The sequence below is a fragment of the Mercurialis annua genome, linkage group LG2 (assembly GCF_937616625.2).
Source record: "Mercurialis annua linkage group LG2, ddMerAnnu1.2, whole genome shotgun sequence".
Taxonomy (NCBI): domain Eukaryota; kingdom Viridiplantae; phylum Streptophyta; class Magnoliopsida; order Malpighiales; family Euphorbiaceae; genus Mercurialis; species Mercurialis annua.
The window spans coordinates 39,710,330-39,782,418 of NC_065571.1; the positions used below are offsets into that span (position 1 = coordinate 39,710,330).

A 72,089-nucleotide genomic window follows, 5' to 3' on the forward strand; every position below is an offset into this window, starting at 1 on the left:
ATAGTTCAACCGAGAAAACTAGCGAGATACAGGTCCCGAGATAGTTCACTGAGTTAACCTTGTATCTCGATTAATCCAGTCCTGAGATAGTTCACCGAGTTAACTAACATTAATTATTAATGCAGTCCCGAGATAGTTCACCGAGTTAACTAGCATTAATTATTAATGCAGTCCCGAGATAGTTCACTGAGTTAACTAGTATTAATCATCTCTGGATGAAGTCCCGAGATAATTCAGCGAGTTAAACTCACATTAGTCGATCTAAATGAGTTTCATTATGGCTTCATTTCTTATTCGATATTGTGTGTACATTATGAATAGTCGATGTATTATCGTTTGTATCTTACGTTCATAATATTTGTTAGTAGTTTCTGTATTTTATATTTTGTTTTCTTGATCCTTTAAGGATCACGACATGCATAATACAATCTAAGATATACATTTAAACAAACACACACACATATAGGGTATTCATTATGATTAATAGTACATATCGGGATGTACTATGTTTCCTTATTCATATACAATCGATACTCGTATATTTTTCGATGTTCGATTTCATACTATATAGCTTTACCCATCCCCGATATTTAGCATATATACATCCTTTTCATTCACTATGTTATTATTAAAATAACATCAATAATCATTTTCGAAGCACATACTATAGTACACTTTTAAAACATACAATACATATACTTCACAATCTCATAACATATGATATATTCATATAGTCATCCGTATATCAAAATACGCGACTTTATGAATACCAACGAGTAATTAAAGTGTACTTACCACTTGCTATCCAAGGACTTCAATTAAGCATTTCGATATCTCGATCCATAAATGTTATAGCCTCGTCGATGGTCGCCTTATCGAGTCTACGCAAATATAATAATGCAGGAATTAATAAAATTCAAGCTATAACTATTTAACTAAAAAGTTGGTTTTCTAGCCAACTTCAGCTATTAAAAACGTTCACTTAAAATAGTCCAAACTTTAAATGAAATCGACATTTTTAAAGTTCAGAATATCACCTACAATTTCTGTTTAGGTCTCGGACTGAAACTAGCACCCGAAGGTGTCGGAAAATAACTCGGAAATCGGTTCCCTAAATTGGCTATTTTAAAACTGCCAAAACAGCCTACTAAGGGCTGCTATTTGAGCCTAAAAACGAGGCACGTAAAACGATTAAAATCCGAAACAAATTTGACATACGTATACTTCACATTCCTATCTACAACTTCCGTGAATACTTCGACTAGTTTTGATGTCTCGTCAGCTCACAATAAATTCTTAGAGTCAGGTCCTAAATCAAGTTGAAAATAGTTTCCTTAACTTTCTTATTTTTGACTCAACTTTGAACTTTAAAACTTTTGATCTAGCTTAATGATGTTATGATTAATTTATCCAAATTTAATCCACGCAACATCGTCTATGTATATCATTCATTTCGGAGTTAAAAACACTAAGGTTTGATGTTCGTTTTGTTTTATCATGAACTAACCTTCGTAGACAGCCCTTTATCCTTTTCAGTTATTAACACTTTCAACTTACCTCCTTTATCAATCGACCTAGCCATTTTCAATTATACTAATCCCAATCTAACAATCACATTTCCATCATCGTATATTCATTCCTTTGTACCAATTAACCTTTGTCGAAATAATTGCTCGAAGACATCCAAAAATGGGGCGGAAGTCGGCCCCTTAGCTGACTGGGACTGCAATTTTGTTTAGTCCCTTATATCATCTTTGCCAACTCTACTCAGGGAGCAGAGTTGGTCGGTTTTAATGGCAGTCCTGTCTGCTCTTCGAGTAGACGATGGTCTACTCGTGAAGCACACACAATTGTTTGTCGAGCAAGCTGACCTTGCTTTCAGAGCAAGGTACTGCTATTTGAGCAGATCAGGATCAGACCATTTTATGGTCTGATTCTGATCGGTCTTGGCCACTAAAATCCGTCCAATACTAACCTCAAACACAACTCAGCTCATCACAACTCTCTAAAACCTCACTCAAAATCCAACTTGAAACTGAAATTCCCAGCAATTCACCATGGCAGAAAATTCAATGAATAAAACTCAGCAATTACTGCTTAATTTCTCAATCAATTTGAAAACTAAAAGCTTTACCTTGATCGTAGATAAGTTAGTTTCGTAACCAAGTTTGTAATGGATTCGGTGGCCGGATCATCGAGCTATGGATTCCGTCGTGGAGAGAGTGCAAGATAAAAATGATGGTGGTGATGCTTCAGTGTTCTTCAAGAGTAAGGGTTTGGTTTTATTGATTTTTCATTATCTGATTTTAAATGCTATAGAAAATAAGGAGGTGGAGGATTATGTGTCCTTATTTTATTGGTTTAGTGGAGAAAAATATTTATAGCAATGCTTGAACATAACACCTCTTATAACTTAATCCTCATACCTTTAATTTAATTCGAAATCTTTTTCCTAATGAAATGGAACCTTGACGATTTCTGTTTATCGATAAATAATGGATTTTATCACATTATTTATATATTCGGGTCCATTAATTTATTTATATCATTTTCCCTTTTTTTGATAATTAAAATTCCGCTAAATTATAATATTTTTTTTCCAATACTTGTAATATTTAGTTTTAACTCTTTAATTTTATTTTACGAACTTTATTGTAAAATTTAGTAGCTCGGGACTTACCATTTATTTTATTTTTATTTATAGATTTTTCTTAGTCCCTCTAAATTCCAATTTATCAAATAATAATTTTTGCTTAAATTATTGTTTCACGATAATTTTAATAGACCCGCTTCGCTCCAATTTCTTATTATCCAATTCTAATTCGACCTTCTTGATCTTAATCTTCACGGTTATGCTTCGAGGTACTTCACCTTATATTTTTAAAAACTAAAGTTATTACACCGATTCACAGTGGGTCTGACCCATTACAGTACATAAAATTAAACTACATTAAATTCTCTACGTGCGGGTTCAAGCCGAGCCCGGGAACGTGTGTGGAAGTCTATATCGAAGTCTAGAGAATCTGGGAAGTGATTATGGGAAGACACGGCACCAATTTAAACTGATGGTGCCGACAATTTATAGTGACGGCGGCGCCACTTTATTCTGGCGGTGTCGTCGGTTTCAGTGGCAGAGACGGCGGTTCCTCGGCAGGTTTAGTAGTTCATTTTGTTTTGCTTCGTTCTCACTCATTTCAACTCGGTTTTTCATGAAAAAATAGTCAAAAGCACATAAAAGCGAACAAGAAATTCAAATATGGCATTTATAGAGTTTTTCAAGCTGTTTTAAGCAAAAAGTTCTGAATTTCCAGCAACTATTTTTAAGTCTTTTTTCATGGAAATAAGGCTAAAAACACCTGGAAACATGCATTGTAAGGGATTTAATTAGTTGGGTTTCTAAATTTGAGCATAAACATGATTAATTACAGCAAATTAACATGCCTATCAAAGATTTTATGGCAATTTGGCAATCAAATTATTTAAGTCTAGCATGGCAATTTTCATGTCAAAAATCAACGACAAAACTACATACACCCTGAATCATGTAATTACAGAAAATACAATGATATGGCATACATAATGATGGAAAATCAAATGAATAATTTAAAGGGCTCTCAGAATTACCGGTCTGCGTCCTTGGCTCGTTTGCTGGCGAAGTGGATGCGGAATCCAGCTTGGAGTCTGTGCAGGGCTGTGTTCTTGGAGAATCAAAGCGTTCTTAGGTGTTTTAAGGACTGGAATTGAGTGATTTGTGTGTGTGTTGTGCTAGGGGTACGACCAACTTAGGGTTTTTTCTAAGGGTGGATATCAAATTTTGCTATATGATTTTTACCTTTCCGCTCCGACCTTTGACTCAATGAGTTAAAAGTACTATTTATAGAGGTTCATTAGGTTTAGGGTTAGCTAGTGTTAAGGTTTTGTCAAATTATTTTTATGCCTTTTTCTAAGTTTAATTAATGTGTTTAAGATAAGTAATTAAGGTGTTTGGACAAGTGAAAACTACTCTAAAGGGAGCAAATCCCGTATTAAGACTTGATGGCTAAGAAAAACGCGCCTAAAAGTCAGTTTTGGTGCCTGAAAGTATAAAAAACGACTCTTGAGACCCTATGGGTTTGGGTATGATCAATTTTAGTCCGTAAAACTTGCAAATTGGCTCATAAACTTCTAAGATATTGCAATTAGTCCAATTTCTTAGACTTAGACTACAATATTTTTGGATATTTATAGGCTATTTACGGCTAATTATGTTTTGATCCTCCAAGTTTACAGCTATGCACAGACTACGCCTGCTTAGATTCCAGCAAGCAAATCGATAGCTCGTCATCCAGACAGATTTCTCTGGAAATCATCATTAGACGCTTCAGTCCCTTATCACTTTTTACCTGTTCAGAAAATAGGTGTCTACAATAGCCTTTTTTAACACTATCAAGCTCACAAACCCTAGAAATTAGACAACAAATTCGAAAAACCCTAGTTAGAAACAAATCCATGGCCGAATTCTCCACCACACACACTCACCAGACCGCACCAGTTTCTAGTCCTAAAACACCCTAGTACGTGTAATTCTCCAAGAACGCAGCACAAGCACAAGATTCAAAGTTGGATTTCGCATCCACTTCGCCAGCAAACAAGCCAAGGACTCAGACTGGTAATTCTGAGGACTCTTGATCAAGTTCCTTTGATTTGCCATTAATATTTTCCATGAATACATCTATAATTTTTGTGATTATTTGACTTAAGGTGTATGTTAGATTTTTCCAATCTTAGCTATAAAAATGTCATGCTAGACTTAGTACCAAATTGCCATGAAAATCATTGATATGCATGTTAATTAGCTGTAGTTAATTGTTTTTATGCTCAAACCCAGAAACCCGATTGATTAAAATCTCAATAATGCATGTTTCTAGGTGTTCTTAGCTATTTTCGCCATGAAAAACACCTAAAATTTAGTTGTAATTTTATGTTTTTTATTCAAATCACCTTAAAACACTTCAAGACCATCGTTTTTGCATTCTGTATTCGATTTTATGCTTTTTTGAATACTGTTGTATGAAAAACGGCGCTGAAACGAGTGAGAATTAAGCTAAAAACGAACCAGAAAACTGCTGAAAAACGGACTGCCTAGAACTGACGCCGGCGCTACCAGTGGTGCTGCCGCCAACCACAACCGGTGGCTCCGCCGGTTACCAACTGTCGGCGCCGCCACCTCCTCTTGGTGCCATGTTCTTGATGATTCATGCTTCCAGATTGCTTCCCAGATCTTCCAGACGATTCTCAAACTTTTGAATTAGGTTTTCAAGCTCGTTTGAGCTCAGAATTAGATTTCGTTTAGACCCAAATTTACTGTTTTCCTTGTACTTTACGTTTTTTCTTTGTAACGGGACAAGCCCGATGTAAAACGGAGCCATAAGTCCTATAATGTAACATAGTGTATAAACCAGACTCACGAGCCCGAGGCCCTGCAAACCAGCAACTTCCAGAGCCGATTTCGGGTTAATCCAAACTCGAAATCGACTTCGGATCAAACCATTAGAACCAGATTGACGAGACGCACAACTCACGTGACCTGAACGAGAACCCGTTCAGATCAGACCGATGGTCAAAACCCGTGCGAGTGCCAGACACTCAAAGTCAATGAGGTTGAAAAGTATCCCTAACCTTGTATGTATACCAAACTGCCCTTGAGCATATGCCTACGATGTTTACCGCTTTCCAAAAACATCTCATAAATTAGCCAAATAATGCAATTCTAGCCCATCACCTAAACATCATAGGACTTCCATGAAATGAGTAGTAACGGTTGTATAAGATTTTCAAGACTCACTAATAAAATCAATCAATCAAAAAGTTTACATCCGGTTTAGGCTTTGTGCATGTAAAACATCCAGACCAGCAAGACTTGTTACTTGTTAGAAACATCTAACGTTAGATGTATGTTTAAGAGTACTTGCTACTTGCCTCAAATGCCAGTTCGTATCGAGTCATATGCGGGTCAAACCTATTTACACGCTTTTATACATGTTTATTTACCAGTTTTATATCCTATGAACTGCATATACTGTTGAGATGAGATCAATGCAAATATGTCCGGAAAATAAAACTGGTAACCGATAAGCCAAGCACACGAGTCTCGGAGAGGTCCATGAACTTGGTCTTTTGGTCTGATGTACGGTAATCTTACCCATAAGCTAGTAAGGTTACCTAGTAGGTTAAAAGGCATTTCGTAGTTGAACTAGGTGGCGACTCCATTTTCAAAACCCATTTCTAGATCGAGAAGTCAGCCATAAGCCTTGGGCGAGCGGCCCCCGAACCCTGCTCCGCTCGCAATAGTGATGAGTAAAAACTTGATATAGTCTTAAAAGGAAAGTGATTCCGTTTAGGAAGTTGAATCTGAATAGGAAAAGGATTCATATTCAGTACATTTTCCGTTTTAAGAATTAATCATATGTAGGAAGTCTTTCTATATTGTTATTTAGTCTCTAATAGGAGACTATCTTCGATTATTCTAGAAGATTTAGGTCTTCTAGAATTTTCCTTTTTTTATAGCTGTTATAGTTTAATTTAGGATTCAACCTCTTGATGAGAATCGTATCTACATTCTGATATTTTTTGATGGCCAAATCCTAAATGGTTCGACCATCATCTCTTTAAGCGATTCTATCTAGACTTCGTTCTTTGGCCAGCGAATCATGTAGGATCCGACTTTGGCCTTTGAGATTTCTCTTTATCTTTGTTATTATGTGCCGAGTCCTGAGAGTAGGCTTATATGGGCGGATCCTCATAGGACTTGGCTTATCATTTAATGTATGTGGAAAATGGGTTTCCATCATCAGCTTTACCGTAAGTAAGCTAATGTCTGAGTATTTATGCTCGTTTTGATGTTTAGCTTATCGTTGTTCTTTTCAAGATTCTTTTAGGCGAGTCTTTTTAGATTTAGGCGAATCTTTTTGGATTCTGGTGAGATGCTTCAGATTTTTCATTTTTTTTATTATCTTGAAAGGTGTTGGCAAGGGCTTTTAGATCCTTAACACTTGTAAATATATTCGCCACGTGTCTTCATATTTAGCTTGTGTTCTAGGGTTTCGTCGCTTTAGTTGCTTATCATAATCATTGTGTTTTTGGGATTTGTGCGTGGATATTTTCTTTTTCTTCAATATTCTTCTTCCTCCCGTTTCTTTCCATTTCTTCTATATTGAGTTCTCGAGTTTAAGTATTGAGATTTTTCTTGTTTTGCTAGTTGTGCTCAAGATTCCTCATTTTCGAGTAGTTTCTTATCTCTCCTTCGACCCATTCGTATCTAATTTTCAGGTATTATCTGTTATTTTGCAATTGTCTTCTTTTCTAGTTTTCAATTGTTCTGTGTTCACGAGAGTTTAGTTCTTTATTCTTTCAGTTCTTGTGATTTTTTCTAGTTTTGATCAGTTTATTTAGAGTAATTTTTTTAATTTTGATGTTTGATGTTTGTTCTTCTCTTCTCCCCCTCAAATTTTTGAAATGTCTAGTGAGGCGGAAAAAGTTAGAAATCTTAGGGAAGATATAGACCATACCTTTAGTTCTCTTTCTTCTGTTTCCATTTTAAAAAATTCTTCTAAGTATGACTTTCCATCTTAGGAGACTTGGAGAATCTTTTAAGGCTCATCGTCGTCCGGGTTCACCAGAGAAAATAGTTCTACTTGAAGCACATTTTCTTGCTAGTCTTCAGCTATCTTTAGAGCCTTTTATTCTGGTCAGTTTGGTCAAAACATGTGCAAAAGCGACCGAAAATCAGTAAAAAACACACCAAAACATTCCGGAAAGTTCTAAAATTGAAATATGTTGATTAAAACTGGTAAAAACATCCTAAAGCATGTTTCCAGATCGATTCATGACAGTCATGTCAAAATCAGTGAATATGTCAATTCATGGCAAAAGTACTGAAAAACAAACTACACATGCATCCTAACTCATAGAATTTAACAGTTCCAAAATATATGCAATAAAAAAAAGTAATAAATAACGATTTGGATCCTCAGAAGTACTGTTTTAAGTCCTTGTCTCGTTTTCTAGCGATCCGGATGAAGAATCCAATTTAGGATTGATAAGAAGTAGTGTGTTCTTGAGTAAATTGATGCGTATAAACTTGTTTGATTGACCGGTGTGTGTGAGTGGAGGAGGTGGTAGATTCGGCCAAAGCTAGCATTTTTAGGGTTTATGTTCTTTGTTCCTACTGTGCCAATTCTTTGGTCTGGTCCCTTCGTTCTTCCCTTAATTAATGAGTTAAGGTTGTTTTTGTAGGATTATGTTAGCTCTAGGGTTTACTAAGTGTTTGTATTGAGTTAGGAGTAGGGGTGAGGAAAAACCGAATCAAGCCAAGAAATTAAACCAATCCACACCAAAAATGAGAATAGAGCGGTTAGAACGATTTACATGGAGTGTTTTGGTGTAGAGTATATAAATTTTTTTGTTTTTGGAGTTGGTTTGGTTTTTAGGTTCGGTTACCGAACCGAACCGAAAAAACCGAAATATGCTAATACTGCATCGTTTTGACCATTTACATATGTGTTATAAATACTCTCCTTAAATCCCTAACCCTAATATCCACTTTGCCGCCACTCCTCACCCTTCTTTTTCCTAATCTTTCCCTTGCTCTTTTATTTCCTCTCCTTATTCTTTTCTTTGTTCTCTACTTTCCTCTTCTTTTTCCATCATTTCTTCTTTTCAACCACAAAACCCTAATTTAAATCCTTTATTATGAATTGTTTTTTGCCTTATCATCTTGTGTCATCTCTCTGTATATATAATCGATTCTAAATATTGGTTTGCAAAAATGCAACTAATGAATTCTAATTCGATTTATTAAAAATCATGAAATTTATAAGGTAAAGAAACCTAATTTTCTGTCAATTTTAATTTTCAGATCTAACCTGTTTCAATTTTCTTATTGATTGTTAATTTGGAATTTGTGATAATTTTATGGTTAATATTTTTGGCTTTTAAGGATTTTCGAAGATCTAATATATTGAGTAATCATTGGTAATTTCTTGGTGATTTTACTAAAGTTGTTATTCTTTATTTTGGTTATTGATTTTAATTAAACCATGGCTTTGTTCATGATTCGCAGGACCATCAGTTTGATTATCTGAAGCATAAAATATGAACAAAATAATATTTTTCAGTTCATTTTAGATTAAAAAATGTAAAAAAATATGTAAAAACAATTAATGTAATATTAATAATTAATTATTTAATGTCTCCTGATTTTTTTCGAGTTTATTTTGGTTCAATGACTCCGTTTGTTCAGTTAAAACTGAAATTTCGGTGTACCGAACCGATAAAACCGCTAACCGAAGGTAGGGGTTTTGGTTTTCATTAATTAGGGATGGTTTGGTTCGGTTTTAGCAGGTTCAACTCCACACCGAACCGAACAGTACATACCCCTAGTTAGGAGTGTACAAGTGAATATTTAATTTAGCTTAAACTACTGAGATAGTTAATGAATTAATTTCATATTAAATTAGGTATTGCCATAAAAAAAATCGATAAAGCGCTATTTTGGTCCCTGGAAATATCAAAAAGGGCTTCTAGGGTATAAGGATTTAGATAATGACCAATTTAGTCCATCAAACTTGCAAATTGGCCCATAAACTTCTAAGGCATTCCACTTAGTCCAATTTCTCAAGCTTTTATTATGACCCCTTTGGATTTTTATGGGCTGTTTGCGGCTAATTACGCTTCAATCCCTCAAGTTCATCACTGTGCACTGATCTAGTCCGCTTAAATTGACTGTTAGCTCGCCACTCAGATGAGTTTCTCTAGAAATCATCATTGGACGCTTTAGTTCCTTATCACTTTTTACCTGTCCAAAAAATAGGTGTTTACAAATAATAAAAACAACAAAAATAGTCTAAAACTGACCATTTTTTTCTTCAAAATATGTTTTTCTAAAAACGTTTTCATTCAGCACCTAAAAGTTCAATCAACACCCACAAGTTCAATCATCTCCTAAAAGTTCAATCAACACCTAAAAGTTCAATCAACACCCACAAGTTCAATCAGCACCTAAATGTTTTGCTTTGTGTGAGCGGAGCGGGGTTCAGAGGCCGGTCGCCTAGGCTTATGGTTGACTTCTTGATATGGAAATGGGTTTAAAAAATGGAGTCGCCCTCTAATTCAACTAGGAAATGTATTTTATACTGACTAATTAACCTTACTCGCCTATGGGTAGATTATCGTGCATCAGACCAAAAGATCGGATTCGTGGACCTCCCCGATACTCATGTGCTTGGCTTATCGGTTACTGGCTTTATTTACCAGACATATTTGTTTATCACATCTCAACATTCAATTAGCAGTCCACAGGATATAGTAATCGAAATGTAAACAAGTTTGAAAGCGTGTAAACAGATAGACTCATATGTGACTCGATCTGGACTGGTCATGCAAAGCAAGTAACAGGTACTCCTAAGCATACATCTAAACCTGGCGATTTCTAACAAATAGCAGAAGTCTGGATGGTCTGAATTGATTACATTCACAAAGCCTAAACCGGAAGTCTAAATTTGATGATTTTATGAGGTGACCATGAATGCCCTATACAGCCATTTACTACATTTTCATGGTAGTACTAAGATGTCTAAGTGATTGGCTAGAATTGATTTGATTTAGCTAAATTAACGTGGTTATTCCTTTAACCTGTTAATGTTTGGATTTATCATGCATTTGGAAAGCAGTAAACATTACAAACGTGCTCACGGGCTGTTGGTATGCATAGAAGGTGAGGAATACTTTTAGATCTCGTTGACTTTTGATTTCCTGGCACTTGTGCAGGTTTGACCATCCATGTGGTCAAAAATACTTCTCGATCTGATTATAGAAGTTGCCTGTCTCGTCGATACGGTTCTATCGGTTGAACCGGGATTGATTCCGAGTTTGGGTGGTCCCTAAACTTGGCCTGGATGTGGTTGGATTTGCCAATTGTGGGCTCATGGGCCCAGTTTTTACTTTATGTTACATCAGCAGACTTTAAGGTTTGGATTACATCGGTTTTCACCCGTTACAGCGCATAAAATTAAAGTACATTGAATTCCCCACGTCTGGGTTAAAATTGAGCCTAATTCCGAGACCAAACGAGCCCGAAAACCTAATTGGAAGTTTTGGACTAAAATTTGGAAATATGGGAATCGAATTCTGGGAGCAGCTAAGAACATATAGTGATGCCACTTTCAGTGCCAGCGGCGGCACTATATACTGCCGTCGGCATTAGTTTTGCTTGGCGGCGGCGGCTTTTGGGAAGCATGGACATCAGTCCGTTTTCAGCTCCATTCTCACTCGTTTCAACGCCGTTTTTCGTGCAAAACAGACAAAAACGCATAAAGCAGAACAAGAAAAACACGTATAATATTCTAGGAGTGTTTAAAAGAATCAAACACCAAAAACATCACTTTATAGCAGTTTTAAGGGATAAAAGTTCATGGCAAACAAGCTTAAAACACATTAAACATGCTCTTTAAGCGTTTTAATTAACTAGATTTCTGGATTCAAGCATACAAAACACATTAATTCAGCCATTAACATGCTTTCTCATCTACTTCATGGTAATTAATTAAAATACATAATTTGGCAATTATGTCAATTTTATGTCAAAATTAACAAATAGACTAAACATGCATCCTAATTCATACAAATTTAGCAAATATGATAATCATGGCATACAAATTGATATGAGATATACAAAGAGTCCTCATAATTACCGGTCTGAGTCTTCGACTCGTTTACTGGCGAAGTGGATGCATAATCCAGTTTCGAATCTGTGCAGGGGTGTGTTGTTTGGATATTAAGGCGTGTTTAATGTTTTTTAGGATTAGAATTGAGTGCGATTTGGTGTGTGCGTGTGTGAGATTCGGCCAAATCTAAAGTTTTTAGGCGGGGATCGAATTTTAGCTATAGTTTTTTGTGTTTCTGGTCCGACCTTTAGTTAGGCTGTCTCACAATACTATTTATAGGGGATTGTGTAACCTAAGGTTTACTAGAGTCCTCTAGGGTTGAAAGTGTGTGAAGTGATAAGCCTTTAGGTATTAGGATTAGCTAAGAACACCTATTTTTTAAATTAAATTCGTAATATTCCTTTGGAGTTAAGTAAAAAAGGGCTAAAAGTCATTTTTGGCGCCCGAAAGTATTGAAAACGGCTTCAAAGACCCTACAGGTTTGGATATGGTCAATTTCAGTCTATTAAACTTGCAAATTGGCGCATAAACTTCTAAACTATTGCAATCAGTCCAATTTTTAGACTTAGAGTACAATTTTTTTTGGATTTTTAGAGGCTATTTGTGCCTAATTACGTTTTAATCCTCTAAATTAGCAGATATGCACTGATTACGCCTGCTTAGATTCCAGCAAAGAAAATAGATAGCTCGTCACCCGTAAAGATTTTTATAGGAATCATCATTTGACGCTTTAGTCTGTTATCACTATTTACCTGTCCGTAAAATACGTGTCTACACTTTATCTGTTTCGTATCAAAGATATATCAATAATGTATCTTTAAAGTATCAAATATATTGTCAACGATGTATTTTCATAGAAAAAAAATGAAAGCATAAAAAATGAAAAGATTTTTATCTTTCAAATAAAGATAAAAATTTTAGACTTAGGATATATTTTTTAAAGTGATTTTTATATGGTTTTGTGTTTAATCCTATTAAAGTAAAAAGTGAATAGTAATTTACTTTAATTAGGCTTAATCACTCAAAAAACCTACCTTTAGACTTTTTTCAATTCTACCCGACGTTAAAAAGTTGTCAATTTTCCCACTTTTAAATTTTCCGTTTTCAATTGCATCCCAATTTGTCAATTTTTGAATTTTTTTACTTTAAGGATGAAATCATCCCAATAACTAAATTTAAAAATAAAATTATATTATTTTCATTCGAAAAAGTACAAATAAATCCTTTAACTTTAAATATTACTCCCTCCATTTTGAAATAGTTGTCGCTGTTGAGAAGTTTTTTTATTTCATAATACTTGTGACTTTACAGTATCAAGAAAGTATTTATTGCTAGTTTTTCACATATATCCCTCATTAAATCATTGTAAAAATATAAAAATATAAATAAATAGTCATAATAGTTAATGTTAACAAGTTTCAAATAGGATTAATTTAGTAAAAATACTTGTAAATTTAGACATACTTATTGCTTTCTTAATTTGTGTGAAAATGGCTAAAGCGACAACTATTTCAAAACGGAGGGAGTAACAAAAAAACCGAAATCAAATTAAAACTAATTTGAACTTTTAATTAATTTTTTAAATAAACTAAAAAACGACATGAATTAACTTCGACTTTGAATCTGTCTCCGTTTTACGCAAACCCGCTACCAACCACCTAGAACCCGCCCTCAAGCCACCGCCGCAAGACGGCTCATCCTCCTTCCATGGAGGGCGAGTCTGAACTCGTCCTCCATGGAAGGAGGACGAGAAAATTCCTCCTTCCATGGAGGGGGAGTCTGAACTCATCCTCCTTCCATGGAGGATGAGTCCAGATTTGGTTCGTCCAGATTTGGACGAACCAGATCTGGTTCGTCTTCCTCATGGGGAAGACGTACCGATTCCGAATCGTTTTTATTTTTAACGATTTTTTATTTTAAAAATTAATTTTTTATATTTATTTATATTTAATTAATCTAATTAAGAATTTTGTGAGGAAGAGGGTTTTGTTGTAATATTTATGATTGTAGTGTCAATTTAGAATATAATTTAAAAATGAATGATTTATTTTGAATATTATCCAAGTAAAAAGAGGCTAATTTGATGCTTAAGGGTACAATTGAAAACGGAAAATTCAAAAGTGGGTAAAATTGAACTTTTCAACGTCGGGGTCGAAATGAAAAAAAGTCTAAAAGTGGGGATTTTTTGAGTGATTAAGGCATTTAATTATAATATTTTTAATATATACATCATTCACTTTGTAAGAAAGAGTGCAGATATATTGGATATTATCTGTTAAGTTCAACTTAATCAAACTTAAGAGAATTAAAATCTTTCAAATTTTACGTTTGTCTGATCATTAAACTAGCATACACTCCCCTTTAAGAACTTGTGTTTTTTTATATAATCAGGAAGGAGCAGCGTTTGTGGGAGGAATCGAACCCACAACCTAGCAGTTTACTGTCTATCACCTATATCATTTAAGTTATAGCTCATTGATAGAATTTATGTTTGTTTGATCATAAAATTAAGGCTTAATTACTTAAAAACTACTCATCTTTAACTTTTTTTTCGTTTATACCCTGAACTAGGAAAAAAATCATTTATACCCTGACGTATGTATTTATGTTTCACCTCTACCTCGAGACACTAAATCAACCTCTTTTCATTAAGAAAAAAGTTTAAAATAATTCTTCATTTTTAACCTAAGCTAATTAGAGTTTAATTAGAAATGGATTTTTCACTAGTTTAAAATAATTCTGCATTTCTAATTATACAAAGAACGTTAGCAAATAATAATACAGTAAGATTAGTCTAATTGCTAAGGGTCTGTTTAATTCCAATAAATTTTAATTTTTTTATGGAATTCAATTGAATTTCTATAAAATATGTGTTTGCTTCAAATAAATTTTCACAATTTAAAGTTGCAATTACATTCGAAATATAATATTAATTTGTTTTATTTAATTTAAAATTAATATTAATATTTAAAATTCAAAAGATAAAAAGAAACAAGACTATTACATTCTACATTATTATCTCAAGGCCATACTTTGCCAATTTGATAAAAAAAAACAATGATTTTTATGAATATTACTCACAAAAAGACAAATAATACACTTGAATAGCTTATATTAATATTCTTTTCCTTGATGAACAAGTAATCACATACATTTACAGAAATCTATTTAGAATCTTATAATGATATAAGAAGCTCCCTGTTGCGAACACTCTGTGAAAAACATTATCATAGAAGGGCATGATTGTAGTCATGAAAATGGAAACTTTTATATATGAAGTGCCCTAACCATTTTGAAGCTGCAAAGCATATCACTGCCATTAAGACAAGCCCTGTTCTTGCAACTGCAGATGTTAAACTCTGTTTGCTGGCGGCAACAATGCCGATTATAACTATGGATAGAACCTGCAAACCGACCTCCAGCGCATTGAGACGTTTGTATGCGACGCTGCAACTGCTGCAGTTTACGACATGTGACCTGTACCTGTGATACCAGATGTAGAAACACCAAATGTCTCAACCTAATTGTTTATGATCATAAACTCGACATGAACATTATTACGTAAAGAACGAGACTCGATTTTCGTGTAATATAGTCTTAATTTTCTATCTAATGTCAAATCCCTGAATGAAAATAGAAACCAATCTATGTTTCATTTCAATTACAGACCAAAAATCGAACTAAACCAATCGAGTAAATGCTTCACTTACCTGTCCATTAGTTGTTCTTTGGGCGGAGATGGTGGAACTGCTTCACTGAACTTCACTCCCCAGTTAATTTGACCATCTGAATACCTTCTTAACCACTTCCTGAAAGCAATTACTTGAGCATCTGATTTTGTTGGCACAAAACAAGCCTTTTGCCAATTCAATGCACCAACATCCATGATCTTTCGCTCCTGCACAAACAGAGAGATTGACCACGAGTTAGAATTCGATCTTCCAACATTCATTTTTATTATTTAATCACACTCTATCTATCTAGCACGGAAACAGAAACGAAAATGGGAGATGCCATTTTAAAGTTGATGTAGCGTTTGGAAGTTTCAGAAGTGCTTTCGAAAAAAGAAATCAAATACCGAAACATAGCAACCAAGAATTTATTGTAGCATTCTACAATGAACAACTTATAAACACAGTATTTTATGATTAGAATGTATCACTAACATAACTTATGCTTTCTCTTCTTTTTTAAGATGAAATTTTTTATATAACGGAACTAAAGCTATTGTGTCGCAACAGAAACCAACATAAAAAAGTAGTGAAATGAAGTGGGAAATATTACCTCAATTAAAATGACTATATGGTTCTAAATAATTTACTTGCCAATAAAATCAGAACAGTGATGCGGAGCAATAAACTCTATTAGACTAGGATCCATAGTATATCGAATCGAAACTGACTCGGAGATCTACACGACTTTTATGGTTCTATACATGCCTGAAGAAAATGTACAACTTCCCAGTGCTTCAGTTCTGTTATTTGTTTCAGAGAAATAATGCTTTGTAAAGAATCAGTTGTTACCTCTAAGTGAAGAAGATATAAATCTGAATCAAGAACCAGATTTTCCATCAAATGAGACACCCATCTCGGAATAATTCTGCCAATCGAGACTCCAAAATTTCTTGGGAATGCATATATCAATCTGCTTTTACCCGGGCCAACCGGAACACAGAAAAATAGTAGAACGCCTCGACGTCTTGGTACATTTGACAATGGCTCCTGAACCAATCAACCAAGTAGGACGTGAAAATAAATAAATAGATAAACAAATCCGAGGCTTCACCAATGTATACCTTATTGTTGCCACCGGAGGACACTGCTGCATTACCTGCCTTTGCAGGAGGAGGTAGACTAAATGCTGAATAATATGTACAAGGTGCTATAAATTTACTTTCACCGCCAAATCGAGTAGAAAAAAAGCCGTTTTTGTCAAACTTTTCTATGTTCAAGTCGAGTGGCGATCCTCCTTCTCTATCAAGCCTAACAGTGAAAGATCATGTGCTTGTTAGTCATATAAATCAAAAAGTTGGAATTGTTGCCAAGGAAAGAAGAAAACTTAGTTCAGGAATTCTTATCTGTTCTTGGAAGGTGGATTTGGCAGAAGTTTATAATGTGCATATGGGACATGAGCCGGGTCAACTAGATTTTCAATCAAGATTTCATACCTGATAACAACCATTATGTTACAGTCAGAAAACTATACAAAATATTGGTTAAACTATTGGGAAATTTGAGTGAAATATGCTTAATGATGTAGACATTAGTCCAACAAGAGTCGAAAAATATTTAAAATGAAAATTTAGAATTCAGGTAAAGCCAATCAAACTCACATACCCATAAGGAAACTCTCTACATGACATTGACTTTGTATACGACGGATCGTCCAGTTCCGAAATATATGGAGGCTTCTCCCTTGAAAGGATATCTTTGTACTCAGCACTCGAATTCGGCCAAAACCACACTATCTCATTCTGCACAACACATGGATAGGAAGCAACACATGCTTTCTTGAATGTGTGCACCTGCGATAACATAATTTATTGACTCAATAATAATGAAAGTAACACATAATATAATTAAAAGTTATAAACTTAAACTTAGTTTATGAATTAAGTTCCTCTTTGCATCAATTCAAGTTTAAGGAGAGTGAATATAAGATTCTATATTTTCATAATGCTTAAACTTCAACTACCAAAATTACTTTGAGTTAACTATATTGGTTCAATAGTTAGGAGGTGAAAGTTAACTGGAATAATTTGATTCGATTTGTTACAGATAAAGCAGAGACAAGGTTGGGCAAATAACAGATGGTACAAATGGCAGGGTACTAATAAGGGAAAGTAAAAGTATAGCTTTAAATCTCAAAGAAAAGCTTAGGAAGCACTGCAATTGACAATCCAACTTTCCATGAGTTCCTACTTTTTATTTGGGTGACGAGGACTCACTCCCCTAAGCCGAAGCCTAAGATCACTGTCAAACCACGGGATGTGGATCGCCCCATAAGCCCATATAATGGTTTCCATTTATCAGAAAAGGCATAGCCGGAGTTTGAACCCGCAATCATGGCGCCTAGATGGCTGAACTTTAGACCACTAGATCAAACCCGTGTGGGCATGAGTTCGTAATAAACTATTTATTCTCTTTTTCATTTTTCATTTTTGAAAAACTGAACATTGTTGGAGGTTGTAGTGTAGGAAAAGTTACCGGAGGTCCATCAGGTGGTGCCTGAGGTATGAATTTGCAGTCTCCGGAGCCATTAAAACACCAACCATGATACACACACTGCAGCCTTCCCCACTGATCAATCCTGCCTTCAGACAAGGGTGCCAATCTATGAGGACAAGCATCATCAAACACATTCCATGAACTCTCATTCTTATCCCACCACACAACCACATCAACACCCATCACCGTCTTTGCATGCGGCACTCTTTTGTCCAAGTCACATACTGGCATTATCGGATACCACTGACCAAACCAGTCATATTTCTCCTCCTCATTTTCAGTTTCAAGATTCGGGTTCGTGGGGTTTTCTGAAACTGCCGATGGTGAGGATGATAAAGTGCTGAAAAGCTTGGATGTTAGTGTGTTTTTGTGAATCCAATGGGTGGGTTTGGAAGATGACTGAAGATGAAAGATTTGGGTAGTGTGGAGTGTGGTTGGTGTTGTGATTCGGAAACAAAAAGCTTTGAGAGCTTCCATTTGTTGTGTATGTGAAAGCCATTTCAGTTTTTGTATTTATACTTTGAGAGGATAAGTTTTCTTGTGGCCACAAAATAAAGCCCCTCAAATGTATTTTAGAAGAATTCTCACCATTTTACGGACGAAAAACTAAGCTTTATAGTAAATTTTGTTTTCAAAATAGACCTCCATCTTTAAAAAGTTTCAGAATAAATATTTGTGTATTAAATAAATCAAATTAAAAATGAGAATTTTGCATCTTAAATTTATAATAGTTGACTAATCGGTCAATCGAAATGAGTATTTTGCATCTTAAATTTATAATTTATAAGTTTCATAACAAACCATTCGTGTATGAAATAAAGTAAATTAAAAATGAGAGTTTTCACCTTAAGTTTATAATAGTGTACTAAACAGTCAATTTTTTTTATATATAAATTAGTCTAATATTGTTATTTTAAAATATAATAAATTTAAAATTAAAATTAAAATTAAAAAAGTTTGGTAATACAATTTTTTTAAAAGGAAAAATTGTATTAGTTTTAACTAATAATTTTTTAAAAATAAATTTTTTTTAGAAAACCAAAAAAGAACTTTATTAAAAAAAACAAATACAGACAAGTGCAGACACCTATTTTTCAAAAGGTAAAAAATGATAAGAGATTGAAGTATTCAATAATGATTTTCAAAAAAATCCGTCCGCGTGACAAGCTATATATTTGCTTGTTGGAATTCAAGTAGAAGTAATCTGTGCATATATACAAACTTGGAGGATTAAAATGCAATTAGCCGTAAATGGCCCATAAAAGTCCAAAGAGATTGTAGTCTAGTTAAAATTGGACTAATTGTAATGTCTTAGAAGTTTATGGGCCAATTTGCAAGTCTTATGGACTGAGCCATAACCAAACCCATAAGGTCTTAATAGCCTTTTTAGACACTTTTAAACACCGAAACAGACTTTTAGCACTTTTTTAATTAGCTAACAAGTCAAAATCCAAATTTAATTAAAATAATTTAAACCTAATCATAACACCTCTAGGCATATCATTAACACTTTTTTAAACCTAATCAAAACTCTAGAAAGGCAAGCCCGTAATTACACTTAAGAAAACTCTAATCCTAATCAGGCCCCTATAAATACATCCTTAAGTCAACCTAACTAAAGGTGACACACAAATACTAAAAATCAGATAAAAAAATCTGACCACCCCCCTAGAAATAGCATAACTGAATATTCTACCACACACACACACCAAATCGCACTGATTTCCGGTCCTAAAACACAAATACTTGTTAATTCTCAAAAACGCAGCACATACATTAGATTTGAAGCTAGATTCCGCATCCACTTTGCCAGCAAACGAGCTAATCACTCAGATCGGTAATTCTGAGGACTCTTTAATTATTTCTTTGATTTTCCAAGAATATATGCCATAATAATCATCATATTTGTTAAAATTACATGATTTAGGGTGTATGTAGTTTACTTGCCAATTTTAGCCATAAAATTGTCATACTAGACTTAATAATTTAATTGCTAAATCGCCATGAAATCGTTAATAGGTGTGTTAATTAGCTGTATTTAGCTGTTTTTATGCTCAAATCTAGAAACTCAATTGATTAAAACATCTAGGATGCATGTTTCTAGGTATTTTTAGCTATCTTTGCCATGAAAAGTACCTAAAAATAGTTGCTGGATTTTATATTTTTTATTCAAATCAACTTAAAACTCTTCAAGACTGTCGTTTTTGCATTCTTTTGTTTGATTCAATGCGTTTTTAACTACTTTTGCATGAAAAATGGACCTGAAACAAGTGAGAATCGAACTAAAAACGAACCGGAAAACTGCTGAAACACGGACTACCCAAAACCGCCGCCGCCACAACTAGTGGCGCCGCCGCCAGCCACAATCGGCAATGCCGCCGGTTGCTAACTGCCGGCGCCGGCAGTCACATCGGTTCCGTGTTCTTGATGCCCAGCTTTCAGAACCTTGTTTCCCATATCTTCTAGACCATTCCCAGACTTTCGAATTAGGTTTCCACGCTCGTTTGAGCTCTGAATTAGATTCCGTTTAGATCCAAATTTACTGTTTTTCATGTACTTTATGTTTTTTCTTTGTAATGGGCCATACCCTATGTAAAATGGAACCAGAAGTCCGATAATGTAACATAGTGTATAAATCGGGATCACGAGCACGAGGCCCAGCAAACCAGCAACTTACAGAGAAGATTTCGGGTTAACCCAAACTCGGAATCGACTCCGGATCAAACAAGTAGATCCGGGTCGACGAGACGCACAACTCTCATGATCTGACCGAGAACCCGTTCCGACTAGAGCAATTGCCAGACACTCAAAGTCAATAAGGTTGAAAAGTATCCTTAACCTTGTATGTATACCAAACTGCCCTTGAGCATGCCTACACTGTTTACCGCTTTCCAAAAGCATCTAAAGTAACCGATTAAAGGACTAATCACATAAATTAGCCAATTAATACAATTACAGCCCATCACCTAGACATCGTAGGACTCTGCCATGAAAATGTAGTAGTGATTGTATAGACTTTTCAAGACTCACTAATAAAATCAACGTTTACATCCAGTTTAGGCTTTGTGCATGTAAAATATCCAGACCAGGCAGACTTTTGTTACTTGTTAGAAACCTATAAGGTTAGATGTATGTTTAGAAGTACCTGCTATTTGCCTCAAATGCCAGTGCAGATCGAGTCATATGCGCGTCAAACGTGTTTACTGCTTTCATACTTGTTTATTTATTGCTTTCATATCCCGTGAACTGCATATACAGTTGAAATGAGATTAATGCAAATATGTCTGGCAAATAAAACTGGTAACCGATCAATACCAATGGATGTACTCAAGCCAATCCTGTCAAATCATAATTTCGATCAAATTACAAGCCAAGCACACGAGTCTCGGAGTGGTGCACACACGAGTCTCGGGGAGGTCCACGAACCTTAATCTTCGGTTCGATGCACGATAATCGTACCCATAAGCGAGTAAGGTTACCTAGTCAGTTAAAAGGCATTTCTTAGTTGAACTAGGTGGCGACTCTATATTCTCAAAACTCATTTACAGATCGAAAAGTCAGCCATAAGCCTTGGGCGAGCGACCCCCGAACCTCACTCCGCTCACAACAAGCCTCAAAATTAAACTAGACTTAATTACTCAAAACTCCCCCATCTTTAGATTTGTTTTCAATTGCACTCTGACATAGGAAAAATCCCAATTTTACCTTAATTTACCTTTTTGTGTTTCAATTGCAAACCGAATAGAAAATTTATGACGATTTAAATCTTCGTAGACGATGTTGGACGTTACGGCCATGCCCTCCGCCCATTAGGGTTCCATGTCCACGACCATCTGTAACCCTTCTTTAATTGTAGCAACTGATATTTCATGGATGTCGTAACGTCGAGCGCCGATTTAAGTATCGGGTGGCTTCAGACAATTGAGTACTTCGCATGCTTTCCTCAAATTGACCATTCTATTTTACTTGGTATGTATCGCTTCTCATTGCTTCCCCTGGTTTTAATTTAATTTAAGGTTTCCTATGTAAAAAAATAAAATTTGTGTATGAAATGTTTCAAACGGGACACGTCGATTGATTGAAGTATTCGTGCTGCCTTGGTTATGGTTGAATTGCTGTGTGCTTGTGGATTTTGTTTTGTTTTGCTTGATATTTTATTTCAGATTTTATCGATGAGGCACCAGAATTTCATGAGGATTTAGGGAAGAATGCAAGAGAAAGGGTTGCTTTAAAATGTTAGGAACATTTTATACTGGTGATACCCGTTTTCACTCAAGTCAAATTCACTAGTTCCTTGTTCAAATCAAATTTCAAATTACATTCCATCATTACTAATTAAACAAATATTTTAATTTATAATTTATTAATAGCCCTAAAACATTAAATTAAGTAGTTAATCTATACTATACTATAAAGCTGAGTTTAATAAAAACTATCAACACAATTTAGCCAAGTGGCTTTCTCTTCTCATGCCATGTGTATTTTTAATTTCAATTTTAATGTCTAGGAGTCTTCTTAACTTCTAAACTCTTTAGCTTTCTCACCATTTAACTCATCAAACGTTACTCAATAACTATCACTTCATAACATGCTCTTCCTCTTTCTATCGTTACTTTTCAATGATTATAATGAAACAATAAACTCTTGATCTTTCTTCTATTCTTACATCTACACTTTCGGTTTATCTATAAATAACTTGCTTGCTTACTTCCTACACCACAAGATACTAAAGGGATTTTCAGTTTATATATAATCGCCTTATGGGTAAATTGCTTTCTAACTAAACTTTTAATTTTTATTAGATTGCAAGCTGATGTTGGTTTATTTACAAATTTCTTTCTTTCTATATATTTTTCAATTTGTATAAGCAATCTTGCATTGCTAATTGTCTTAAATGTCATTCCATGTAATATGTTGTATAGTACAACTTCAGGTCGTTTTGTTTCCACTTACAACACTGAATATGGAGTTTAGTGGATTTCATAATGTTATGATATATTATATGTATCAAGTAAGTAATAAAGAATGTCAGGTTTTTCACAAACTTTGAATGGTCTTCTTGATGGATTATTTTCTGTAGAGGGTTTAGGGTATTCGAAAATTGACTATTAGTATAGTAAATGTATGGAAAATTTTATAAGAATTTTATTTTTTACAGACGAAGCCATCAACTTTTCTGCTAAAAAAATTTCTTACGAAACTTGATGAAATTGATATGAAAGGTCATCATCAATAGGCAATAAGCAAGCAATAGATCTTACAAATGGATGTGGCCGGAAAAATAAGGCAACTTTGCATTCACAAGCTATTTTCCTAATCATAACATTCATTCTTTGGTAAATAAATGTATAATAACAAAAATGTGCATGACAATTATGTTCATTTTAGTGACCATTTGTTTTGACTTAAGTATTTTCATGTCCCAGCATTATATACAGTATAGGTTAAGACATATATAGTCACTTGAAGAATGAAAATAGATTACTAAGAATCTGAAGTGGCTAAAAATATTCAACCAAGTCATATTTATTTATCTCATTACTCATTAGTGATATTTGTAAAGTTTGAATTGATATTATCGAAAAGGTCAAGCTATACTATACTTACTTAACAGAGAAATGTAAGAAATTTTAATTTTTAGTTTTTTCAATTATGAAATTTAAAAGGCTTTATTATAGAGAAAATAACAAGAAAATAAGAAAAAAGACCCCACATTTCATACAATGCAATTTTAATAAGGTTATTTACTTTGTTATCATTTTTCTTTCTTAAATATCACTTTTCCTTATTTCTTTTCAACCACCACCACTTTGTTTCAAGATTACACGTGTCCACTAAATTTATTTGTCTTCCTAACCAAATAAGCATCTTTTACTGCTATGATTATTTGTCTTTCTTAAATAATTGTTATATTTCACTTGCACTAAAAACAAAAAACAACGGCCTCAACAGTTGTTCTTCTACTTCCCCAAACAAGCTCCACTCATATGATATATTTATTAATAAATATATGTGTGATATATTGATACACTTCACTAATTATTTTTGAATTAAAAAAAAATTAAGTTACTACAAAAAGTAAGTTCAAAAAACAATTATAAAAATTAAATTACTACAAAAATTAAGTTTAAATAATAATAATAATAATAATAATAATAATAATAATAATAATGCGGTGGATTTAATTAACATAAAAAAAAATCAAATATAAAACAAGGCACTTGAAAAAAAATATTTTTATTTTTATTTTATTTGTATATAAATTTTTTAAATTCATTTCACTTTTGTTTGTAATTTTTATTCGGTTAAATGAGTATAATACCTCTAATGTTATAGTTCTTGCAAGATGAATTTATTTTATTTTATTTTTCAAAATCTTAAATCGAGACCGGCGTTAGAAAGTTTTTTAATAGAGCGGATACATCTCTGATACATTTCTGTTATATCTGCGATACATTTTCGATACATCTTTAATTTTATTTTTAATGAATTGAGTTTAAATTTTTAATTTTTGAGTGTTAGATAGTGCATTTTGAATATGTTATTGCTGCTAATGTTATTTTCTATTGCTTATTAAATTCTAATTGACTACATTTAATTGTAATTCGAATATATTTTTGATACATCTATGATACACAATTTATACATGATAGATACATATTTGATACATTAATTAAATTGACTGATTAATTCGATTGATTCGTTTTTATATTTAGAAAATCTTATAAACATATATGTAATTTAAAGTATGTGATACATCTCGGATACATATGTGATACATCGTTGATACATAATTTATACACGATAGATGTATTTTTAAATGTATTTAAATAGATACCTCGTTCATACATAATTTATGTATAATATATATATTTCTAAATATACTTAATAAATACCTTTCTAATACATTTTTTTAACTGTATTTAAATAGATACATCGTTAATACATAATTTAAATATTCGATTGATTGTAATTGAATCAATCGACTAATTCGATCGGTCCGGTTTTATATTTATACATCTCTGATACATATTTTATATATGATAGATACATTTTTGATACATTTTTCATCTATTTATTATCAGTGTGCATTCTATGCTATAAATAAATGATATATACATTATTTAGATCTACTTAATAGATACATCAGTGATATATAATTTATACATGATAAGTACATTTTTAAAATGTATTAAATGGATGCATTGTTGATGCATAATTTATATATGATGTTTATATCTTTACCCCTTAATTTATATAGAGAAAATTACAAAAAAACAACAAAAAGGCCCCACATTTGATACGTCTCTGATACATATATAATACATTTTTTTGATACATATTTGATACATATTTGATACATCTCTCACACATATTTATTACATCTCTGATATATTTTTGGTACATATTTGATCGTTCAATCCCCTTTTCTTGTTTTTAATAATCTTTTTTAAGTTTTATTATAAATAATTTTTATACATATATATAATTTTTTAAATGTATTTAATTGATATATCGCTGATACATAATTTACACATGGTAGATACATATTTTAAAAATACTTAAATAGATACATCGTTGATACATAATTTATATATAATATACATTTTTAAAAATATTTTAATAGATATATTTCTAATATATTATTATATATTATTCGTACATTAAACCAGTGTTTGTTTTGTATCAACAATGAATCTGATAAATAATTTATAAAATTTTATTTTTTAAAATTTTATTTAAAATTTAATATATTTAATTTATAAATTAAATTTTATATTAACTTTTTTAAAATTAAAATATGTTTATCTTATAAAAAAAATAAAATTAAAGATAGTGAGCATGTGCACTCACTTAAAGGAAAAACCTGCTCACGCGGGTCTCTTCTTTACTGCTCATGTGCACAGTTGATAATAAAGAGCTAAGGAGCACAGTAGGCTTTAAAAGTGGTATTGGTGAAAACTTTTTGACAAATATGGCACGGCAGAAATAAATGGTGAAGAAGTTGTATCTTATGAAAAGGAAAGTCTTTTTTTTGGTATTTTTGTGATTTTCTCTTTATTATATTGCTACTATTTAAAATTTGAAGAATTTTCTATTGATTTGTATACGTTATAAAATCGGATGAATTTTGATATGTAAACTATAATTACAAATTATAAAATAAAATATATTTTCTAAGTTTAATTAATTAAAGTTAAACTGATAAAATTTTAAATCTTTTATGGTTAACGAAAATTGAAGAGTTTCAATGTATAAATAATGTTTAGTAATTTTGATATAAAATATATTTTTAAAATTCAATTTTGTATATGATTCATTTAAATTTGAGAAATTGAATTCAAAAAGAAAATTCATGGTTATCAAATTGAAGAGTTTGGACATATTAATAATATTAATACACTTTTGAATATAAAGAGATTTTTCTAAATTCAATTCAATTTAATTAAAATATATCAATAAATTATTAACATTTAGTTTGATTTTTTTTGGTATATAATCATTCAATAATGTAACTTAATGTAAGTTATAGAGACACTTTTTTTCAGATCAATCAATAAGATTTTTTTAAACTCATCAAAATAAATAAAATTATATCAACTAATTAAACTATTATACTACATTAAATTCTCTAGAAAATAATTAAAATAATATTATTAAAATTTTTTTTTTATTAAAAAAATTAAATTATTTAACTGCATGCGCGCAACGCGCGGGCATCGACCTAGTTAGTAATAAATTTGAAAAGACTACTTAGCAAATTTATCTATCTCCATATGCATTTTTATAATATGGTATAAAAATATATTAACAGCAACATCTAATTATTTGCCAACATTGAGATGTACATAAAATGATTGTATCATATATCTATACTGTATAATGTCAAATACTTGCTGCTAAACAGAAAGCAAAGACGTCTCACCGAAATGCATGATTATAGTCATGGTAATGAAAGTTCTTGTAGATGAAGCGAGCGAGCAATCTGGAAGCTAAAAAACATGCTACTGCTAATGTGATCAATGCAGTTCTGGCAGCTACCGACATAACGCTTTGTTTAACTGCAGCTACGATTCCGATTGAAACCAGAGAAGCCATTTGCAGACTGAACTCAAGAGCATTCAGCCCTTTATATGCAGCATTGCAACTGCTACAGTTCACCACATGAGACCAGTACCTGAAAGTTCTTTTTCTTGTTATTATAATGTGAGAGAGGTAGCAGTTCTAATAATAATATTTCTACCATTAGATTATCTGCGGTTAAACGTGGCAATTTGCATACGCGGGTTATAAATGGGTCGTGTCAAGTAAATACAAATATAGTTAAGTCAAACATGGACATAATACGCATGATTAATAATCGTGTTTGATATGTAAAATCCAAACACGATATGTTATCCGACACTTTATATATGTACACCGTTTCAAAAATGATATGTTTAAATGGGTAATTGATTTTGGAGGTCGCTGTACTTTTCAAAAATTGCAAAATGGTGACCAAACTTCAAAACGTAACATTTTAGCTACTATACTATTTGGTTATGTTAAGATAGAAGGATTTTTGGTCACCGAAGAAAATTATTTCGAGTCGAGTTTTTGTTGATTGTGTCTATAAATGAAATATAAGATATTATTTGTTATAAATAATCAAAATTTGATTACTACATATGTATAATTTGACCGTAAAACACTTAAAAACCTTCCAAAATCTCATATTTGAAAGTTTGGTAACCATTTTGTTACGTTTTGAAGTTCGGTCACCATTTTGCAATTCTTAAAAAGTACAGTGACCCCTAGAATCAATTACCCTGTTTTAAATCCATTTAATTGTTTATATAAACTTGTTTAATATAACACAAACAGATCCATTAAATACCTATTAAGATAAATAACACAATGATTATATATAATTTAAGAAAATACAGTTTAATAAATTTTTTAAAGTAAACAACATGTAAATAGAAGTTTTTAATCGTATTAAACGAGTAAGGCATGTTTCATCCATTAGACACAAAATTTTAAGGTGCTATGAACGGGTTGACCTATTTACGATACTAATGTAATTGTGTATAGTCTAAAATTGCCAGTCTATCTGCAGGAATAAAATATGCAACAAATAAGAGTCATCACCTGTCCATCAGTTGTTCTCTAGGCGGAATAGGAGGAAGTTCGCCATTGTACTTGCCTCTCCAATCAACTTGACCACCGGCATACTTGTTCAACCATCTCCTGAAACCGACTACCAGAGCATCCGACTTGGTTGGCACAAAACAAGCCTTTTGCCAATTGGCAGGGCCAGCCTTCATGATTTTCCGCTCCTAAAATGATAAGAAGAAGAAACACTTATACCAATAGAATAGAAGTTCAGACTTCAGACACTCAAATAGAAGATTTAAGAAAGCCTGTAAACAGTATAATTTTTCCTATTGAAATGTTGGCTTCTATCTTCGGTGGTGTTTTAATATTACTTAGTAAGTACTTCAAATGAAAACTTTAAAATAGAATCTATTAAGTTTACTTAATGTACAGCTTCTTATAATAGAAAAGAGTATGAGAATAACCTCTAAATGAAGAAGATAAAGATCTGAATCCAGAATTAGATTTTGTCCCACGTGAAACATCCATCTTGGTACTATTTTGTCAATCCAAACTCCAAAATTTCTTGGAAACGCCCAAATCAATCTGCTATTGCCAGGACTAACGGGGATGCAAATAAAAATTAAAGCCATATTCTGCACCAACAAATTTAATGTAGACAGATTAATAAAATGGAACTGAAAATAATTGAGTACGAATCGTAGCTTATCAGAAGAATATATGTCAGAGTTTAAAAGATTGCCAAAATTTAAATTTATAACTTGTAAATAGGCCTGGCAGTTCATATAAATAGATGGTGATGACCTATTTTTGTGACACAATTAGCTTGCACAGGAATACAATACGATTAGTAATTGGGTTTGATATGTAAAACTCAATTACGACATGCTTATAGCAATGGTAACACGACAAGTATAGAATTGTTAGTAGATGAACCTGTTTAACATGAAACGTTTAAATCATCTACTCAATTCAGATTTTTTTTTAAATATAACATAAATAGGACTGTTTAAACATATTAAGATGAGCAATATAATAATCATATATGATGCAAAAGAAACATGAATATAGTTAAGGATTTACTAATAAGGTTCTAGCTAAGACTTAAAATTAAATACAATTTAAGTAAAAGTGTCCAATCGTATTTGACGTATTTTATCCGGTTAAACTTGACATTAACGTGCCGTAAGCTCAAACATGTTTATGTTAAATCCAATCCACTTAACTCCATGCGTGTTGTATCATTTAATTGTGTCGTATTTAAAATTGCTCACAATTATCCGCATTTTCCAATGATGATGCATTAAACACTAATGGTTACCCTTTTGGTTTTAGAGGATGAAACAGCTCCATTCTCTTGTTCCGCCGTACTATCAGTATAAGCATAAAATATCAATGGTGCTATAAATTTGCTGCTGCCCCAGTCCTGTTTTCCGAGAAAACCATTTTTGTCAAGTTTCTTGACACTCATATCCAGTGGTCTACCACCTTCTCTATCAGCCTTCTCTGTCAAATAATTTTTAGTTAGAATGGTTAATTTGAGGGTTGAAACTTAAAAGCATGGCTGATACCAAATCTTTCTCTCATAAATCAACTTGGTGCCTTATTTTTTATTTAAATTTTTTTGATACCATTTATTTTACTTTTATTCCAATACCCTCTAAAATTCAGGTCAATTACTATGATGTGGAAATTGGAATGAGAATATTTTCTGTACATTCGTCCGCTTAGTTGCCATATCCGATTTGCGAATTAAAAATAAGGTACCAAATTATTATATAAGGGAAAGGTTTAGTACAAGATTGATACATAAGAAAAAGCTTCGGTACCATCTAGACTTTTGTGAATCTGACTTGGCAACTGAGGAGGATAAATATATGGAGAATATTCTCACCCCAAATGCCACGTCAGAAGCAATCGACCGAAATTCTATAAAGTATTGTGAACTGAAATAATATTAAAAAAATAAAAATTGAAAATAAGGTACCAAATTCATATATAAGTAAAAGATTTGGTACCATTCAGCCTTTTATCCCTTAATTTGAACTCTCATGCATTAAGATCATGAGTTCTTTTATGCCTTAAAGTAAGGTGATTTATATGTCCTTATGTACCTTTCACTTGCCGGGTTTGCATTAATCCATAATGTGCATAGGGGACATGAGCAGGATCCATGAGATTTTCAGTCAGAATGTCATACCTGAGAATCACAAATCAGTTTACAAATAAGTTAGGTATGATGCACGGAAAGGAAAACGTGAAAACGGAACTTAAAATCTAGAAAAATATTTTTTTAAACCAAACCAAACTGAAAACTAACGGAACTGACCGGCTCAGTTCAACTTAAAATATTTTACAGCTTTGTAAAAATAGTTTGGTTTTGGTTTGGGAAAAACCAAAACAAAATTTCAGTTCAGTTCAGTTCAAATCGAATGTTCATTGCTACCAATAACGCTTTAAATATTATGCTCACATACCCGTAGGGAATATCTCTATTTCCCATTGATGTCGTATATGACGGATCATCCAATTCTGAGATGAAAGGGGGTTTCTTTTTCATAAGTATATCTTTGTATTGAGGATCAGCATTAGGCCAAAACCAAACAATATCATGATGCACTGTGGTAGGATAAGCTACTACACATGCTCTCTTGGATGTGTGTACCTGCAACATATATAGTCTAATCTATTTAGTACCGAAACAAATAACTGAAATAGAGAAAACGCAGATACAGAAAATATAAAAAAAAAGAAAACAATTTTTATAAATGTAACTTACAAAATTGCAGAACTATCTAAGGAAATAGAAGCAAAATGTACTCGAGAAATTTTCGTGCAACATAATATATATTTGTGTTATCTAATAAATAATAACATGTGTTTTGGCCAAGTCTCGAAATGGGACGTTTTTGTTCAGCATTTGATGACCAATCTTTCAAGTGACAGTGAACTTCACTAGATTTTAGGCAATATATAGATACATCTTATATTCAAACTAACAAGTGAGGGTATAAGATTTGTTTCGTGACGTTTGTAAACGTTTAGTTTAAATGGCTAAAATTACCGGAGGTCCATCAGGTGGTGCCTGAGGTATGAATTTGCAGTCACCGGAGCCATTAAAACACCAGCCATGATACACGCACTGCAGCCTTCCCCACTTATCAATCCTGCCTTCAGACAAGGGTGCCAATCTGTGAGGACAAGCATCATCAAACACTTTCCACGAATTCTCATTCTTATCCCACCACACCACCACATCAATACCCAATATTTTCTTCCCACGTGGCACCCTTTTGTCCAAGTCACAAACTGGCATTACTGGGTACCATTCCGAATACCAATCAAATTTATCTCCCTGCTCATCGGATTCTACCTCTGCCTCCGGTGGCTCAATTGACTCTGTTGTGGCAGAAGACGGCGATGATGATGATGATAGAGTGGTGAAAAGTTTGAATGTTGATGCATTTTTGTGAAAGTTTGAAGTTGGTAATGAGTTGAACGGGAAATTTAACGAGTTGGGTTTGAGGAATTTGGTTTTTGTTAGTGAAGTTGGGATGTTAAATGAGTAGGTTTTAACAGATTCCATTTTGCTCAGAAATGAGATAATTTTAATTTTCAGGCTGAGAATGTGAAATAGGGACAAAATGTATCAAATTTCAAGCTCTCCAACTCTTATCATCGAACTTGAGGCTCTAAATTGCTCACCGGGGCCGACAAAAACTTTATTTTTTTAAAGTACGGAAAGGTGCAAAAATGACCCTCATGTTTTGCTCGTATCTCACTTAAGCCACTAATGTTTCTTTGATCTCAAACATAGCCCTAATGTTTCTTTGATCTCAAACATAGCCCTAATGTTGTTAAAGGAGGACAATTAAACCCCTCACATAACAGTCTCGAAAAGAATCGTTAAAACGTATGATATGGCAGCAGTGGATCTGCATTAAAGCCGAGCGAAAGCTTGTCGGATCCTGCGAAGGTGCAAATGGCGGAAGCAGAAGATCGAGTAGTTGCCCAGTTTGCAATAACTCTAGATGAGTTGGATAAAAGCTGCCTACTCCTTGTATCAAATGAAAATAAATATGGTTCTTTTGATCAAATCGATTTGAAAAAAAACACACCCCACAAATTTCAACTAGATTCTTGTATTTTTATCTGTTTATAACAGTTATAGAAGAGAGGGAGAATTTGATTACAGTACATCTATGAATATGCAGGGGGTAATTTGAGAGTCACTGTGCTTTCCCAAATTTTCAAAATAGTCACTGAACTAATTTGCGTTCCAAAATAATTACCGAACTTATCGTTTTTGAATTTCCAGTGGTTACTAAATGAATTCCAGCGAGTTTTTCCTATGTGGCTCGCCGGACGCTGAGTCACACCTTTCCTCTTTTGCCATGTCATGTCATTGTCCACGTCACTCATAAGCCTACACTTCATCATCTTCTTCCCTAAAGTTTTTTAATATTTTCCATTAAACATTAAAAAAATATACATTCCATTAAATATCAATGTTTTAAGGAATTAATTTTTACAAAATCAATATTTGCGGAATAAATTTTTTCACAAAGTTTTCCAATAAACACTGAAAACTGAAAAAAAACACCAAAAATAAAAAATCATTTTTTATAATTTTTTGAACCTAGACAAATGGTCCCATACGTTCTTCTTCGTCTGGGTATGTATCCAAGCGATGACATGGCAAAAGAGAAAGGTATGAACCCAGGTGATGACATGGCAATGAAATAAAGTAATGAATTCAATCATTTATTTTAGTGATACCGGAAACAAAAAATTAGTTATAAAATGACTTCAACATATATATATTTTAAAAATGGAAAAAAGATCATACAATATTCAAAACAAACAATTGGTAAGATCATTTAACCATTTAATTTATACATCGAATTCGGGTCATAATCTCATTTTTGCTGAATTAAAAATAAAAAAAAAATACTCAAAATGGCTTTCTGATTCTAATTGATCATGTGGGGATCAAAGCTATCGTTTTTCGGCGGACAAACTTTAATCTATTTTATTTTTATCACTAAACTTTAATTTTATTACAAATGAAGTTTTTCAATCAAATACATACATGGCAGCCGGATTTTAATATAAAATACGATAACCTTGATAACCGCATAATCAATTACTCGGTCTCTAAAGTGGGTTTTTACAAGAAAAGGAACAATGAAAGCGTAGAAACGGTGAACTAATTGCGTAATCTGAGTGTAGAAGGGTAGCCAACTCCTTGCCTTCTATTTGGAAAAACACGATATATCAATATGCAAATTACGGCAATTCCAAAAGGAATAGCTTCCAAAACCTTTCCAATGAGATGCTTAGGCAGGGGATAGAAGCAACTCAAAACATTTCTATCATGCAACGAGACAGCAATAAACACAAGCACAGACAAAACAGCGTGAACTCCATCCGCAAACGTAATCTTGTGAACGCTCAAATCCGTCAATCCTGAGCCTACAGGATCAGGACAATCAAACAGAAACATACCTTTAGAAGTCGCAATGCCATAATAAACTTTCCCATCTCTTCCCATCACGCTGTCCGTAAACGAAGCAAGAAAGCAGGAAACGGCCAGCAGACAAAGAAAAATGAAGGCCAGAGGCCGAGTCACGGAATCACACTCACCGTTGTTCGTAATGATCGGTGTCAGAATCTGAAAGGCGAAAACAGTTAAATAAGGAAGATTTGCTGCCTTTTCTGCCTGTGCTATAATTTGTGACAATAACCGTAGCTGCGAAGTAGAAGAAGGCCGATGAACATTCGTGTTCCTGCTCGTATAGTGGTGGCGTTTTCTCCTTCTGCTACCGGAACTAGCCATCTATAGATTCTTAATTTTCTGTTACCGAAATAAAATTCTTAAATAGTTTTGTCTTGTTTTTTTTTCTTATCATCAGTTTAGTTTAGGTTTCACAAAAGTATATACACAATTACAGCGTAGCAGTTGAAAAAAATAAAATAAAGAACTTTGAATATAATAACAGTTGGAAAGCGAGTTTGAACCAAATCTGATTATTCAAATTACACAACCAACTAGTAATCAAAATTTGTAATAATAAAACATTAAATCAATAAAACTAAATACTTATTTGGTAATTTCAGTTATAACTTGTAAGTTTCAAACTTACATTATAGATATATTAAACAAAATTAATCCCAGAATTTAAATCTGTAAAGCTGCAAAAACAAATTGAAATTACATATGAATAAATTAAATTAATCAGAAATGTTTATTGAAAATATTAAATTAAATCGAACTTAAATATGTTGGTTTGATTTATTACTAAATTTAAACCAAGTTTTAGCTCCCCTAAGAAAAAATGCACATAAACCTAATAGATGTACATATAAAAAAATTACTAAACAAGACGGAGCTAGGAGTGAATTTTAGGGAAAGTCAAATTATATAAAATTAATAATTAAATTTTTAATTGTTTAGATAAACAAAATTGAAGGGATTTTCTTGAAGAAAAAAAATTGAAGAGGCCAACTATATAAAAATCCAAGATCAATAATTACATATTTTTGTAAAATATAAAAATTGAAATACTATTTATTTATTTATTTTTAAAAGTTGGGAGGTGCCAGAGTCCCTTTGGACAAGTCTTGAATCCGCCACTGATTAGCTTAGACAGGCTTAGAGAAAAATATCAAAACATTTCATGAACTTTCATATAATGTAAAGAAAGACTTGCCTTCATTTATTATCGTTGACATTTCTTTCCTTTAAAAAATTACTTCTTCAAGACCTTATATAGAGAAGACTTAAACATTTATTTATTTTTACTATTATTTGTTCCATAATTGTTTTTTTTGTGGGAAATTATAAAAAATACTTCGTTTTTTAAAATTTAATTTTTATCTTTTTTCTGAAAATTTATTTCCTGAAAATTTGTAAAAATACTCCACTTTTTTGAACCTGTTTAAAACTGTATTATAAACGATTTTAAAATATCTATTTAGAAACTTTTTAAAATCTTTTGGAACTGTAATACAAACAATTTTTTTATTTAAACTATTTTTTAAGAAACTGTTAAAACCATTTCAAACTCCATTAGAAACTGTTTTTAAAACGGTTTACAAATAGTTTCAAATTATTTTTTTAACCTGTTTAAAACTGTATTCGAAACGTTTTGTAAAACAGTTTTAAATTGTGTTTTTTGAAACTGTCTGCAACTGTGTGAAATTGCGGAGTAAAAAAAAATATTCAAATTTTTTAGGTACGTTTGCAAACTTTCAATTTTGGAGTTAAATTTTGCAAATATTTTTAATTTTTTAGATATTTTCCTAAACTTCCCTTATTTTTTTTATAAGTCTAAGCTTATTTTATGTCCAGTTAAAAATATTGAGAAGTTTATATATTTACCTAAAATAATAAAATATTTGTAAATTATACCTCAACACGGAAAAGTTAATAAAAATACCTCACGATTTTGATCCTGTTATGTTAATACTCTCCGTGTCTAAAAAAATTAGAATTCTACTCTGACTATATAATGCACAACATGATATATACTAAACTTTTCTCTCTCCATGTGATTCCTGACATCTCTCTCATATCTTCAAGTGGACTACTACAAATTACAAATTGTACTTTCATTTATTTGCTCAAATGTTCACTTTTCTTTCTTTCTTTCTTTTTTATTTTTAACGAATGTGCAGATTAAAAGTTACCTATAAATTTGACAATTTTTTCTCATTTGTTTACTATTTAATTCTTTTAATAATTTTAAAATATATACTATTATTTTAATATTTTATTATAATAGCAGATTTAAAAATTTATATAAACTGAATAAAATAATTAATTTTAACAAAATTTATTTATAATGAACATATATTAATTATATATTATGATAATAATAAACTATTATTTTACTATTTATATTATATGTTTTTCATAATTTTATCATAAATTATTGCATAATTTTAATATAATGTTTTTACATAATTCATAGATAACATTTTTATAGTGATTATATTATCATTAATTGATCATAAATTTATCATAATATTATCATAAGTCATAACATACTCTATCATAAATATCATCATAAACTTATCATAATTTAATTATAAAAATTTATTTTTCGTACTTTTTCATAATATTACCAGCCTTATTATAATATTACGATGACTTTATCATGATATTATCAAAAACCTTATCGCAATTTTTCCATAATCTTTCTCAATATTTTGCATAAACAATTTCACGTAACTTATGAAGAATTAGATAACATTATCATAATCTTTATTATAACCTTATCATAACCTTATTATAATATTATTATAATAAGATTATGCAAATTTATTTTATGTATTTTATCATAAATTTATCGTTATATTATGGGTTAATTGTAAATTAATACACAAACTTTACCCTCATTTGCAATTACAACACGAACTTTGAAACTTGGCAATTGAATACACCAGCTTTCATTTTTTTGGCAAATTAGTACACCGACCAATCATACAAAAACACATGGCTTTATATGACAATGTCCACATTAGTGTTTTTCCAGTTCGGTGTATCAATTCGCCAAAAAATGAAAATCAGTGTACCAATTTGTCAAGTTTTAAAGTTTGTGTTGTAATTGCAAATTAGGGTAAAGTTTGTGTATTAATTTGCAATTACTCTTATATTATCATAACATACTTTATCATAATATTATCATAACATACTTTATCATGACTTTATCATAATATTATCATAACTTTATCATAATTTAAGGATAATTTTTTTCATTAATTTTGCAAAAATTGTTTTAAGTAATTTATGGAGAATTAGATAACTTTATCATAACTTTTATTATAGCATCATCATAATACTATCATAAATTTATCATAATAATATTATAATATTTTTTATATCATTATTATAACATTATTATAACATTATCATAATCTTATCATAACCTTAACATAACATTATCATGATATTATCATAGCATTATATATATTATTTCACGTGATTTATTATAACTCAGATCTGATATTTCCAAATTAGTTAACATAGCTAAAGAATCAGGCAAATCACCATTATAATTATATGAAAAATCAAAAATCTTCATGCTACTCATTTATAAAATTTTATTATAATACAATTATAATCTTATAATGAACAAATATTCTACATATTTTATCATAACCTCATCATTATATTATCATACTGTTATCAAAACCTTTCCATGATGTTATTATAATATTTTTGCAATGTTACCATAACCTTTTCATAATATTATCATTAACCTTATCATAATATTATCATGACTTTATTATACAAATTTATTTTACCTACTTTATCATAACCTTATCATGACTATCATAACATTATCGTAATTTATGCATAAATTATTTTACGTAATTTATGCAGAATTAGATTATATTTTTATAATAATATCATAATATTATCATAACTACGTACCTTATCATGATATTATCATAAACTTATCATAATATTATCATGATAATATCAAAATATTATCATAATTGTATCATGATTTTATCATAATATGAAAAATTATTTTACATACTTTATAATAATTTTATTATAATATTTTCATAACATTATCATAATCTAATAATAAGATTATCATTTTTTTAATTGTTTCAATTATTTAATAAAAATATATTAATAACAAATATACATTAATAAAAAGGTAACTTAAAATTACAATGTTCTTCAATAAAAATCAGTACAAAAAGAAGAGATGAAATACTTCCACAAAGCCAATTAATTAGTACTAAACATAAACAAAAAAGGGTTAAATGAACACAATTTTTTGCATTTTTTGAACATTTGAATCTGGAAACTAGTCTCCTGGGCACATCAAAGTGTAGTCAAGCCTTGTGAGTGGAGAGGGTTTATCCCTCCATGCCAATTCAGCATCAAAAGTGATTATTAGCCCAGACTTATCAAAACAAAAAAACAAAATGGTAAAAAACAGTCCAACTAATGACTATTATTTAAGATATTGTCACACAAGATATCATGAAATTTTTTTTTATTAGAGTGTATAATCTCTAATTTTTGGATGTTTTCTCTGTTATCTATGAAAAATAAGTAAAAACAATTAAGAGAATTTTAACCAAATATTTAAATAATTAGTCAGAGCATCAAACTAAGTTTAAATATCTTTTAAGGTACTTTATCAAACATGTTACATGCATTATAAAAATTAATATACATTCATAATAATTATAAATCTTCCGTAATATTATTATTTTTTATTTTAATTTTTGATATAGTACGTGACGGTTAAGTTTATAATGTTATAATATTGTTGATTTAGTGACTGCACTATTTGTGCATCTTGATTAAGCATGTGTTGCTTCATTGACATCTGTTAGTAGTAAAAATTCATATCAAAAAGTTATAACACAAATGATATAAATGTTGGGCAACTTTCTCTTAAGATTGTGGGTTCAATTTTTTGCAGAAGCATTTTTTTTCTCCGGTTATAAAAGTAATTGATTCATAAAGTTTAATATATTTTATTTTTAAAATTAAATACAATTATTTGTTCACTGTTTATTTAAAATATTTCAAATTATTTGTTCACTTTTATAAAATATTATGTTTAAAATATTTTATAAATTTGTACTTTTGATTAATTTTTAAACGATGTCATAATAAACCATTATATAGTAATTATGAGTAATCAGATGATGAAAATAATCTTAAAAGTTTAATTTAAAAATTAAGTGTTTAATAATAAAAGATAAATATTTATACTAAAAAAAGTTAAAAATAAAATATACATGTTTAAAAATAGATAAACAAGTGTCCATTACAAGATAAATGTATGTTTTTTTTGTTTATTATGTAAATATTAATGGACTATTTTTTATATTAGGAGTATAAGTCAGTATGATAATTCATTATAGAAAAAATTACACCAAATCACTCAAAAATTTAAAAGTTTGTATAAATCACCCAACTTTTTTTTTTTTTTTGCAAAAATCCCTCAATTTTAAAAGATTCTTTTCATCTCTACCTTTTAATAGTTGTGATTACTATTATCCCTATGGTGTATTTTACCTATTGTGTTTCCATTAAATCTAATAATTTCTCCTCATTTTACATAAACCGGACCAATTCTAACTGAACCACAACCGGTCAGACCAATATTGGCCGGTCAACGGCCGGACTACCGCGGTCAACGGCCGGACCACCACGGTCAACGCCGGTCAACGGCCGGACTACAGCGGTCAACGCCCGGGCCACCACCATTACTGGTTTATGGTCAAACCATTTTTAATGGTTGGACCAATTTTAGTTAGATAGTTAAAAATTAAATAAAACACCATTTTGTGGTTAAGGAGATTTGAACCCTTGACCTCTTATAAGAGGGAACTTGTGCTTTGCCATTAAGGCAAAGACTGATTGTTGTCAACATTTACTCTATAATATATATATATATATATATATAACTGATCATAAAATTAGATTAACTTAATAGAATGAAATTAATTTATAATGTAAATTAAATATCAACTAAATATCAACTTAAATTAAATTTATTATAAGTTTAATATTAAATTAGTCTAATTAAATTTATTTATTTATTAAATATTTATACAATAAAAAAATAAAATATACATATATTTATATTTTATACAATTTATTAATATATAAGTAAAACTAGTAAAAATATTTCACTTTTTAAAATTGAAAAATATAATGGTTTAGTGGTCGTGTCGGATATGTGGTAGTGGGACCCCCGTGGTGTGCGAAAACTCTATAAAAACTCAATATAAACTCAATGACGACTTAATGTCAATTTAATGATAACTTAATGTCAACTTCATTATGTATACTATTAAAAGTAATTTATAATATTACAAATAAACTAATAGTAATTTGAAAGTAAATTATTTAAGGTTTTATTAAAATAAAATAAGCCGAAAGTAATTTTAATATAAGTGAACTGAATATAAACTTAATATTAACTCAATGTCAACTCAATATAAACTTAATGTGAACTCAATATAAATTCAATATAAATTTAATGTTCAATGAATGTTAACTCAAAGTAAATGTTTTGATAAATAATTATAAATTTAAAATAAAATTATTTTATATTATTATATAAAATTATTTTTCTATAATTTATACTTTCAAAAATAAACTATAGTAGATTGAAAGTAAATTATTTAAGTTTTTATTACAGTAATTTGTGTAAATTTAATGTCAACTCAATATCGACTCAATGTCAACTCAATATAAACCTAATATCGACTCAATGTCAACTTAATATCAACTCAATGTAAACCTAATGTCAATCCGAAGTAATGTTTTGGTAAATTATTTTAATTTTCAAATGTAAATTAATATCAACTCAATGTAAACTTAATAACTCAACATCAACTCAATGTAAGCCTAATGGCGACTCTATGTCAACTCAATGTAAACCTAATGCCGCTCAATGTCAACTCAATGTAAACCTAATGTCAATCCAAAGTAATTTTTTAGTAAATTATTTTAATTTTGAAATGTAAATTAATATCAACTCAATGCAAACTTAATAACTGAACGTCGACTCAATGTCAAACTAATGTCGACTCAATGTCAACTCAAAGTAAACCTAATGTCGACTCAATGATGACTCAATGTCAACTCAATATAAACCTAATATCAACTCAATGTAAACTTAATATAAATTAAATTTAATATCAACTCAACGTCGACTCAATGTCAAGTGAATGTAAATCTAATATCAACTCAATGTAAAATTGATGTAAACTGCATGTAAATTCAAAGTAAATGTTTTTAGTAAATTATTATAATTTTAAAAATTAACTTAATATCAACTCAACGTCGACTTAATATCAACTTACTGACGACTCAATGACGACTCAATGTAAATCTCATGTCAATTCAATGTAATCCTAATTTCAACTCAATATAAATTTAATGTCAATCCGAAATAGTAAATTATTTTAATTTTGAAATGTAACTTAATATCAACTCAATGTAAACCTAATGTCAACTCGATGTAAACCTAATGTCAACTCGATGTAAATATAATACCCCAAAATATTTAAGTATGTAAATGGGACCACGTGTCCAGTGTTAAGTCGCCGGAGTGGCGATATCGGAAAGATTTCCGAGAAATTAAGATAAATGTTAAAATTTTAGCAGGACGGTTTTGAAAAGATTATCGCGGGAAATTTAATATCATATTCCAGTTCTAAAGTTGGAATTGGAATTACAAAAGAAAAATGTTAAGAAAGTCGCAAAATAAAGTACAGGGACTAAAATGGTAATTTAACCATATAAAACCCGAAGGGATATTATTTCGCCAAGGTCCGCGAAATGTTTTATAGTATATGTGGTAAAAGTTTCGGGTCAATCAGAGACCTTTTAAAATTTGGACGCGGATGCGTTTTGGGCTAAATTGCCACTTTTGAGAAGTTTAAGGGCTAAAGTGTAAATTAGCCAATTAAGTCTCGAGAATAGTAATTAATAAATTTTGACGGAAAATAATAATATTGAGTTAGTATTATTTATATGAATATAAATTATACGTTTAGTCGAGTTAAAAGAATAATTTAACCATTTGGTTAAATTAGAAAGTTTAAAAGAGAAATGGTTTAAGTTAAAGAAATGAAGGGTTAAAGAGATAAATTGGTCAAAGCATATATACACATTTCCCTATGAATAAGAAAAGAAAGGATCAGAGGCGCATGAAGTCTCCAGAAGGAGAAAAGAAAAGAAAAATGACGATCCAATACGATCCGTCGCCGCTTCGCCGTTTCTCGTCCGTTTCCGACGTTCCATAACTCGAATTGATCGTATTTCAATGGCGAATCACGGTAAGCTTGACGTTTCGCCTTTTTAATGGATGAATTGGATTATATATCGAGTTAAAGTTTTATGCCATAAAACGATTATATCAATTTATTGATGATTGGATTCGATTATAGCGTTTTGAGTTTAGAATTGGTGTTTTTGGCACGTTTACGCGTTGTTTGAAAGTCGGAATACGGAAAATACTAAGGAAGCATGTCGGAATGGATTGAAAACGATTATAAGAACGTTACGCGGGCGCGTAACCAAGTTACGCGGGCGCGTAACCAAGTTACGCGGGCGCGTAAGTATGTTACGCGGGCGCGTAACTGTCTTGCGCGGGCGCGTAAGAATGTTATGCGGGCGCGTAACTATCTTACGCGGGCGCATATGTATCTTGCGCGGGCGCGCATTAAGGTTATGCGGGTGCATAACTTATTTGAAGCATCTATAAGGTATTTTTACCTTTCTATGACCCCCACTACTATATAGCAGGCGATTTGCGACGGACTATTCCGTCGCAAACTAAGTAAAATCCGTCGCAAATAGTCTGGTCGCTAAATTATTAGCGACCAAGGGGTCGCAAAAATGGCGACGGAACTCCCGTCGCCATATCCAACTAACCGTCGCCAATTTCGTCTCCCAAAAAATGAAAAGGGAGACGAATTTGGCGACGGATAATTAAGTTTGCGACGGAATTACTGTGCGACGGGGCTTTTGCGACGGATCCAATCCGTCGCAAATCACAATCTTTGCGACGGATTGGATCCGTCGCAAATCACAATCTTTGCGACGGATTGGATCCGTCGCAAATCACAAACTTTGCGACGGATCCAATCCGTCGCAAATCACAAACAATTTGCGCGGAAAATTTCCGTTTTCTCGTCCGTTTCCCTGTTTTATTAACGACGATTATAACCAGTAAAATCTACTATTTACAATTCTTAATAAAACTCAATTTCAGAAAAAGAACGCTTTCATATAAAAACATATTATATTTTACATAACGCAACAAAATGTATAAAGCAAAAAAATATAAAATGTATAAAGTGACAAAATACAAAATGTCAGAAACGCAAACATGACACTACAAAGTCGGAGTGTCGTCATCGTCTGAAGGACCTGGGGGTGGGGGTGGGCGATACTGCGGAGGAAGAGTCTGCATCATCTTCGCCATCTCAGCCTGAATAATCTCGGCCATCCTCTCATTGGCTCTCGCCTACTGCGCACGGAGATCCTCCACCTCAGTGGTAATCTGGCGCAGTCCATCCTGGATCCCCGCCCGCACACGCCGCTCGATCTCCTCCTCAGTTCGCTGTGACTGTGTGGACCTGGTCCTCGCCCTACTAGACGTCATCGTATCCACGTACGCACTAGTCGCTGAACCCAACCCGTAAACACGACGCTTCTTGTTAACGCCCTCGATATCCAGAAACAGCTGGGTCTCGTCGACTTCCGCTGTGCTAGAAGAACCCCCATCGGTCGGCGGCTGCGATGCAGCAGCAAGTCTCTGAGCAATTGCATCCTACAAAAAGATAGAAAAACATATCACATAACGGTTAAAAACGTATAACATATGAAATGTAAGTATAATTCCTAACAAAAATTCGGCAGCATTTCCTCTATAATTTGATTAACACCCATTTTTCAGGGACATCCTGCAAACATATACATTTCATATACAACCCACCGGCTGTTAACACACCTAATCTAGTATTTACAATTTACATTAAAACACATTTTACACTAATTTAATCTAACACTCGAGTAAAGTAAAACAACTACTAAAATTATATAGGTTCATGACTTACACTCATGTTCTGGGCCCTCTTGTCTACCATGACACCCTTATCAGCTTTCGTGGAGTGCATCCGAGTATACAGCTCCGTTGCGGTAGGCTTGCGGCCGAGCTCTTCAGCCTAAAAGAAAAATAAACAATTTGTTAGTTCATCAGAAAATCTGAAAATAAAAGATAGTTGTAAATAAAAAAGAATTCTAGAAACAAACCAACACATCCATATGTCGGATGGCGGAACGGGATCCCCCTGTATGGCGTACTGGTCCGGAACCAGCTCCAGCAGGCTCGCTCATCCTATTAGCGCGAGCTACATCGGACTTCTTCTTCTCGTCTTCTGACGCCTAGACGGCAGGGAAGAAGGGAAACGGCGGGGGAGGACGGGAACGGCGGCGGAGGAGGAAAACGGCGGGGGAAGGACAACCGGCGGCGGAAGGAGGGAAAAGATGGGGAGGAGGCGGAAAAAAAATAAAGAGAAAGAATGGGGAAGAAACCGATCTGCGGTTTCATTTAACACAATTTTTGCGACGGACTACGATTTCCGTCGCAAATATTGTGTTAAATGAAACGCAGCGTTTCGTCTAACAAAATTTGTGACGGACGGTAACTTCCGTCGCAAATTTTGTTAGCCAAAACGCAGCGTTGTTGTGCAGAAGACAATTTGCGACGGATGGTTTTAATCCGTCGCAAAAAATTAGGCGCCCTTATTTCCCTCCATTTCCCTCCTTATTCCCGCCAATTTAGTGACGGATTTGCGACGGACTGCCCGTCGCAAAACTGGCGGGAGCTATCCCGCCTCAAAAAATGGGGGTTTTGGCGACGGAATAGTATTCTGTCGCCAAATCCGTCGTCATATGGCGTAATTTGCGACGGAATTTGCGTCCGTCGCAAATATCCGTCGCAAAAACAGATTTTTCTAGTAGTGCCCGTTTCCGACTTTAAGAGTATCGGACATTGAAAAGGAAACACGGACCCCGAAAACGATAAATTTGGATATCGAACGTGACGTATTCAATTAGGATTTCGATGTATAAGGAACCTATGATTAGAAATTGATTAATAAGAGATATAATACGTATCTCGACTAAGTATTAGAACGCGATCAAAATTAAAAGACGTATTTAGAATAAGATCGTGTTAACCTAAGTTTATAACTTAGAGTTTTGATATTAAGCCTACGTTTATAAATTACACGTACAGGTAACTCGACTAAGTAGCTAACGATTCGACGAGCTACCAGGCCGATGAAATGGAATAGCAACGAGATCAAACGACATATGGGGCTCGTGTTCATGGGATCTGTATATTATTACATTTCGGAAAGCGGTCACTGTGAGTGGCAATTTACTTTCGCGTATTATTATTATTAAAGTTATTTTCATATATTATGAATATTATTATCAATACATCGCATTTATATGATTTGTTCGTATAAGATGTTATGTTCGGTGAATTTGATTATATGAATGCTGTTATATTCATTGTTCTGAATAAGAATATCTAGTGTGAGATCCGAAGAAACCAACTACCTATTGGGTGTCAATAGGCTGTGTGATCACCAGTATTTGAGTCAGTCTAGCGTGTCTAGATTGTCTATGAGATTACGAAATGCGCATACGATATGAATGTGATACGAGTGAGAACTCGGTTACGGTGTAACCTGAGCCCCGTATCTAGTGGGTTGGACCCACCAGTGAGTTGGACTCACACTTTGAGATTAAGAGATTGGTCGCGGCTGACGTGGTTAAGTGTGAACACTTCCGGGTCGGACCATTTGGATCAGTTCGATTCGAATATTCGTAATAAGATAAGTTCAGAGTTTAAGATTAGGGTTTCGGTCGGATCTGCTATTTATGAATATTATGTTATTTTCATATCATATCGAGATAGATATATATATGTTTGAGTATGCGATGTGTATTTTGATAATACCGATAATAAGTTGCATACTCACTCAGTATTATCCCAAATACTGACCCCTCACTCTGATGTTTGCAGGTATTAGAAGTCGGATCAGACAAACCATCTCCATTGCGCCAGAAGTCATTGGACTTTTACAAGTATGAATTTCTAGAGCTGCAGTAGTCAGTAGGTGTCAGTATTAGATAGACATTTTGACTTCAAATAGTATTTTATATTGTAAACTCTAATATGATATTTTAATATCTATAAATGCATCATCTAAAAGAGTTTTTCTAAAAATGTTTACATATAATATTATACTTTTAAATGCGAAAAATTATTAGTGGTTTTAGGCTTGCTACGGGTTTCGGAGCTAACACTCCCATTCCCTAGTGTCGGTTTCGGCTCAATATTTTGGGTCGTGACAGTAAACTTGATGAAGGTTACATGTCAATTTAAAGCAATGTTTTTTAGTAATTTATTATAATTTTAAAAACTAATTTAATATCAACTAAATTAACTTATATAATTTATTTTGAGTTTATATCGAGTTGACATTAAGTTAATTGTGTTTCTAATACATTAATTTATAAATTTATTTTAACTTAATTTACTTTAAGTTAATATTTAATTTACGCTTGTATTAATTTAATTAGAATAAGTTAATTTAAATTTTAACAAGCGTAATATTTTATTAGTATTTTATAATAATATATTATTTATAATCAACCATTTTAATATGCTTATATTTAGTTTAAATGCTTTCTTATACATTATTAAAGAGTATATGTATATATATATTAAAGAGTAATTAAAGACAACAAACATGTCTTGCCTTGATGGTTAGACACATGGACAAAGAGTGAGAGGTCATGGGTTCTAAACCTACTAATAGCAAATTTATATTTTATTTAATTCTTTTAAAATCTCACCACTATTGTTGACTGTCGTTGACCGTGGGTTGACCGGCGTTGACCGCGGTGGTCCGTCCGTTAACCGTGATGGTCCGGCCGGTCGGACCGGCGTTGACCACGGTGGTCCGGTCGGTCGGACCGGAATTTGGCCGGTGGTCGGTGGCGGTTGGTTAGATTGGTTCCAAATCCATATTTGTCACGTGTCATCATTTGATTGACTCAAACATAGACCAATGAAATGTTGACAAATACCAAGGACAATATTGTCTCATTTTCTTTTATTTTGGGTTATGAGGGATTTTTGTAAACTTTTAATTTTTTTTGAGAGATTTTTGCCAAAATCAAAATGGTGAGGAAAAAGTAAAACACCATAGCACTTTTAGGGAATTTGTATAAAAAACCCTTCATTATATGTTGTTTGGGTCAGCCTACGCAATGCTAAAAAAGATGAGGTAGAAAAGCTTAGTTAACATGTCAATTGGCGTAAATGTGCTAACTTTAATTTGTGAGCGTATTACTGCTAACCCTTTCATAAAAGTAAACGTTTTTGTAAAAGACCCAATTTTTTTTACAAGCAATGGGCTGTATTTTTTTTATTGGATTGGGTTGGGTGTTTGGGCTGACAATTACTAGAAATGGGTTGTATTATCATCTCTGACTTTTGATAGGTTTGGAGATGGAAGTTGGATGTCTAATATGGATTGAGATTCGTTGGCAATTGGTCTTGATTGGATGTGCGGAGCTGCTTAGAAAAAGGAAAATGTATTTGAATTTTAGGTTTGCTATCTATTCCAATTCTTAAATTAGTGTAGTCATCTCTTTTTCAGACAGGTAAAAAAATGATAAGGGAATGAAGCGCTCGATGATGATCTCTAGAGACATTCTCCGGGTGGTGAGCTAGCGATCTGCACGTAGAATTCAAACAGACTAGATCAGTGTGCAACATCAAATTTGAAGGATTAATATGTAATTTGCCACAAATAGGCATAAAATCTAAAAGGGTTATAATAGAAATCTGAGAAAATGAACTAAATTACAGTGTCTTAAAAATTTATGAGCCAATGTATAGATCCGATAAGTTAAATTAACCAAAACCAAACCTTAGTGGCCCTAGAAGCCCGTTTCGACACTTTTAGAGACTAAAACATCCCTTTTCCACTTTTTTTAAGGGATACCTTGATTAATACAAAAATTGACAATAATTATCATAAATAAACATATAACCTAATCTAAAGACTAAACATAACAATCCTAACCTAACATAATCTTAATGACTATATAAACATCTAATAATTAATTAAAAAGGGGGACGATCATAATTAAAAAAACACAATCAAACACCAAAATTTATGAGCTATGTTATAGTCATAGCTGAACCAAACATCAATAACACTGACATATCAGATTTTTCATTTCAAATCAAGTTTCGAACGCTTCAATCAATGAAGAACGTTGTTGCACTTTGATTAAAAGCTTGATTCTACATCCGGATAACCAGAAAACTCCCCTAATTTCAAAACGGTACTTTTGAGAACCCATTATCAGGCCTATCATATTCTACTGTCATATGTTTATTCAGTATTCAATTAGTCATCTAGGGTGTATGTTAGTTATTTCCACTATTTTGTAATGAAATAGCCATAAATTGTTCAAACTACCATGATTGCCATAATTTTTACTCTAGGGAACATGTTTTAGGATGATTTTATCCGTTTTATGCACATATTTTGAATATAATGAATTCCAAACATTTAATCATGCGATTCGACAATTTTTGCATATTTTTCGGGCGAATATCAAACCTGGTTCGGACCATGAGCTTGGTGGTGCCACCGGCACTTCTTTATGGCACCGCAATCGATTATAGTGGCACCAACGCCACTCCTTTTGGCACCGTTGTTCTTCGTCTTCAGACCCTTCCAAATCTTCGATTCCAGTTGCAATTAGTGTTTTTTGTTTTTTTAGGCTCGTTTGAGCTCAGAATTGGGCCCTGTTTGAACCCATAAACTTGTAATTAGTTGTAGGTTTACTTTCTGTAAATTCTAAGACCCATCTCAGTCAGTATCTTCCTAACACGTCAGCAATAAGGGGTCTTCTAAGTTATCATGGGCTTCGAGGTCTAAATCGTCGAACTAGCAACTTCCAGACATGTTTCCCACTTTATTCGGACCCAGAATCGACTCTGGTTTAGACTAGTAGATTCATATCAACAAGAGGAATAACTTTCATGTTCAGCCCAGATCCTAAATCTGAGTATACTGATTGAGAACTTCCATACACTATAGATTAAAAGTATATCTAACCTTACATATATATCAAATGTATATGGGTATGTAAGTAATGTTTGAACGCTTTGAATAAATGTCAAGATCCATATTAACAAGCTTAATCAAGATAATCACATTAACTTAGATTCAAACTAATCAAATCACATAGAAATCTTAAAATTGCTATAAAAACTATAGAACTAAAATGAATTCTGCACATTTATGTTTGAAATGAATTCTAAAATTCAATTTTTTTATTCTATTCCCAAATTAACCTTATAACCATTTTACCAAACATTAAAAATTAAATTAATACTACTAAAATTTATTATACATTAAAAATAACCAATTATACTTGCTCTATAATTTAAGTTCTCTAACTTGTTTTTTTTTCCTTTTTGTTGCTTCTCCATTCCTTTTAAGATATGTTTTTCTTTCTTCTAATTTTCTAATTTCTTATGCTCACTTTAGTTCATAATTTAAAGAGAAAATTTCCATATAAACAATAGGAAGTTTTGCATGGCAAACTGAACAAATATAGCATCATGAAATAGCCAGACGAGTCCCACCTGCCATGTTGATATTTTATTGGCAGACCCTTCTCTTCCTAAGTAAATATCAACTTCCATATCATCTATTTATCTACCATAATATATGGCAAGAAAACAATTTAAAAATTACTCACTAGTTTATTTAATTAATTATAAAAATCTGAAAAAATATTAACAAAAATAATTAATTAAAAAAATAAAGATGAGTTGATAAAACTAATCTTTTTGATTTGAGATTTGGTTGAGGTAGATATTATGATTGGTTGTGGAATATGGAATAGAGAAGATGAAAAAAAAAAAAGAGAAGAAATGGTGATATGAAAGTGACGACAAATATGCCAAAAGAGAAAACAAAACCCTTAAAAAATTGAGGGCATTATGGTCAAAAGGGAATTGTTCTTTTTGTCATGTGTTGTTCATTTGTAAATTCTATCTATTTTACTTGGATTTATAAATCCACAAATTATAAGTAACATTAATTCTCAGATTTTAATTCTGAGAATTTTGTTTGTCCATTCATTCATTCCAAACATAAAAAATTGGAATCGTAAATGAATTTCAATTTTTTTTAAGGAATTCATTCATTCCAAAGGGGGCCTAATTAATGGTTGTATAGGCTTTCAAAATGGTAATTAGTAAAATTAATCTCACTTAAACATCCGGTTTAGGCTTTATGTATGTAAATGGAATAAAAGTCACCTCTACCTGTTACATGTTAAAAACCCCAAGGTTATATGCTTGCTTGAGATTATTTGCTACATGCTCACATGCCAGTGCATATCGAGTCATATACGCGTCATGCATGTCTACTTTCCAATCTTCCATTTTCCAGCTCTTGCTTTCCAAATTGTTTACTTTCCAGCATTATCCTTTGGATTACTTTGCATGTTGAGATGAGATATTGGATATGTCTTTTGAATCGATGTTAATCAATAAAACGCAAGTCAAGAATAAGGGGGTGTCCACGAACCCGATCTTTTAGTCTGATGCACGATTCTTCATCCATAAGCATGTGAGGTCAATCTATTCAATATGAAAGGTTTTTCCTAGTTTAGTTAGGTGGCGACTCCATTTTATTTCAAAAAAAAAAAGACCGAGTTCATCCATAAGCCTGGGCGACTGCTCGAGAAACCCAATCCGCTCACAATGCCGACTCACTAGGATAATCAAACTGTTTTTAAACAATAAGATTAAAACGTATTTAATTTGTTTTAAATTGTTGCCTTGGAAACAACCACATGGCTTGTGTCTTATTGATCATATTTATTTACCAGACTTATCTGCACCTTCTACACTACATTAGACTTTCTCTTCTAATCTTACTCTCTAGGAGTTCCACTTTATTAGCCCCGAGGCTCATAGCCGATCTCACGTTCTCACATTGAATTCCAATGATCAGAATATCTTATGCAAAGTAGCATCATCAGTCACAACCTAATACCTCGGTCGCTTATATTCGTGGGTCACTCATCCATAAATTATTCCAACCATCACCGTATTAACTGTACATGTTTCCACAAATTAACTACATCTTAGCAAACTCTTATCCATATTGTATAACTATGAGCGGAGCGTGGTTTAGGGATCGCTCGCCCAGGCTTGTGGTTGACTTATTGATCTGGAAATAGTTTCCAAAAATGGAGTCGCCACCTAATTCAACTAAAAAATGCCTTTTCTATCGACCAGATAACCTTACTTGCCCTCAGTAAGATTATCGTGCATCGGACCAAAAGACTGGGTTCGTGGACCTTTCCGAGACTTGTGTGCTTGGCTTATCAATTACTAGCTTTATTTACCAGACATATTTTATTCTCATCTCAACATTGGATAGAAGTCAATAGGATATATTGCTAGAAATAAACAAGTTCGAAAGCAGTAAACACGTTTGACGCGCATATGACTCGATCTGGACTAGTCATGCAAAGAAAGTAACAGGTCCTCCTAAGCATAAATCTAAATCTGGCTGTTTCTAACAAATAGCAGGATTCTGGCTGGTATGGATTGATTACATGCACAAAGCCTAAACCGTAAGTCTAAGTCTGATTGATTTTATTAAATAATCTTGATTGCCATATACAACTGTTTACTACTTTTTCGTGATAGTCCCTAAGATGTCTAAGTGGCTGGCTTGATTTGATTTGATTTAGCTAAGTTTTACATGGTTAGTCCTTTAGCCTGTTAAAATTTGGATATGGCATGATTTTGGAAAGCGGTAAACAATGTCAACATGCTCACGGGCATTTGCTATGCATACAAGGTTAGGAATACTTTTAAACCTTGTTGACTTTTTGAGTGCCTTGCACTTGCATAGGTTTGACTGTTGGTGTGGTCAGAACTAGTTCTCGGTCAAAACATGGTAGTTTCCCATCCTGTTAATACGGTTCCATCGGTTTGAACCACTGTCAATTTCGAGTTCTGGTGAACCCGAAATCTACTATGAAGGTTCCTGGGTTTGCGCGGTCTCGGTCTCGTGGCCCGATTTTATAACTTATGTTACATATCTAGGTTCATGGGCCCGATTTATAGTGGTTCTGACCCATTACAGTGCATAAAATTAAAGTATATTGATTTATCTATGTCAGGGTTCAACCTGGGCCTGATTCTAAGCCCAAACGAGCCTGAAAACGCATCTGGAAGTCTGGATCCAAGTCTGGGAGATTTGGGGGTCAAGTTATGGGAGTCTAGGCACGAAGAATACGACGTCATTTTGATTGCCGGTGCCGACAGTTTGGGGTGGCGCCACCGTCGGTTTGAGTGGCAGCGGCTAAGGCGCTGCGGGCAGCAGCAGTAGTAGTTTTACAACAGTCATTTTTAGCGTTTTTCAGCTCGTTGTAAGTCCGTTTTTCATGAAAAAAATAGTCAAAATGAATAATACAAAACAAAGAATGAAAATATGACAATTAAATAGTGTTTAAAGCTGATTTGAAACACTAAAATAGCAATTTATAATAGTTTATTAAGTTATGCAAATTTTGGCAAATAAGCTTAAAATCACCTCAACATGCATCCTAAGTGATTTAGTTGTGTGGATTTTTGGAATTAAAAGTTTAAAACACATTAATCTAGCTATTAACATGCTTTTTCATCGATTTTTATGGCAATTTCATCCAAACACATAATTTAGCAATTATGGCAAAGATAATGAAAATAACATAAGATGCATCATAATTAGCAAATAACTCAGCAATTTACAATTAGCATAGCATAAAGTGATAAAGAATTAAATTAAGGGTCCTCAAAAGTAATATTTTGAGTCCTTGACTCGTTTACTAGCGAAGAGGATGGAATCCAGCTTCAAATATGTGCAGGGTTATGTTCTTGAAGAAATAAAGCATTTTTAGTGTTTTAAAACTAGAATTGACTAAGATTTGTCTGTGTGTTGTGTGTGAAAATTCGGCCAGGGCTAGGTATCTCTAGGGGGATTCGATTTCTCGCTTTAGGTAGGTTGACTAACAGTAGTATTTATAGGGAAAGGTGTTACCTAGTGTTTACTAGAGTTTTCTAGGATTGAAAGTGTGTGAAGTGATAATCTTTTAGGTATTAGGATTATTTAAAAACTCTATTTTTTAATTAATTTCGTATCTCATTTTGAGGACTAAGCAAAATAGGTTTAAAAGTTTATTTTGGTGCTTAAAAGTGTCAAAAAGACTACTAAGACACAATGGGTTTGGGTATGATCAATTTTAGTCCATAAAATTTATAAATTGGCCCATAACTTCTAAGATATTGCAATTAGTCCAATTTTTAGACTTAGACTATAATTTCTTTGGATTTTTATAGGCTATCTATGACTAATTATGTTTTAATCCTCCAAGTTTGCTGCTATGCACATATTACGCCTATTTTGATTCCAGCAAGAAAATCGATAGCTCGCCATCCGGACAGATTTCTCTAGAAATCATCATTGGATGCTTCAGTCCCTTATCACTTTTTACTTGTCCAGGAAATAGGTGTCTATAGTAATTATGTATAATATGTTTATTAGTAAGCTAAAAAAACGAAGACGTGTACATATTTTAAATTTTAAAATATTATTATAATTAAGCTTAATTGCACCAAAAATTACCAACTTTCGCGTGTTTTTGGTATTTAACATAATCTTCTTTTTCTTGGCATATTTAACATTAACATTCATTTTTTGGAATATTTGTCCTTGATTGCGTTTACTTTGAAAAATAGTGTTAGTTTGAATGCAAAACAGCGTCGTTTTACATCCAAAACGGAGTCGTTTTTTATCCAAAACGGTCTCGTGGACAAATAAGCTAAAAAATGAAATTTAATGTTAAATATGTCAAGAAAAAAATATTACATTAAATATAAAAAACACGCGAAAGTTTGAGATTTTTGATGCAATTAAGCCTTATAATAATTAAATTTAGTATTAAATATTTTAAATAAGTATTATTTTTCTCTTATAATTTCTTCTAAATATTAACAATTTATTTTTAAAATAACATTATGAAATGATACTAATAAAAATAATTATCAAAAATAATATTTTAAAATATTTTTAATGTATTTTTGAAACTATTTTTTAAAAATTTAATTATTTTTAAGAATAGTTTTTTTAGTAGTTAGTTACTAATTAAAATTTTCTCAAAATATTAGTATTTTATATTTTTCAAAAAAATAGAACTTTTAAAAATTGTTACAAATTGTGACAAATTTGTGATGAAAATGGGTGTTGCAAAGTTTATGACGGATGTTTTACGTCATAAGTTTTTTTACGAAAACAACTATCACAAATCCATCACAAATTGATAAAAAAAATTATGGCACAAATTTTTTGTGACAATAATTTCCTTCACAAACCCATCAGAAATAGTGGCAACGTAAAATCTGTCTCAAATTTGTGAAGTGATAGATTTTTCCGTTACAAAAAGTTTTTAACAGATTTGTGAAGGACTTTATGTGACAGATTTGTGAATGACTCTAATTTGTGACGGAAAATTCCTTCAAAATTCCATCAAACTCTATAAGTTTGTCATAAAACCTTCACCAATTTCGGATGGATTTTTTCTTTCACAAATTTCTTTCGCAATTTGACAATTGTTTTTACAGTGATATGTAATACCCTGTGTTTTCCGTTTGTTTCTGTTGATTATCCTATCTTTTTGTCGTCCGTTTTTTAGCGTGTTTGGGTTTGGTTAGGCCCATTTTTGAAGTTTAGATTTGGTCCCTTATCGTCGATGGGCTCAGCCCATGTTTATGGCCCAATTTGGGCATGTTCCTGTAGGGCGCGATAGGGCTGGCGCGACTCACGTCACACCCTGCCTTTTTTGCTGAGGGACGCGATGGCCCGTCGCGCCTCGCGACGCATTCTGCTGCTGAACGTGTTTGTGGGGTCTATTTACTCGACCTAATCTAATTTTTTCACTTTTCCAAAACCCTAAAGCGGCCCTAGTATCTGATTTACTCGATTCCCCTTCATTCCCTTCGGTTTTAGCCTTCGGTAAGTGATTCTTGCACTTCGTTCTTTTTTTAATCGATTCCTAATTGCGTTTATCGATTGGTAGCTTATTCGTTCTCCTTTTGCAGTGTGTTTTGGGTGCTGATTCGCTGTTTCTATTCGATTTATTGTCTGACCTCAATTAATAACTGTATGTGTTTGCAATCCTTTAGGTTTTGCGTAAGGAATCATGTGTTATAGCGATAGATTGTGTTCTTAATGCGTTATACCATTGTTGTGTTAATTTGATCGGTTAAACGCTTTGCCTAATCTGTAATAGGATGTTTATCAATGGATTGGCTCGCTTAGACCATTAGAACTAATGTCGATTGTTGGGTTAAGGTGCTAGTTGGTTTCGTATGAGTATAGCTTTGTTCATTTACTGTTTTGACATGTTAATTGTGGCTGGAAATTCATATTTAGGGATGTTGTAGAATGATGAAATCAACTCGTTGTTGTTTTGCTCATTAGGTGGATCTTAAATTGAGTATTTGACTTGTAATGCACGTTTACACCTTGGTTGATTTAATTTTTGTTCTTAGACTTTAGTTTCCGCCCATAGGTGAATTAGGACTGTTTTGGATGTATAGCATGTTGATGTTGTTAAAGATCGTTGGCTATGTTCTATATTGATTGTACATAAGATAGCAATGTTGTGCCATGTAAATGGTTGGTTTGGTTTCTTTATTTCAGATCTAAATTGGTGGATTTAAATGTGTATTTAAATTCACTAAACCTATTTAAGTGTTTTGGCACGCCTATATTTACTTTGGGTGATTTGCCAATTGTTAGCTAAATGATAAATTGTGTTCTTCCTTTCAAATAATTATACTATTCATTCAAGTAATTCCTAATTTAAAATATGGGGTTTACTTTGATTTAGTTTTTGGGTTGGATTAGGTTTGGGTCGTCCAATGAATGAGAAGAAGCTTGGAAGTTTTGATAACTTGACTGACTCACTGACGTGGATTTAAACTTGGTTTATTCTAAATTGTTTCCTAAATTATTCGGATTGTGTTTTAAAATGGTAATTCATATGGTTTTGTATTCCTACAACTTGGGTTATGGTTTGAATGCGTATGTTTTCATGTGTTCGATGCGTTGGCATGGTATTATTTATGTTAGTTATATGTGGTGTCTAGTGCTCCTTAGAGGGAAGAGTTGTTATTGATTTTTATTATGTTCTTTTCTTAAACCTGTCGACTGCACTTGCTTCTGAGTGAACCACATCTAGTTGTTTGCCAGGATTTTTGGGGATGTCACAAGAAGTGAGTTTATATATATATATATATATATATATATATATATATATATATATATATATATATATGTCTTTTATTTCCTTTTGTAGGTCTTGAATGGTACCTAAAGGTTTTTTTATCTTTCCTTTTTCTATCAAGAATAGTTGTAAGATCATACAATCCTGTACTAGTAGAAGGGATATTTGTTTCTACAGTTTTAGGTTCTTCTTCTAAGGATTTTTTGAGCTGATCTAGACATTTTTTCTGCATTTCAGGATTACTAATATGCTGGATTACATCTAAGATCAAGTTTTGTTCCTTTGTAAGAACATTTACATGCTTTGATTCAGAATCATCATCAGAGTTAGAATCAGAACCAGACGAAAAAGTAGTAACTAGTTCGTCAAATTGAGGATTTTGACCTTCTGAAGACATTTCAGTTTCAGAGTCAGAAGAATATGCTAACAAGGCTTCTATTCGATCTAGGACTTCACCTTCTAAATGAAGTTCCTGGATTTTCCTAGATACTCTGCAATATTTAGATATATGGCCTTTCTTACCGCATTTGTAACAAGTAATATCTTTTAAGTTGGCTTTATTTGTTTTAGGCTTATCATATTGTTTTCTGAAAGATTTTCTGTAAGGTTTTTTATAATAATGTTTTTTATGATGAGTATTATGGTTTTTATCTTTGGATCTAGGACGAAAATCTCTAAATCTTTTAGACACACTTTTTGTTCCTCTGCTGCAATCACCATCACAGTTCTGATCTTTACCTATAGTAAAATCAAATTTCTTAAAGAAAGATCCTAATTCTTTTTTACTTTTTCTTAATTCCCATTTTAGACGTTTTTGGAGTTTGAGATCTTGACAGATCTCTAGACCTTGTTTTTGTGTTAAACTAATAAGTTTCCCATATGTTAGTTGGTCATAAGGGATGATATGGGAGCCAAAAGTTTCTCTAATTTTGTTTCTAACCTTTTCTCCTAACAGGGTTGGGAGACCGGCCAAGAACTTTTCTTTCCAAAATGGTTGGTTAGAGTCTTCCCTAAGCATGACTCTAGAGAGAAATGTTGATTTATACCATTGGAAATCACTAAGTTTTTTACATCTAAGGTTTGACAAAAGATCCGCGTTTTTATCTTTAAGATGTGTGGAATCTCCTATAAAGTGTAATGATATAGCAAATATAAGAGTTGACACAACATCTTAAATAGGATTTCCTAGTTCATTTAGAACAGGCCCTCCTTCATCACTTACCTGAACAACATTTAGAATATCTAATTGCTGAATCTTTGTAAGATAATAATCCCACCATCCTTTGAGTTGTCCTGAAAATCCTGCTATAAAGAGTTCAGCTACAGTCCTATCGGAGGTTCCTATTTGGGTTTTATAAGCATTGGATGCCATAGTCATTTGCTATAATAAGTTTAAGATTTGGTATTCAGACATACCATCAATATTCCATTCGTAAACTGAGGAGACATTGTACCTAGGCTGGACTAGCATATTAGGTTGATTGCTCAATTCTAATTCCAGGTACCTGGAAGGAATCATAGATAAAGGATTTGGGTTATGACAGTGTAATTTTTCAATTTTTGGAGACTCTTCCTGAAAAGTTTCTTCATCAGATGTGTTTTCAATTTTTTCTAATACCCCTATGCTCAGTGGTGAATCTTCAACCACTGGGCCTCTACTAGTGGCGGTTTGACCCATATTAATTTGGTTCTTAATAACTTGAAGGAATTCATTTTTAACCGTTTTTACCTCATTTTGAGCACTAACAGATATTTGATAAGGTTTAAAAATAGGTTTTACTTGTTTGCCTTTATCTATCCTTATAGGCTCGATGGATAATTCTGGCTTTTGGACTTGTCTTTAGTCTAGAAAGTTGTTTTCCAAGAGTATTTAGACATATATTTGTAAAATTATTCTGAAGAACAACATTTTTTATGTTTACAGAATCGGTATCCTGCGGTTTTTTAATTGGACAAGCATCAACTCTTTGGTTCGCATATGTATAACTAATTTGCCTAAGAGGAGGATGTTCCAAGTCAATTGTTCCATCAGGTGTTTCCCAAGATGGAACCTTTTTTCTAATTGTGATTGGTTTTATGGCTTTAAAAGGGTATACAATATTGTTATTACAGGCATATATTTCAAACCAATCAAAGAATAAAATATGGATTTTATTTTTGATTACAAAATTATAAAAATAATCTTGAATCATTTGTCTTTCATTTTGAAAATTCTTAAAGAACCAGTCCTTTTTTCTAAATTTTCGATTGCATAAAAGTCATTGTGTAATAATTTTTTATTTAGGACAAATTCCTTTTCTATTACATTTAATTCATTTGCAATATTTTCTGTTATAACTGAAGGAGTTGGGGAGTCAGGGGGTGACAGGTTTTGATTCTCTGTGCGAGAACCCACGTAGACTGGTTGAGGTACCTGAGTACTATAGTCTACATTTTGCAAAGATGATGAAGGTATATCTGAAGTGGAATACCTAGCAGGGATGTTGTAAGGCAAGTTAATAACCCTAGGTAGCTGGTTTTGAAAAATAACTTGATCATCAGTTTTATAAGGCAAGTTTATAACAGAGGGAAGTCTAGAGACTCTTCCTAAGTCAACTGATTCTGATGATAAGACATCTGAGAACCTAGAACTTGTGGAAACTTTGTCAAAACTAATTTTTACTTTACCATCTTGGTACTGAGTTATTTGTTTTAATTGGGTAATAGGCTCTAGTGGAGCTATGTTTTGTGCAAAAGGATGAACGGCTCCTTCAAGGATCCATTCTTCAGGGAGAGATATTTCTTTCCACTGAATAGGTTTTGGAATGACTATATAAGATCTAGTCAAGTCGGTTTGGAGAAGAAGAGTTTCTCCCTTTTTACTTTGAAATCTGTGCCTAGAGTTAAATGCAGAAATCATGGCTTTATAATGAACTTTATATATTTAAGCTACTGGTATAGATCCTTCAATCATTTCATAGTTATGAGTTTTAATTTGGAGGATCAAGCATTTTAATAAATTTTTGTCACTTAAAGAGACGGTAAAATTTGGATAACAACCGAAAGAGACTGGTCCTTTGCAAAGACTAGATTCTATCGTTCCTAACAGGAAATCCTGAAAATGGATAAATCTAGCATCTCTAAGTGTTGCTAAAATAGAGGTGTTTAATCCTTCTTTAGTAAGAGGTTTTAGGCCAACTTGAACTAGCCTTATGTGAATATAGTTATAGCCTTTAGATATATGTTTTTTAATAAAATTTTGAGAAAGAAGATAATTTGTTTCAAAAGGTTTTGAAAGTTGGATATCTCTTTCTTCAGTTTTTATGGTATAATCAATTTTAATGAATTTTAATTTTTCTGAAACATATATTTGATTTTTCTGGACTTTAGGAATTTTCCAATCATCTATATGATTTTCAAAGTTTTCAATTATTATATCTTCACTGCTAATAAGATTTTTATTTTTAGTTGAAGAAGAAGAAGAAGAAACAGAATTAATTCTAAATAGTGAACTCATAATTTTAATATTATGCTTATCTTACTATACTTAACACCTACAAACGGACGGTTAAACCAACGGTCTTGCTGCCTTTTCTAGGTCTTACTGCCGGGACCACCACCCCAAGAGACTCAGTGTAAGTATAGTTTAATATGCATAAATTACAAGTATGAAACAAAATGAAAAATAAACAAGGTAAATAACTAAGTAAATAAAATTAAGCACGTAATTAAAAACATAAATATAAATAAACAGATCACTACTTTCCCCCCTTATGGCTTTGATACCATAAGAGACGATCCTAGGATCTGAGGTACTTGATCATCGTGAAGAGAAGATTAAGGAAAAAAATAAAATATATAAGAGACGATCCTAGGATCTGGGGCTAATTTCTAAATCTAGATCTCCTTGGAGTTGTGCAGCTTTCTATGTTAACAAGGCCACAAAAATAGAAAGAGTAACTCCTAGATTGGTTATTAATTATAAACCTCTAAATAAAGCATTAAGCTGGATTAAGCACAGTACGATGAAAGTTGTAAGCTGTGTTCGGGGGGGAGTTATTGTCTATCGTTGGCCTCTATGGTAGAATCAGTCGGGGGGCGTATCCTATACCTAACAAGAAAGACCTTTTGCAAAAACTATGTTCTTCATTTGTATTTTCAAAATTCGATATGATTTCGGAATTTTGGCAAATACAAATCGACCCAAAACATAGGTATAAAACTGCATTTACAGTTCCATTTGGACAATATGAATGGAATGTAATGCCTTTTGCTTTAAAAAATGCACCTTCTGAATTTCAGAGGATTATGAATGATATTTTTAATCCTTATTCAGAATTTTGTATTGTATATATTGATGATGTTCTTATATTTTCTATCTCAATTGAGCAACATTTAAAACATTTAAAAACATTCTTTTTCATCATCAAGAAAAATGGGTTAGTAGTTTCTACAAAAAAGATATCTCTATTTCAAACTAGAGTTAGGTTTTTGGGTCATTATATTACATGTGGCACCATAACTCCTATAGAAAGATCTTTGCAGTTTGCTAGTAAATTTCCTGATAAAATTATCGATAAAACTCAGCTTTAGAGGTTTCTCGGAAGCCTCAATTATGTGTTAGATTTCTGTCCAAATATGAATAGGTTAGCTAAGTCTCTTCACAATAGGCTTAAGAAAACCCCAGTTCCCTGGACTGATGAACACACTAGTATCGTTAAAAAAATAAAACAACAAGTATTAGAAATCCCTTGTCTTTATCTAGCCAATTTAGATCTACCTAAGGTGGTCGAAACAGATGCTAGCGATTTAGGCTTTGGCGGTATCTTAAAACAAGTTGAGAACGACAGGGAACTAGTTGTTCAATACACTTCAGGCCATTGGAATGATTGCCAGAAGAATTATTCCACAATTAAAAAAGAAATTTTGTCTATTAAAGGCAAGCTATTTTAAGTAATTTTGATTTTGATATTGAATATATTAAAGGCGAAGCCAACTCTCTGCCTGATTTTCTAACAAGAGAATTTTTGCAGAACAGATAGAAGGATCCATGCCAAAAAAGAAAGGAAAAGAGAAGGTTCAGCCTTCTGAGAAAAAACCCGAAGATGCTCCTTCTGAAATAACCCTTTCAGGAGCAAAATCCATATTACCTTATGTCGACGTTGTGAAAGCCACAAATATAACCCAGTCCGAGGACAAAACTTTGCAGGTACAGGAATGGATAGCATCCATTTCAAAACACCCAGAACTGGTAAGGGCCCTTCATAGCTCTATGGAAAATACAGAGAAATCTGGGAAAGAATTGGAAATTCTAAAATCTCTCGAGGCTAGACGAAACTCTATAGCTTCCCAAGCTATAACTATCTCAGGTAAAACCCCTAAAATCGTTGTCAAAACAGAGAAAGGAGAATCTTCATCCTCTAAAATCCTTTCTCAAAATATTTGGTTTCAAAACAGTTTTCAAAATATTTTGGCTCAACCAAAACAGAAAACAAGTTTTATTGAAAAACAGAGTTTTCAAAATATTGTTACAATTGAAAATGGATATTTTGATCAAAACCCATATTTGGTATTACAAAAAATGTTTGGAAAAAATTGGTTTTACAAACCTTGGGATTTATCCAAAACAAGAGAATATTACCAGAGCATTCTTGAAATGACTGAGTCAGTAGAATTTAAACACTTCTACTATACAGGAAATCAATCAGAGCCTTCATACTCTACCTGTAAATTTCTAAAAATCCTAAATCCTTCTGATTGGGGACAAGAGCTTGCTAAGCCAAAATCATTTCCAATAAACTTTAAAACCTCCCTAAACCACTGTAAAACTTTTTCCTACTGGGATTACCAACAAGCCTGGTTCAATGTTTTCTTGATCCAAAACAATAAAAATACTCACACATGGTTATTTTATTTTAATGACCATATTAACCCATACTTGTTTCCCTCATGGTTTTCACAATGGTGGAAATATTATGGTTCGGTTACCGATATCTTAATACCCGAAGTCCAGGAATCTTTCCAACTTTGGAAAACCCACTTTAAACCTTCTAATGTAGAGAGAAGACTTGCTCCACTATGTCTTTTTTCTGCAAAATTCGTCGTCCCATGGGTAACTCAATGGTACTTAGACGTGGGCACTGAATTGGAAAATCTTATTATCCAGAGAAGATTTAAAGTCAAGTGGTGGAGTTCCTTCAAGGTTCCACAAAAACTCCTAAAACCGGAAATGGAGAAATGGTTAAAAAGAAGCCAATTATCCGTTTCAAATTCAGAGCATACACAGTTTTTAGCTCAAAGATCTAGAGCAAGCGCGCTTTTGGCATCAGCAAAAACGGAAGAACAATACTTCACAATTATGAAGGAACTTCTTCAAACTATTCAGGGATCATCCAAAGCATCATCATCTTCATCAAATTCTGCAGCATCTTCAGAACCAACGTTCAACCTAGCAGAAGATAACGAAGACGACTGTTTCGGGATCTTTCCGTTTGTATTGTAAAATCCTGTAAAACACAAAAATAAAAAAATAAAATAAAGGCTTATAAAGTCATATGTATGTTTAAATAAAATACCTGATGGACTGAAAACCTGTTTTTAGGCAGCCCATGCAAAAATTAAGGTATATATAAAAATAAATAAAAACCTGATGGACCGAAAACCCATTTGGGCAGTCCATGCAAAAATTAAGGTATATATAAAAATAAATAAAAAACCTGATGGACCGAAACCCATTTGGGCAGTCCATGCAAAAATTAAGGTGTATTAAAAAAAATGAATTATTCCTCGACAATATTTCCGACAGCTCTTCATTGATAGACGGAGTATTATTCACGGTATGATTAAAATCAGCAATAATGTGGCAGACAGAGTATTATTCATCTACAAGAATCTCGTGGCTGACAAAGTACTATTCATGCTACAGTAGTGTGGCAGACAAAGTACTATTCATCTACAGGAATCTCGTGGCAGACAAAGTTCTATTCATGCTACAGTATGCACTCCAATTTCCCTATAAAAAGGACCCTCTTCTCCAAAGGAAGGCACACCAAATTTTCTCAAGATTAGAAAATTTCTACTTCTTCTCTCTCCCTCCATACTTTCTCCTACTCCTTTCCTTGTTTATATTTGTAATTTATATTTCCGCATTTTATATTTCTGCAATTAAGTGGTCGGTTATTGTCACGACCCAATTTCATGAATCGTGACCGGCGCTAGGGTATGGGTATGGTTGTACCAAAACCCGTAGCAAGCCTTGCGGAAATCAAATGAACATTTAAACCTGCAGAAAACTGCTCGGGGGCAACCGAGACTCCAACCTAAGTCTAGCAATTTATAATACAGTTCTAATATAAATAACTTAAATATCTGAAATATCCCACAACATGCCTTAAATATAATAATAAAATATTTCAATGTAAACATGCTAATAATAATAATCGGTTTAATCGATAATCCCAAATGCAATGACAAATGTAATATATAAACTAGTTCTACTGCGGTCTAAGAGTTCGAAAACAAAAACTAGTTTAATAACATAAAAACCTCCGAGAAATCAAAAGAATCGGAGTGGACCAGCTTTCAAATCATAAACCTGGAAAATTTGGGAAAACAACGGGTCAGATATACTGAGATGAGTTCATAATGCTATTTACATTTATTAAGATTAAAACCCTTAAAACAAATCCTTTTACACTAATATATATATACTTGATTATGGAAAACAGTATTGAAATGAAATCCCAATGTATTTAACCCAAAGTAGATGGGAACATATCCTCATCGATTTCCGAAGTAGGCCAGACATTAGTCAGCCAATCCCAAAGTACTTACCGGTGCACACAGTCTCGATACAAGCCTATCGAGTAGCTCGTTTCAATCCAGATCCATAATCCTTAAAACAGTTCACAAACATTCGATATACTAAAATAACTTGCGGTACTTAATAAAGCGGTAAATAACACTATAAACTCACTGCTTGCTTGTCCACGTGAACCTTGGCAACAGCTAACCCTGCGTAGACTCCGAAGCACGAGCAGTCGACGGGTCTAAAACATTATATAAGTTAAATTCCAAACATCCCCTAACTCTAATAATACTAGACTCCACATAGTACTAGCATTTCACAACACAACCAAAGATTTCAAGCAAGGTAATCAAACTACAACTAAACATCCATACAACTAATTATCCAAATAAGGCAAGTTAAGCTTAGGTGAGTTCTTATCTCTTAAACGAAACCAAGGTACTTAAATACTTACATAGTCTTTACAAAACAATTACAGTTCCCAAAGTAGTGTGTTAGCCTTACGGCAGTATAGCTCAACACAACATGTCGGGAGACCACGTCTAACCCGACCCATCCATAAACCAAGTTTAAAACCAAAGTCTTTAACTCAAACCTTAAATGAAATCAAATCCGGTTTTTAAAATAAGAACTCACACCGAAACTTAATAATGCCAAAAACAATTAAGCTTGCTAACACTTAGCAAAAAGCACCCCAAGTACATTGAAATATAACACCTTGCATGCCTTATATAACCTAATTCACATTAAACCACAACCTAAGATAATCTAACATTCTTTAACAAGTTTTAAACCATCTCTTAAACAATTTCCAGCCCTTAGTAATAAGTTCAAACCGAGTTTAAATTCAAAAATGTTAACCAAACTATATGCTATTCCATTTAAACGATTTCTCAAAATCACCCCATGTATCGTTTAGCATCTAATACCCTATGATCCATTACTTTGAAATTTCCAGATTTTAGTTTAATCTTAAAACAAAATTTCATCTCAAAAGCATTAATCAAACGATGTTAAAATCCGTTTACAAGATTTCCCCAACACACCCAATGTACGTTTGATGTCTAGCAACCTAAGATTAGTTTTTTTAAGAAATTTCCAGATTTTTAAGTAAGCATCAAAAATAGTTTATAACCCAAAATCTTTAGCAATTTGATAAGTCTATCAATTGTAACATTAAAACCAAGTCACCCAATGTACAATTGAAATTCAAAAGACTAATATAACATCAAGTGAAAATTTCCAGAATTTAGATCAATACAAAACAGAAAATATAATCAAATTACCCAAGGTATCAAAACCAATGAATATATAGCAATCTCTACAATCAAAACAAGGGATTTAAACCACTAACCTCTTGAGATGGACTAAGAACAACAATCAAGAGACAAACTCAGAAAAATATTGATCCACAATCAGCCTACAACCAATTCATATGATAGCTAATGAATTTATAGTTGATAGATATGATAATCAATGGATTAAACCATAAGGAAATGATTAAAAATACTTACAATGATCACCAAAGGCTTAGGAATAGGTGGAATATGAAAATCAGAGAGTATGTGCCGTTTTAGGGTTTTTAGAAAAGTGTAAAATCAGTTTAGGTCGAATTAGGTGAGTTTAAATAGAAATCAGCGAACTGAACAGTGCACGCGTCGCGCCCGCTACACCTATATCGCGCCCGCGATACATGAATCGCGCCCGTGATTCATGCATGTCGCGCCCGCGAAATGCTACTGCCTCCGATGAAAATTTGAGATTTTGAAATTGAAATCGAAAACGTTTCAAACTCCGAGATTACTTCTAGTACATCTTAAAACACATTTTAAAAGGTTTGGAACCTTCGAAACGCGAATCTAAGTGGTCGAACCACTCAAACGAACCCAAGGTACCGTTAAGGCTTAACGGAACAAGTTAGAAAAATACGGGGTGTTACATTCTCCCCAACTTAAAAACAAAATCGTCCTCGATTTTACAACAACGAAACTAAACAACAACTCACATAAACACACCAAAATAATGCACATAGTACCAATGCCCAAAATATCACTCACCAAGTAGCACCAAAAATACACACATAACCCAAAGTAGTAACATGGCATAAAAGCAACAAACAATACCAACGTACCTCAAGGAAAGAGGAAAGGATAACGGTTCCTCATGTCGGACTCCGTCTCCCAAGTGCATTCTTCTACAGAGTGATTTCGCCACAGAACTTTGACCATCGGAATCTCCTTGTTCCGCAACCTACGCACCTGCGTATCGACAATCTCAACAGGCTGTTCCTCATAAGAGAGCTCCTGGTCAATCTCAACACTTTGTGGTACAATCACTTGAGAAGGGTTAGAAACGCACTTCCTCAACATGGAAATGTGAAACATTGGGTGAACCAACGACATATCTGGTGGCAACGCTAACTTGTACGCCACAGCTCCAATACGCTCAATAATCTCATACGGACCAACATACCTCGGTGATAATTTCCCCTTAATACCAAAACGCACAACGCCCTTCATAGGCGAAACCCGAAGAAACACGAAATCTCCAATCCGAAACTCCATGTCTTTCCTCTTCGGATCAGCATAACTCTTATGCCGACTAAAAGCTGTCTCCAGTCTCCGCTTGATCAATGGTACCTTCTCTGAGGTAATCTGAATAATCTCTGCTCCCGAAAGCTTGCGCTCGCCAACCTCCTCCCAGCAGATAGGAGATCGACACTTGCGCCCGTACAAAGCCTCATAAAGTGCCATCTCGATACTAGCGTGGTAACTGTTGTTGTAGGAAAACTCAATCAAAGGCAAATGAGTATCCCAGCTACCCTGAAAATCCAGAACACACATCCTGAGCATGTCCTCCAAAGTCTGAATAGTCCTCTCAGACTGACCATCAGTCTGAGGATGAAAAGCAGTACTGAAATCCAATCTCGTACCCAAAGATTCCTGCATCGCCTTCCAAAATCGAGAGGTGAAAACTGAACCTCTGTCCGAAACTATCGACACTGGTACACCATGGAGACTCACAATCCAATCGATGTACAACTGTGCCAACTTTGAAGCCTGGTAAGTAACCTTGATCGGTAAGAAGTGAGTTGACTTGGTCAAACGGTCAACTATCACCCAAATCGAATCATACCCCTGTCGGGTACGTGGCAAGCCAACCACGAAATCCATAGCGATTCGCTCCCATTTCCACTCTGGAATAGGTAGCGGTTGCAGATATCCAAACGGTCTCTGATGCTCTAACTTTACCTGCTGGCAAGTCAAACACTTAGACACAAACTCTGCAAAATCTTTTTTCATTCCGCTCCACCAGTACGTACCCTTGAGATCATGGTACATCTTGGTAGAACCCGGATGAACACTGTAAGCTGACTTGTGCGCTTCCTCCAGAATCTGGTCTCTCAAACCATCTGAATCCGGAACACACAGTCGAGAACCGTACCTGAGAACTCCATCCACCAGAGCAAACTCAGAATTTCCATCCAAATGGATCTCATCCATAATTCGTTTCAATTGTGGATCCTCAGCTTTTGAAGCTTTGATCCTATCAATCAAAACTGGTTGCACCTTCAACTGTGCCAATAAACAACCTCTCTGCGAAACCTGAAATCCGCATCCCGAAGCTAACAGACTATGCCACTCACGAACCATGGGTCTCCGCCCAACCTCAGAAATATGGGCCAAACTGCCCGAAGACTTGCGACTCAACGCATCGGCTACAACATTAACCTTACCCGGATGGTACTGAATAGTACAATCGTAGTCTTTCAGTAACTCCAACCATCTCCGCTGTCTCAGATTCAGCTCACGCTGATCAAAAATGTACTTCAGACTCTTATGATCAGTGAAGATCTCGCAAGTCGCACCGTACAAATAGTGCCTCCAAATCTTGAGAGCAAAGACCACAGCTGCTAACTCCAGATCATGAGTAGGATAATTCACTTTATGCTTCTTCAGCTGGCGAGAAGCATAGGCAATCACCTTACCATGTTGCATCAGAACGCAACCCAAACCGATACGGGAAGCATCACAATACACAGTGAATCCCTCGATGCCAGATGGCAAAGCCAATACAGGAGCTGTAGTCAAAATCTCTTTGAGCTTCTCAAAGCTCGCCTCGCACTTGTCAGTCCACTCAAACTTAACACCTTTCTGTGTCAGTTTAGTCATCGGTGCAGATATTCTGGAGAAATCCTGCACGAACCGACGATAGTAGTCAGCAACCCCAGAAAACTTCTGATCTCGGTAACTGACCTCGGCCTCTGCCAATCCATAACCGTCTCAATCTTTGTCGGATCAACCTTGATCCCATCCTTTGACACTACGTGTCCTAAGAAAGTAACTTGATCCAGCCAGAATTCGCACTTCGAGAACTTCGCATACAGCTGATGCTCACGCAAAGTCTGCAGTATCGTTCTCAAGTGGAAAGCATGCTCCTCCTCACTCCGAGAATAAATCAGTATGTCATCAATAAACACAATAACGAACTGATCCAGAAGCGGCTTGAATACCCGGTTCATCATATCCATAAACGCTGCTGGTGCGTTAGTTAACCCAAAAGACATGACCAGAAACTCGAAATGCCCATACCGCGTTCTGAAAGCAGTCTTAGGCACATCAACGTCTCGAATCCAAAGTTGATGATACCCGGATCTCAAATCAATCTTCGAAAAGCACTTAGCACCCTCCAACTGGTCGAACAAATCATCAATACGAGGAAGAGGATACCGGTTCTTGATGGTAACCTTGTTCAGCTGTCTGTAGTCAATACACAGCCGAAAAGAACCATCCTTCTTCTTGACAAACAACACAGGAGCACCCCACGGAGAAGTACTCGGCCTGATAAAGCCATTATCTAGCAACTCTTGCAACTGTTCCTTCAACTCTTTTAGCTCTTCAAGAGCCATCCGATACGGAGGTATCGAAATAGGAGCTGTTCCAGGAACAACATCGATACAGAACTCAATGTCACGATCAGGTGGTAATCCAGGCAACTCCTCTGGAAACACATCAGTGAACTCATTCACTATCGGAACATTATGAACATCGCCACTGTCACCCTCTAAATCACGAACCACCGCTAAGAAAGCCTGGCAATCCTTGCCCATCATACGCTTGGCCTTGATCGCCGAAATTAGATATCTAGGTGCTTCTGTCTTTTCCCCTTGGAAGGAAAAAGGCATATCACCAGGAATCCCAAATGATACAGACTTTCCTCGACAGTCGATGGAAGCAAAATGGCGTGAAAGCCAATCCATTCCCAAGATGACATCAAAAGATAACACGTCAAGCATAATCAAATCAGCACTAAGATCCCTACCATGAATAATCACAGAACAAGACGGATAAACCACGTCCACCACAACACTATCAGACAAAGGTGTAGATACAGATAAAGGCTCTAACAACCTAGATGGTGTCACACTCAACTTAGCAGCAAAACTCGAAGAAACAAAAGAGTGAGTTGCACCCGCATCAAACAAAACCACAACATCTACAAAAGAAATCGGAATAATACCTTGCACCACGGCGTTTGATGCACGAGCATCTTGAAGAGTCAAAGCAAACACTCTAGCCTGACCCTGTCCCTGCTGCGGTGCCTGAGCAGAGCTGAAACTACCCGAACCTCTACCACCGTTACTACGGCCACCAAAACCACGTCCTCCTGAACCACGGCCCCGTTGACCACCAAACGAAGCGGCGGGTAGAGAATACCCCGCAGAAGGAGTAAAAGCAGTTCTCTGCTGCTGAAAAGACGGCTGAGCAACACTAGCCGACGACACCTGCTGCCCAGATGTCGGACACTCTCTCGCAAAATGGCCCGGTTGGCCACAAGCATAACAGCTACCTGGTGCTACCGTACAAACTCCAAAGTGCATGCGCCTGCAGTTCTGACAAAAAGGAACACTGGATGCTCCATTGTTACCCTGCCCAAAACTACGGCTACCACCGCTGTAACTAGAACTATGGGAATACGGCTGATATCCCCTCCGCTCACCCCCTTTCTTACTCTTGTACTGGGAAGACTTGGACTGATAGTTACTGCTACCACTCTGCTGCCCACTACTCTGAGTAACACCGCCTGCCTTCTTGGTCTCCGTCATTTTTCCAAAGTGTAATAAATTTGTCTCCATCCGACGGGCACTATCCACTAGAACCGGAAATTCCTTGCTCGTCTCTGTCAAAAGGCTGATAAAATCTGAGCCTAAACCTTTCACATACCTATCGTTCACCCTTTGCTGCTCAGTCAGCAGATCTGGGGCAAAACGACACAGCCTCACAAATTCGGTAGTGTACTCGTTCACCGACCTGTCTCCCCTTTTCAAAACAGCAATCTGTCTCTATGCCCTTCAGTCACTGAAAAAGGCAAGTAAAAGTTCTTGAATCGAGTCACAAAATCCTCCCAAGTAATAGTAGCCATTTCAGCACGAATGGCACTACGAAACCAATCACTTGCAGAACCCTTCAAGGACATTTCCACTAACATGACAGTTTGCCTCTCAGTAGCCTGCAATCTCTGAGCATTCCGCTCAACTTCCTCCAGAAAGTCTAGGGCATCACCGTTGCCCGAAAACTCAGTCGACTTTAGCCTTGCATAAGCCAACACCAAATCCTTATCAGTGGTTCCGCCACCACCAACTGCCACACCACCAGCCTGTGGCACCTGCTGCTGTACAATCTGTCCCAGCATAGCATACTGGTTCTGCATGGCGATCTGTCCCGCCTGCAGTTGCACTTGATTATTCTGGAGTGCAGTGATCCCAGCTAGAAACGTCGTGAAGTCAAATGGATCGAGATGAACGCCTGCACCACCACGTCCCCTACCTCTGCCTCCAGGAGCCTGTCCTCTACCACCCCGTCCTCTGCCAGCCTGACCTCTGCCGGCTTGGCCTCGGCTGGCCGGAACTCCGCCTGCACGTCCCCCACCAACTTGAACCCCTGGTTCATGCTGGTCAACCTCAATCGACATAGCGTCGTCAGCTTCAGCCTCAGCCTGAGCTGCAGCACGCCTACGAGTGTTCATTCCTAAGAATGAAACAAATGATACTCAAAACAAGGCCCTCAAGGCAACACCCAAAGTACAATTTAATAGTTCACAAATCAACAATTTATCCAGAGTAATAACACTAACATTCCAGAGTAAAGCAAAAACATTTTGCAAATAAAACATTAGTAACACATAAGACCGACTCAAACATCCCTAAAGATGAAGGTAGAAAGTTTTGAAAACAAAAGATGACGTTTCAAAAGACAAAACTTGAATCCTAAATCCGCAGTAGATCCTATGACACAACAGTAACACTTAACAGGTCTTAAAGCGATAAACACGTAACATGCAAAAAAAAATTTGGCCTTAGTTCGAAACTAAAGCTCTGATACCAACTTTGTCACGACCCAATTTCATGAATCGTGACCGGCGCTAGGGTATGGGTATGGTTGTACCAAAACCCGTAGCAAGCCTTGCGGAAATCAAATGAACATTTAAACCTGCAGAAAACTGCTCGGGGGCAACCGAGACTCCAACCTAAGTCTAGCAATTTATAATACAGTTCTAATATAAATAACTTAAATATCTGAAATATCCCACAGCATGCCTTAAATATAATAATAAAATATTTCAATGTAAACATGCTAATAATAATAATCGGTTTAATCGATAATCCCAAATGCAATGACAAATGTAATATATAAACTAGTTCTACTGCGGTCTAAGAGTTCGAAAACAAAAACTAGTTTAATAACATAAAAACCTCCGAGAAATCAAAAGAATCGGAGTGGACCAGCTTTCAAATCATAAACCTGGAAAATTTGGGAAAACAACGGGTCAGATATACTGAGATGAGTTCATAATGCTATTTACATTTATTAAGATTAAAACCCTTAAAACAAATCCTTTTACACTAATATATATATACTTGATTATGGAAAACAGTATTGAAATGAAATCCCAATGTATTTAACCCAAAGTAGATGGGAACATATCCTCATCGATTTCCGAAGTAGGCCAGACATTAGTCAGCCAATCCCAAAGTACTTACCGGTGCACACAGTCTCGATACAAGCCTATCGAGTAGCTCGTTTCAATCCAGATCCATAATCCTTAAAACAGTTCACAAACATTCGATATACTAAAATAACTTGCGGTACTTAATAAAGCGGTAAATAACACTATAAACTCACTGCTTGCTTGTCCACGTGAACCTTGGCAACAGCTAACCCTGCGTAGACTCCGAAGCACGAGCAGTCGACGGGTCTAAAACATTATATAAGTTAAATTCCAAACATCCCCTAACTCTAATAATACTA

General features: G+C 33.7%; 5 protein-coding genes across 5 annotated transcripts; all 5 read right to left on the bottom strand.

Annotated features, from left to right (window-relative positions):
- Window positions 1-14,788: 14,788 nt before the first annotated feature.
- On the bottom strand, window positions 14,789-18,473 carry LOC126667825 (protochlorophyllide-dependent translocon component 52, chloroplastic-like). Its single transcript, XM_050360915.2, has 7 exons — window positions 17,909-18,473; window positions 17,039-17,226; window positions 16,780-16,869; window positions 16,498-16,690; window positions 16,226-16,423; window positions 15,413-15,600; window positions 14,789-15,185 (listed from the first exon to the last, which is right to left on the bottom strand). Exons 1-7 carry the CDS (start codon window positions 18,404-18,406, stop codon window positions 14,930-14,932), a joined length of 1,611 nt encoding a protein of 536 aa, XP_050216872.1. The 5' UTR covers window positions 18,407-18,473; the 3' UTR covers window positions 14,789-14,929.
- Window positions 18,474-26,733: 8,260 nt separating this feature from the next.
- Window positions 26,734-31,715, bottom strand: LOC126667826 (protochlorophyllide-dependent translocon component 52, chloroplastic-like). The gene is made up of 7 exons (XM_050360916.2): window positions 31,092-31,715; window positions 30,505-30,692; window positions 30,142-30,227; window positions 29,349-29,533; window positions 28,492-28,662; window positions 28,061-28,248; window positions 26,734-27,107 (listed from the first exon to the last, which is right to left on the bottom strand). The coding sequence occupies exons 1-7, from the start codon at window positions 31,611-31,613 to the stop codon at window positions 26,852-26,854; spliced, it is 1,596 nt and encodes a 531-aa protein (XP_050216873.1). The 5' UTR covers window positions 31,614-31,715; the 3' UTR covers window positions 26,734-26,851.
- A 1,165-nt stretch (window positions 31,716-32,880) lies between these two features.
- LOC126669991 (protein DMP3-like) lies at window positions 32,881-33,941 on the bottom strand. Its single transcript, XM_050363645.2, has 2 exons — window positions 33,674-33,941; window positions 32,881-33,502 (listed from the first exon to the last, which is right to left on the bottom strand). The coding sequence occupies exons 1-2, from the start codon at window positions 33,864-33,866 to the stop codon at window positions 33,237-33,239; spliced, it is 459 nt and encodes a 152-aa protein (XP_050219602.1). The 5' UTR covers window positions 33,867-33,941; the 3' UTR covers window positions 32,881-33,236.
- Window positions 33,942-43,056: 9,115 nt separating this feature from the next.
- LOC130015113 (uncharacterized) lies at window positions 43,057-50,817 on the bottom strand. Its single transcript, XM_056104663.1, has 7 exons — window positions 50,796-50,817; window positions 50,590-50,670; window positions 48,251-48,373; window positions 47,278-47,441; window positions 43,845-43,976; window positions 43,649-43,756; window positions 43,057-43,362 (listed from the first exon to the last, which is right to left on the bottom strand). Exons 1-7 carry the CDS (start codon window positions 50,815-50,817, stop codon window positions 43,057-43,059), a joined length of 936 nt encoding a protein of 311 aa, XP_055960638.1.
- Window positions 50,818-55,260: 4,443 nt separating this feature from the next.
- On the bottom strand, window positions 55,261-57,672 carry LOC126668490 (uncharacterized). Its single transcript, XM_050361682.1, has 5 exons — window positions 57,411-57,672; window positions 57,217-57,335; window positions 57,041-57,119; window positions 56,081-56,942; window positions 55,261-55,288 (listed from the first exon to the last, which is right to left on the bottom strand). The coding sequence occupies exons 1-5, from the start codon at window positions 57,670-57,672 to the stop codon at window positions 55,261-55,263; spliced, it is 1,350 nt and encodes a 449-aa protein (XP_050217639.1).
- Between the last annotated feature and the right edge of the window lie 14,417 nt (window positions 57,673-72,089).

Excerpts from the sequence above, each read along its gene's own strand:
- LOC130015113 (XM_056104663.1), bottom strand. The coding sequence starts at position 50,817 with ATGGATAAGAGTTTGCTAAGAT. Across the intron at positions 50,671-50,795 it reads GGATAAGAGTTTGCTAAGAT|ATATTCTGATCATTGGAATT; the intron begins GTAGTTAATTTG and ends ACTTTGCATAAG. Across the intron at positions 43,363-43,648 it reads AGAGGGCCCAGAACATGAGT|GATGCAATTGCTCAGAGACT; the intron begins GTAAGTCATGAA and ends ATCTTTTTGTAG.
- LOC126667826 (XM_050360916.2), bottom strand. The coding sequence starts at position 31,613 with ATGGAATCTGTTAAAACCTACTCATTTAACATCCCAACTTCACTAACA. Across the intron at positions 28,663-29,348 it reads CATCCTCTAAAACCAAAAGG|AATATGGCTTTAATTTTTAT; the intron begins GTAACCATTAGT and ends TTGTTGGTGCAG. Across the intron at positions 27,108-28,060 it reads AGAGAACAACTGATGGACAG|GTACTGGTCTCATGTGGTGA; the intron begins GTGATGACTCTT and ends AAGAACTTTCAG.
- LOC126667825 (XM_050360915.2), bottom strand. The coding sequence starts at position 18,406 with ATGGAAGCTCTCAAAGCTTTTTGTTTCCGAATCACAACACCAACCACA. Across the intron at positions 16,424-16,497 it reads CCTCCGGTGGCAACAATAAG|GAGCCATTGTCAAATGTACC; the intron begins GTATACATTGGT and ends TGATTGGTTCAG. Across the intron at positions 15,601-16,225 it reads TATATCTTCTTCACTTAGAG|GAGCGAAAGATCATGGATGT; the intron begins GTAACAACTGAT and ends CTGTTTGTGCAG.
- LOC126669991 (XM_050363645.2), bottom strand. The coding sequence starts at position 33,866 with ATGGCTAGTTCCGGTAGCAGAAGGAGAAAACGCCACCACTATACGAGC. Across the intron at positions 33,503-33,673 it reads ACCGATCATTACGAACAACG|GCTCAGGATTGACGGATTTG; the intron begins GTGAGTGTGATT and ends CTGATCCTGTAG.
- LOC126668490 (XM_050361682.1), bottom strand. The coding sequence starts at position 57,672 with ATGGGTCAAACCGCCACTAGTAGAGGCCCAGTGGTTGAAGATTCACCA. Across the intron at positions 57,120-57,216 it reads ATATTCTAAATGTTGTTCAG|GAGATTCCACACATCTTAAA; the intron begins GTAAGTGATGAA and ends TACACTTTATAG. Across the intron at positions 56,943-57,040 it reads AAACTTAGTGATTTCCAATG|GAGAAAAGGTTAGAAACAAA; the intron begins GTATAAATCAAC and ends CAACCCTGTTAG.